Here is a 72,089-nt window from a genome sequence, read left to right on the forward strand (position 1 = left end):
GGTCTCCATGCTGGTAGCGTTCCAGCAGCCCAGAGAAATGGAGGCCAAACAACTCCTCTTAGAAGAAGCCAGGGAGCAAGCAATGGTAAGCAGTGGGAAGTGGGGGACAGTAGGGGAACATTATAGGAAGGGATACCACAACCCCCGACAATAAGGGAACACAGTGTGACATTGCTCCACAGTTTCCACTGCTGTCCCCTGGCTTCTCAGCCTCAATGTGTTGAGGTCCTTAGAATATCTAATATTGGATTAGAAAGCACCAAGCATAGTAATGCAAAGTAAGCCAGACTCCTATATGCCTTTCTTGCTTCTTTCTGTGTCTAGGATGAGGGAGAGACATATGCTATTTGTGGGGCCACTTAACAGATTTTCTGAGTCGGAAAAGGTAAGACACGGGGTACCACAGAGAGACATGGTGGCATGGACTTGGGCAATACTAGATAGATATGATAACAGCAGAGTGTGAGTATGATCAACATATGATGGCCTGGATTATGGTTTTCTCAAATTTAAGAAAGAGGACATTTCTTATATGCAATGGTGTGGTAAGGTCTTATCCCTTATATATAATATGGCAAAGTCAAACGTTGATTTTTGGATATTTAAATATATTTTCAAACTATGTATTGTGGAATCCATGGGTACAAAATCTATAGATATGGAGAGCATTCTCCACCACATACCTAGGAGGAGATAACCAGTTTGGGAGATTATGATAGGTTGTATGGCAAACAGAGATGTGCCCAGAAGCTAAGGAAGAACAGTCAGAGCATTTTTGCTCCCCAGCTATTGTTGCAGTAGACAATCTTAGATAGTCAAGACATGGTGCCTCATTCGAGTGCATCATTGTGTGCAATACTACATTTGTGCTGTATAGGCAACCCATTTCCGTTAGCTGAAACTAAATACGAAAATGAGACGACACAAATCAAACTACACAAAACGAACAGCAATTCCATACAAAAGCACAACACTAATATATACTAACCAGATCACACTCGATCTCTCCTTCCCATATCTTATAAAATAAGGTGCTTTGACTGATTTCATGGCTGATAGATGACTCCTCCCAATCTGTCTGTTTTTCCTCTACATCACAGTTTATGGTTGGTAGGGAATTCTGGTTAGTTTCTGCTTTCTTTGTCTTCTGCTCTGTTGCTTCATAAGCTATCTGCCCACCACAAGTTCTCTCTGGCCATTTTCAGTTGATTTTTTTGCTTAAGTTTAATTTTTGTAATTCTGATACAGTTACATAGTCCTCATCTTCCTATAGCCTTTAGCAACACAATTAGAAGAGAACACAAAGATGTACAAATTCTAATTTAAAGCCGTTTTGTGTATCCTTTCAATTGTACACCAACTCAATGGAAGCTCTTATGTGGCCATGTCCAGATTGAGACAAAGACCCACCCCGCACTTTCCTTTTTCCACAGACTTGAATAAAGATAGGTAAATTTGGCTTATTGGCTTCCATTCCTTCGAAAGCAAGCCAAGCTAGCAGATGGTTTGCAGTAATGTCACATGTGACTAAATTCCAGTTATTTGGCTTTCTAGGTTTTTCAATCAGTACAAAATTCACAGGAGGTCTCAAAACTTTGTGTGCACATGACCCTAAACCCAGATTTATGATGGGTTTAGGATGAATAAATTTGAGCATGATATTAATACTTCAGATCCTTTAGAAAAGAAAGTGGTGTGGCACAATATGTAGGGTTTCTGCTGTTCAGTTAATTTCCATGTGAAAGTCTTGCTCATAAAGGGAAGACTTTCTCCAGGACAGATGGTGCTTGGTTCTCAATATTACTGCTCAAGAGTGCAATTATCTTTGGTAGTGCCGCAATAAAAATTGTTTCTTTATAGTTAACAGAGTAACTCAAATTCTTATTTACAAAATCAATCAAGGCTTATTAAAATTGAAGATAGCCCCTGAACCTCGGTGTCTTCAACATGGCAGCTATTTAACTGATGATTCATCTTGCCAATTATATATTGCAGCTTGAGCAGGACCCACTCTAACTACATTCAGCCCTCACCAAATGGGTCTGAAGTGACTTCTCCTCAATTAAGAAAGACATAATAGAAGCTTGGGGATCCTGTGTCTTCTGTAATGTATTTCATATTTGTTTTCTTACATGACAGAGTCACCAACTTCCTTGCAGACTCTGCTTCCATACGCTCAGCAGCAGCACCACATGCTGAAATCAAATTGCTGATGCATTTCCAAGTGCCAATTCTTCAGTATCAAGAAATACAGCTTTTCAACCATCTGATAACACCTTCTCTCTGTATCAAGAGCACTTGCTATGTTTGAGTGCAGAGCTAATTTTAAAATAAGCATCCACATTCAGTAGAAAACATTACTGAACTTCACATGGATACACAACACTACAGCTAATGGTAAACCCTATTGAAGGACTGAGGTCCCCGGTGGCACAGTCGATTAAACTGCTGAGCTGCTAAACTTGCTGATAGAAAGGCTGGCGATTAGAATCCAGGGAGCAAGGTGAGCTCCCGCTGTTAGCCCTATCTTCTGCCAACCTAGCAGTTTGAAAACATGCAAATGTAAGTAGATAAATAGGTACCACTCTGGCAGGAAAGTAAAGCGCTCCATGCAGTCATGCCGGCCACATGACCTTGGAGGTGTCTACAGACAACGCCGGCTCTTTGGCTTAGAAATGAAGATGAGCACCAGCCCCAAGAGTTGGATACTTTTGCCTTTACCTTTTTTGAAGAACTACCAGCCCAAGAATACCATAGAGTCACATTGAAGGACCTAGGAAATGCCTACTGAAGGCATATTTTGTTGGAAACGGATAACAAACTGTGGATACCAGTCCTGCAAATATGGGAGTCAAAATGTTTATAATATCTATAATATCAACCAGTCTATCAAGTTGCTGATGACTAAGATGAATATAATGATTATAACATTACCAAGAAAATAAAGGTATGTTCAATCAAGTTGTATATGATTCAATTTTCTGGAATTAAAAACAAAGTTTGGGAACAAAAGCATAAGTTAACTCTTCTAGAATACAATGGAATTAATCCTAACTGCTATTGCCTGACCCTGGCATCTGCTACCATCTATTATGTATTGATGATGATAAAAGGAAGCTCTTACGTGTGCCCACGGTCCAGAGTCACCCGCAGAACAATAACATGCCACTCAGGTTTGCAGAACAAAAATATGGGAACATTACTGATTCCAAGAGATCAAAAAAAAAAAACAGTAGTATTTGCAATGGTCTCTCTGCTCACTTATAGAAGTCTACAGTCATAAACAGTCCTTTCTCAGTCCACAAATCTGCTTCAGAGAAGAATACAATCCTGGTTCTTCACCCTCTTTTCTCAGCAGCAAGCAGGCCTCAAAACAGCAAGCACACTGCTCTCATCAACAGCAGTACTCAGTCAGCACTGAAAACTTGTCTAAACTGGTTCTGCAGCAGCAGAACAGAAACAGTATCGAATCAATCCCCAGGTCTTTGCAGGCTCAGCCAATCGACTTCATGCACTTCATTTTCCAGTTAACACACACAGCACAGTACCTTTGCAAACCATGACACCATCTACCTGAGCCCTTGAATGTGATAGATGGCAAAGTCAGGGAAAGAAATATTCTCTTCTCTTCTTCCTCTTCTTTTTCTCCTCCTTCTCCTCTTCCTTCTCATTTTCCATTCTCTCTCTCGTTTTTGTTTTTTATAGGGATTTTTCTAGCTATGACCTAAATGAAAAACATGTAACACTGCTATGCTGCAGATTTAAAGTGGCATGTTTTTTTCAACTACTTATTTACCAAAAAGAGTTTTGAAAAATAACAATAGAGATTTCTTTTTTTAAAAAAACAAACATTTTGGGCAAAAAAAAAAATCTTTGTCAAGCTTGGAATTTCCTTTCTCTGCTATATGGACTGAGACAATGCAAACAAACTTGATTTCAAAGAAATGTTGGCTGTAAGACTATATTTTAAGAGAAGCCAAACATGTAAAACACTAATGGAATTTGGCATTTTGGCAAGATGGTCTGGAATCTTCTTTGAGGTTTATTGTACAAAACAAAGTAAATGGCGTGCTTTTCTCGCAGATATAATATGTGACCTTTAGAAAAATGATGAAAGTGTGGGCCTACAGATATTGCTGGACTCCAGATCCCATTATCTTCTGTCCTTGGTTATACTGTGGCCCCTTCCACACAGTTGAATAAAATCCCACATTTTCTGCTTTGAACTGGAATATATGGCAGCGTGGACTCAGATAACCCAGTTGAAAACAGATATTGTAGGATATACGGCTGTGTGGAAGGGCCCTGAGAAGGGCTTGCAAAATGTTGCAGTTGAACAATGTCCAGAAGAGTGAAACATCCCCAGATTAGGTTCAATAATTTATGATTTAAACCACATCAACATCAAATTGTAGCATTTTATTAAGCCATTGTGAATCCTAGTTCCATATAGCCTTACTTGGAGATCCCAGTAGGGTGGCCTTTTGCAGTTGGCAGATCGTGATTTTGTCAATTTCTATTGTTTCCAAATGCCAGCTGAGATCTTTTGGCATGGCACCCAAAGTGCCGATCACCACCGGGACAACCTGCACTGGTTATTATTATTATTATTATTATTATTATTATTATTATTATTATTATTATTATTATTATTAGCTAAACCTGGCCACGCTTCGCTTCGGCTCAGTATGATATGTAATGAATCTGAAAGTAAATAAGTATTGCAGTGAACATAGTTTCAGGGAGAAAACATATCATTCAATTCAATACCCTGCCTTGCGCTGCTGTGTCTATGAGGAATGTATAGAAAGGAAGGGAAAAGAGTTTTTTTCCCCCAAAAAATAACTTTTTATTGTAATGCTCGTGGATTGACTACATTTTTGGTATGTCTTTTTTCTGCATAAACATTAAGATCAGATGGTTTACCGACTCTGGAGCATGTGATGCATAATTGCCCATGAGAGAAGCATTTATTTTCTAATTTCATACTACACGCTTGCCCCTGTGCTTTATTGATAGTTATTGTGATTGCAAGGCATATTGGAAATTGAAGTAGTTTGAACTCAAACGCCATGTCGGTCGGAATGAGTAGGATTCCCAGGGCAATCACCCCCAACTCCTGCGTGTATGTAGTGTTTGCCATGTTGGGTCTGTGTGCCAAGTTTGGTCCAGATCCGTTGTCAGCTGGGTTTAGTGCACTCTGGATAAAGGTGAACTACAACTCCTATAATCAAGATCAACTCCAACATACCTCAGCAGTATGTTCAGTTGATCATGGGGGCTCTCTGTGCCAAGTTTCGTACCGGTCTATTATTGGTAGGGATCACAATTTCTCTGGATACAGGTAAACTATAATTCCCATAAATCAAGGCCGATATCCCCCAAACCTTTCCAGTATTTTCTGTTGGTCATGGGGAGTCCGTGTACCTTGTTTTGTCCATGTCCGTCAATTGTGTGGGTCTCTGTGGTCTGTTGAATTTTGAGCTGAATTGGGTGAAGGCTCTGCTAATCCCATCATTCGTGGTCCATCCTCCTCCTGTCAACATCATAACCTGATGTGGGTAATAGGGTATCTGTGTGCCAAATATGGTCCATGTCAGTCGTTCGTTGGGGTCGCAGTGGCCTGATTTGGGTGAAGGTACTGCATATCTCTTCATCTGTGGCTTGTCCTCCGTTAACCACACCAAGATGTAAAGTGGGGCATGGGAGGGGTCTATGTGCCAGGTTTGATCCTGATCTGTCATTGGTGCATGTCGCAGTGGTCTGTGGGAGGTGAAGTGGTTGAAAGTATTGCATATTCTCCCTCCCCAAACTCATTTTTAAAACACAGTATGCCATGTTGTTTATGTCAAAATTTCAAGTTGATTGACTGACTTTTCATGTTCTGCATGCACAAACATACATATGCTGTATTTTTTATATATAAAGATTATTATAAAGAGCAAGCAATACTTCAATTTCTCTTTAGGCATATCATAAGTATCTTTTTATTGTATATTTTAAGCCTATATTTTTCCCCCTAGAGTAGACATTGGGAAACTTGGGCGCTCCAGTTGTTTTGGACTTCAACTCCCACAATTCCTAACAACCTACCGGGAGTTGAAGTCCAAAATACCTGGAGGACCCAAGTTTGCCCATGCCTGCCCTAGATTTTTAAGTCACAGAACCGAAGGTCTGGATAGATTATCGTCAATTTTACCTTCCACTTATTTATGCACTTGCCCTATTCAACTTTGCTCAAAGGTTTCAAAAGTTTGCAGCAAATTTTAAACAAGTATGGTCAGTTCCATAAAAACCATTTCTTCATAAATTCTGTAATAATTCCTCATGCTGCCCGAACAACGGGGCTATAACACAGCTGAATTATTACTCTTTATTGTTAGACAGCTGTCCTTAAGCTTTTCTTTCTTTTCTTTTCTTTTTCTTGGTAGCAGTCAGCATGAAAAGTGCCACAGAAATAAAATGTGCCTCAGAGCAAAGTAACGCAAAGAAATATTTCCTTGCCAAAGATACATGCCAGCTTCTTGTATCCCGAGAGAATTTTCTCTTTCTTGGCTGTAATTTATTACACACTCTGACTCTCGGGAAGTTTCACGAGGAAAACTTTTTACCATGAGCAGCTACTACCCCTGAGAATTCACTGACTTTATGGCAGCATTAGGTATCCCTGTCACCAGAATATATGGCTGTAGAGGAATTCGTTTTAAAGATGGCAATATGCCATTCACTACCTATTTAATTCTTTTGGATTCTTAATGCTTCTATTCCCTTGATCCCATTCTGCTATCCTCCTCCTTATAGTTATTGTACTTTGGGGAAGTGAACGGGTAAGGACATCTTCACAGGTAATGTTCAGAATTTTGTTAAACAGTGGTATATGGACTCACGAAGGTTGTTCCTATAGGGGAAGCAACAAAGGAGATGTGGCTTGAAAATCCAGATATACAAACTCGATTCAATATGCAAAATGCCTCACGTGGAAATAAAAGAACTCATTTCAGCAGCATTTGTGAGAACAGCCCGAATCTTTGACTGAAATCACACTGCCTGGTTAAACAAGAGCTTTTTTCCCCCCTTTCCCAGGGAGAATTCACTTCTAGTAAGATATTGTGCAAACACTCACCAATATGTGATGACAGCAGATGAAGCAATAGCTTCCACTTGGGCAATCACAACCTTATTAAAAGAAAGAGCAATCGCACCTGCTCCTAACAACTTGGCACCACTATATTCTTTTTACAAAAAAAGAAAGAAAAAGATGGGCCATGCAAATTACTGGGGGGGAGGGGGTAACCAGACGCTCGGCCTCTGTTTTTTAAAAAGGGCAAAAAACAATTAAGTTCATTCCATTTATCTTGATTTGGCTCCTTCTTCTACTTCATTAAATGCAATAATGTTTCAGATCCTTTGAAGAAAGAATGGAAACAGTCACTGTTATAAATTGTCCTCTTCCAGCCTATTGCAAAAAGAGACTGGCATTTTCTCCTATGGAACAACATGAGCTTCATAAATAGCTACTGGAGAAACACAAAGGAAAATGAAAACAAAACAGAACAACAGATAACACATAAAAGAAAAATCTCCTGTAGGTTGAGTTATTGTAGTAATTTGTAGTACTACATCAGGTACTGTTCTATGTTTGTTTGCCTTCTTGTTATAAGTTGTGGTATACCACTTACATATATATCTTGACAGTCATGATTATTGGTTTTTGCACTGGCTGTAGACATTATCATCCTTACCTTTTAAGGATGGTGGCAGGATATAAATAAAGTTTATAATTATTATTATTATTATTAGTTTTGTTGTCATTGTTTTGATAATGATTTCTATGATTGAGACACTTCACTTTTGTAATTATTACACTGGTCAATTCACTTACATATATTATTATTATTATTATTATTATTATTATTATTATTATTATTATTATTACATGCATTTATACCCCGCCCTTCTCCCCGAGGGGACTCAGAGCGGCTTACATTCTGCCACAAGGGCCAGCAACAAATATACTATAAAAACAAAACAATTTAAACATGATAAAAACATGATAAAAAGTATACAAAAATTAAAACGCTGCAAAGCAGCGATATTGCACCATCCTCAGTCATTCACTACTGCTACAATTACAGATGTGCGACCCGATTACAACAGCCAATGAGCTTATTTGCTGAATGCCTGGGCGCAGAGCCAAGTTTTTAGTTTTCTTCTAAATCCCAGGAGGGATGGGGTTTGCCGGATATCGCTGGGGAGGGAGTTCCACAGCCGAGGAGCCACCACCGAGAAGGCCCTGTCCCTTGTCCCCACCAGCCGCGCCTGCGAGGCAGGTGGGATCGAGAGCAGGGCCTCCCCGGAAGATCTTAAGGTTCTAACGGGCTCATAGGAGGAGATACGTTCGGATAGATAGGCAGGACCAGAACCGTTTAGGGCTTTGTAGGTCAAAACCAGCACTTTGAATTGGGCTCGGTAGCATATCGGCAGCCAGTGGAGCTGGCTTAGCAGGGGGGTTGTACGCTCCCTGTAAGCCGCTCCCGTTATTAACCTGGCTGCCGCCCGCTGCACCAGCTGGAGCTTCCGGGCCGTCTTCAAAGGCAGCCCCACGTAGAGTGCGTTGCAGTAATCCAGCCGGGATGTGACCAGAGCGTGGACCACCGTGGCCAAGTCAGACCTCCCAAGGAACGGGCGCAGCCTGCGCACGAGGCGGAGTTGTGCGAAGGCTCTCCCGGCCACCGCTGAAACCTGAGGCTCCAGGCTCAGCGATGAGTCCAGAATCACCCCCAGACTGCGAACCTGCGTCTTTAGGGGGAGAGCGACCCCATCCAACACAGGCTGTAACCCTATTCCCTGTTCAGCCTTGCGACTAACCAGGAGGACCTCCGTCTTGTCTGGATTCAATTTCAATTTATTGGCCCTCATCCAGTCCGACACAGCGGCCAGACACCGGTTCAGGACCTGGACAGCCTCCTTGGTGACAGGTGGGAAGGAGTGACAGAGCTGGACATCATCTGCGTACAGATGACATCTTAATCTTGACAGTCATGATTATTGATTTTTGCACTGGCTGTAGGCATTTTCATCCTTACATTTTACATTCCATTCCATTATACAGTAGAGTCTCACTTATCCAACACTCGCTTATCCAACGTTCTGGATTATCCAACGCATTTTTGTAGTCAATGTTTTCAATAAATCGTGATATTTTGGTACTAAATTCGTAAATACAGTAATTACTACATAGCATTACTGCGTATTGAACTATTTTTATGTCAAATTTGTTGTATAACATGATGTTTTGGTGCTTAATTTGTAAAACCATAACCTAATTTGATGTGTAATAGGCTGTTCCTTAATCACTCCTTATTATCCAACATATTCGCTTATCCGACGTTCTGCCGGCCCGGTTATGTTGGATAAGTGAGACTACTGTATTTGTTTTATTATTAATGAATTTGATGTAGATGACTTGGCACTTTGTGAACTGATGGCAGTTAGTTTTATCCACTGTTGTTTTAAAATTGGATTATTGTGATTTTATGCTATATGTGTGAAGGGGGTTGTTGTTATAATTTTATGTGACTTGTTTTATACTTTTGTGCCTTTTTACCTGTTGTATGTTATATATGGAGCCCCCGGTGGCGCAGCAGATTAAACCGCTGAGCTACTGAACTTGCTGACCAAAACGTTGGCGGTTTGAATTCAAGGAGCAGGGAGAGCTCCTGCTGTTAGCTCCAGCTTCTGCCAACCTAGCAGTTCGAAAACATGCAAATGTGAGTAGATCAATAGATACTGCTTCAGCAGGATGGTAATGGCACTCCATGCAATCACGCCGGCCACATGACCTTGGAGGTGTCTACAGAGAACGCTGGCTCTTCGACTTAGAAATGGAGATGAGCACCAACCCCCAGAGTCGGATACGACTAGACTTAATATCAGGGGGAAACCTTTACCTTTACTTATGTTATATATGCACCCTGGAGTGCCTTGTAAGACGCTCCGAGTCTCTTCGGGGAGATGGTGGCAGGATATAAATTATAATTATATATTATTAGTTTTATCCTTTTTGTAATGGTTTCTATGGTTGAGACTCTTCGTTTATACTTATTACACTGGCCAACTCACATGTTGGTACTTCAAATGTTAAACCTGTTTCTGAATATATTTTACCTGCTAATTCCAAAAATGGCACCAGTTTTTCCCTATCAGATCTAGTTTTGGAGATACTGAACATATGCCATAAGCCATTCTTCATCTGCTTGCCCACAGAAAACCATGATAACCATATCTAGGAAACTAGAGCTAATGCGGTTTCTCCAACGCAATTTCTGAATCAGCACCCCAATAACCCTAAGAGTGGGTCTAAAACCCAAGACACCAAGAAAATATTTTTGGTTGGTCTGAGTTAGCTATTGAAGAAAGACAGGGCCATCACAGTAGTACAATGGCCAAAAAGTGTGGTTTGTTGTGCAGGAAATCTGCAGTTCAAATGTTGCCTCTGTATAGGCCTTGTCTCAGTTTCATCCCACCCAGGACTGTGGTGATAGTATTGATATGTTACAACGCTGAAGGTAAATTATTGAGGTAGTACGGCAATTTATGGAGATGTGCACCAACTTCAGATACAGTTTGAATTCTGATTGGGTCTGAAGCTGAGTTGTGCTGCCACCTTCAATCAAGGTATTACTACTGACTACTCTTACCGTGCGGTTATGATAATTATGGAGATAGTTTATATGAGTGTGCATCAATTGCATGGTTTCTTTTTTATCCTAATTTGAAAAAGAGTCTGATTTAGCATGAGCTGATGTGAAAGCTACCAAACTAATACTAAACTAAAACTAATTTAGATGAATTTCAAATCTAGAATTCACCTGGATTATTGATTTAGGGACTGAGTGAGATGGGCATAAAAACTGTTGTGAGTACAGTCCCCTCTGAATCCATACTGCTAACAGCAATAGATGTTTACAATTAGAGTATAGGGAGATGCTTCACCTCAAAGAGGATGGAAGGAAAACCTGCTTATATCATGGACATGTCAGAGATGCCCTACTTTCACTTTAGACATCTCACAATTCTGTCTAAAAATAATTTGAATCTGAAAAGTTCTGCAATCCATTTGAAATTAGTTCATAAGAAACACAAATAATCAATAGAGACTGCCTCCATAAGATCTGTGTAATTAAAAGGAAATTTCAATCCAAGATTAGTGATTACTGCATGACCTACAGAAGACGATATTATTTGATCAACACAAAATAAAAATACAATAGAAACAATACACAGAGAAACTGTATATAAAAGAGACACAATTATAATTGATTCCTTCAAAAATATTTGAAGATGAACACTCAAAAGTTTAATAGAAAAGTCTCTCATGGCCATTGAGGGGAAAATACAACTCCAGGGACAGATGATATACCAAGAGAGCTGTTTCAAGCTATGGAAATGTAATATATTCCCTATCTAACAAAAATCTGCCAACAAATATGGAAAATGAAACAATGGCCCAGACTGGAAATGTTCAATATACATTCCAGTCTCAAAGAACGGGGCCACCAGAGAATGTAAGGACCCTCAGACTATTGCACTAATCCCCGATTGAAGTAAAGAGGTACTCAAAATTTTACAAGAAATCTTTTACCATATATGGAGGGAGAAATTCTAGTCATCCAAGCTGAATTCAGAAAAAGCAAAAGCACTATGGATCATATTGCAAACATACCTTGAATAATGAAATTAATTGAAGAATTTCATGGGGAAATCGACCTGTGCTTTATAGTCTTTGTCTAGATCGTGAGAAATTATGGTTTTCTCTAAAAGAAATGGGTGTGCCATAACATTTGATTCTCTTGATGCTTTCTCTCCACTGGCAAATGAATAATATAATAATACTTTATTTTTTGTATCCCGCCACCATCTCCCCGAAGGGACTCAGGGGGGCTAACATGGGGCCAAGCCCAAAAGACACAAAGCGTAGACAGGTTAAAATATAAAACAAAGCAATAAAATAACAATAGCAGTATAACAGTCATAAAACAATAAAAGTTATAAAAGACCATTTCACCACCAAAAGGATAAAATGGGGGGTCAGAACAAAGTGAGTGATAGCTAAATTGAAGATCTTATTATTCAGGTCAACCTTTGAGTTTCAAATTATATAGCAATAGTTGTCTGTGAAATGGTGTACTGAATTTTATTTTTAAAATCTTTTTACATTAATTATTAACTGTTTTAACAATGGTTTTGATAATACTGTGATTTATTTATTTTTATTTTTATTTCTGAAAATAAAGTTTATAATTTATTCTTGTTTTTAAACTTTTTGGATCTTATCTTCTGAAAAGGGGAAGGTATAATTTCAATAAATAAAAAATAACCTATATTCAGGAACAAAGGTCACTATCTAGACACAATTTGAGAAACCAGATGGTTTCCTATGGGCAAAAAGGACTACACGAGGCTGCATTTTACTGCCTTGTCTATTTAATCTATATGCAGATTGTATCATATGGAAAACAGGATTAAACTCAGATAAAAGAGGGAACAAATTGGAGAAAGGAACAGCTTAAAATAAGCGGATGACACTCTATATTCCTTGCAGAAAATATCACAATCTCAGAGGGATGAAAGTTCAGGAAAAAAGTACAAAAGCAGGGTAAAAGGGACAAAAGTTGTAAATACAGATATTGACACAACCTCAAATTAGATAACAAGGGCATTGATATACTGTTTTTCTATACCTTGACTCATCCATTAATTAAAACAAAGACTGCAGTCAAGAAATCAGAAGGCTTAAGATATGAAAGGAAAGTTATAAAGCAACTGGATAAGATCCCCACTTGTAAAGATATATCATTACAGACCACTACAGGTGGACTTGTTAAATGAAGAAAGGCATGGTCCTGCACCTGAAAGACTTGAACAGGGCAATTGATGACCAATGCCCTGCCAGGTCTCCCATCCATAGCCATGAGTGGAAATCATCTTAATGGGAAATAACAAGAAATATTCAACAGGGATTCATTTCAAGTCTGCTTCTCCTTTGCTAGAAATTCCACAGCAGTTCCTATACCTTGATTTCCTTATAGTGGCCAGGTTATACCCATCTACTTCTTTTAGCATTCACTTCTGGCAGGAGAGCTGCAGTCCTCTCTTATCAATACGGTAAACCTCGTGTTATATTTTGAATTCTGGCCTCATTATTTCCATATGTATTCCTTATGACAATAAAATTTCATATTCTCCTGTTGGTATACCATTGGACTTTTGAGATACAATGTCATCATTATGCCTGATGTCTGATTGTAAAGGGACTCTAGGTCCTTTATATAGCAAGTAGAATGGAAATGTGTGGATCATTTTGCTGTGCTAGTGAGCAAAGACAGTTGGACGGTTTTTCTCCAAATCATGACTTGAGATAGGTAGCACTTTAACGTAGCAAAGCTAACCAGTTGGCAATCTCTGACTTCCCAACTGGAGAATGAGCTGCAAGACTGTAGCCTACAATAATGAAGTCCCATGGAAAAGCTGCATCTATTGGTTATGCCATCCATTAAGTAAGCAATGGCACAAACTGAATTTCCAGTCCAATTTCATGTAGGCCTACAGAATCAATGAGAATTGCCTTAAGTGTTCAAATATTATTCAGAAACTGGATCTATCCTAGGTTATAAGTATTAGCAATTCTATCAAGGCCAAAGAAGCAATCTTATTTGTTAGAGGACACTCATTCCAAACATGTAAAATCCCTATCCTTTATTTTTCAAAAGGAAAAGAAAATCAGTATCTTATTCTTTGTGTTTTATTTTATAGGCATTTCCTCCCCTCTGGTGTCATCACTGCACTTGGAAGATTCAGATCTTAAAAGACCCAGTCAGGCAAAAATCATGTTGAGTCACTGCTGATTTATAGGTATTAATGGGCTTGTTTTCTTTTTAGCATTTTATAGGTGTTCCCTAAGTATTATGCTGGCTCAACCGCCAACATTTTAATTTCATCTATGAAATAAGATCACTGTGATACCATGATGAATTGTTGCTGCTTGGAAAATGAAGAAAACCAGTTCAACAAGGTTGTAATTATATTTAATACATATTTTGCTTTTAATAGCAATTTGAAGAAGTAAACATCATCAACCTTTACAATTCACAGCTAGTGAAGAGTTTATAGTGCTTATAAAGTTGTATCTAAAATATACCTTATTCATCCTCTATAGAACATTTTGAAGACAGTCTAATATTATAATTACACATTATACAGCAGCAGCCTCTTTCCACCACTGTAATTAAGGCATTCCCATTACAAGACTCACCTCTCAAAATTCCAGTACTGTCTGATAGGTACGTAAAATCAATGTAAGATTTGTTAAGTAAAAACTACTTAACAGAAAACAAGAGTGAGGTGGGGATGATATGCAGATGGATATTGCATCAATGACTTTACAATTGGACTTCACTCAGAACATCCCAAGCAGCATTTTCAAAATGTCAATTTGCTATCCCAGATGCATAGCAAAACATGGCCCCAATGATGCCTGGTGAGAATCTTTAATATACAAGGATCTCTATCTTCATGCCAATATGATATAGTTAAGAGTGATGCCTTCATATGTTTAAGGTTTATCATCCAATTGAAACTGCTCTGCAAAGCAGCTATAAGCTCTTTACAGTTGGGTTCAAAGACTATGTGATACAAGACCATGAATTAAAAGCATCCCAAAGTTTGCCTAGTCTGGTGTCATTCACAAGGTTAATTAACACAACCATGGGGAGCCATCACTGTGGCTAACACATGCCACACTGTAAATTGAGGTATTACTCAAGAGTCTCTCATATCTTCATAATTCCATTCACATTGCAACTAGATTCAGTAAACTGGCAAACCAGGATCCTGCTCCATGCCAGAAATGTTTTAGTACTATTTCTGCCTTGGATTATTAAAACAAAATGTGTGTGTGTTTAAAAAAAATAACTACAAACAGAAGCTCTTTGATTATTAATGACAAGAAAATCCCTCCATCCAAGCAGAGGGCAGAAAACATTACATTAGAAATCCCTGATGCAACTCCCTGAAAAACCTTTCCTTTCACACCCATTTTAATTTTCAGTGGTACAATGAATAAATATTTAATCAATATATTATTTTAAATCATCGGATATATTCCTCCAAAATAGTCTCATAACACAATTTCAAGACACCCAGTTAAAGACTTTAAACAGCTTTGACCCATAAGTATCAATCAATAGAATGACTGATTTAGTTGAGTGATGCTACACCAGGACAAGAATGCTTAGTTTAATTTTTAAGCATTCCCATTATTTAAATTTTAAATTTATTAAAATTTCAATTTATTTAATTATCTCAGCAATCCCAAATGCCATAAGCTCTGTTACAGGAGGCATTATAAAATAAAAATTACACAATTGTGCTACACATATCATGGAGGTGAGAGGATAAGGAGATGCACTAATATTAAGTGCTTTCTAATATGAAGTCCAATCATAGAGGCAATGCCGGACAATGGTGAAAGTTGCAACAGCTAGTGGAAAGCTGTTGCTACTCATATTTTGCATATTAGAGGCCTTAATCCTACTTAATCCTACTATTTCAAACTAGAGTACACTCACTGAATCAATGGTAACTTGATAAATCAACACTTATTTATTCAATGAGTCTACTCACAGCCAACAGGATTTGTGCCCATAAATTTTTCCTTTTCTTTTACTGATTGCACATTGTCCTTCCAGTAGCATTTTTGTTCAAAGCTGCTACCATATATTATTTACATATTATGATAAAAAGCCTTAAAGACGTTGCTTCACTTGCCTTTGTTCCCAAAATTTACAAATTATGAAAGAAAAACAAAACATCTAAAAATACTTTGGACCAACTTCAGCCTTTCTGAGTAAATATAGCACACCAAATAAAATCTTTCATAAATATTTCCTTTAAAGGGTATTCTTAAAAAAGAAAAGAAACACAGCAGCTTAAATTAACAAACGAATGAAGCAATGAAACTGGTCATTTTAGAAACAGGTTCAAGTTAAGTTTCTCTTTTTGTTAACAAAAACTGGACTTCCTCTCTGTTAAGGTATTATTTTACTACTCTTGTGTTCCTTAACCCTTACCATAATCTGATCTGTGTCTGACTGAACACATCTCATTGGGATCCTCTCACTATAAAATACAGCAATTCTACAACTTCCCCATGAATTCAATGCAATAGAGCACATGCATGTAGAATTCACAGCAGATTGTGTTATCAGTTACCAATAATACATGCAGGATTCCTGGCAACATGTACAGGTTAAGAGAGTAAAAGTTGCAACAAGTACAGTGAGGCTTCTTTTACCAAATTTCAAGAAGTCTGTTTTTTCCTGTTTTCAAAATGAAGCTATATTATATACCAATGACTCACTTCTGGATAATTGCAGCATTAGCACTTGATTTAGGCCATGTCTTCACTTACATGATGTTCTTTCTGGTGTGAGGTGAAGCATCCTGTCATGGCCAGCTCAGACAGTGAAGAGGAAGAGCATGAAGCTTGCAACTCCCTCCCTTGGAGCCTCTGGAGGTTCCAGTGGCTTAATCTAGGCTGATAGCTCCCAGTAAGTTCAAGAAGAAAGCTTAGAGATACCTACATTGATAGATGTAGGAAAGCAGGGAGCTGGATGGAGCAGTGAGTGGTCATTTGGGGCCAAAGAAGGCAGATGCTGACCTCTTCCTCCTTCGGCTTTATCTCAGGTGGTTCCTCTGGACATCTTGGAGCCTTTCCTGCATAAAGCCATGGCCTCCAACAGCTTCAAGGAGAACGGGGGCAGGGGGCATCCAGCACTTCAGTGACCAGATCAATGCAGATGCCAATGGCCCCTCTACTGCTCTCCTGCTGTAGAAGCATAAGATCCATTCCCCGCTGGACACTGGACCATCCTAGAGATGTGCATCAATGACTATGGTATAGTGAGGCCTTTCGCCACAAGATGGGCAAGTTCTGCTTTTTGGGTATCTGATCAAAGCCCTCTCTCCCATGTACTGGGTTCATGGTTTAAGGAGATAGTCAAGTACTGTATCATTGGCATCTTGTCTAGTTTGAATGTTTTTTCCTCAGGGAATGAAAATCTGGGATGATTATCAGATGCTAAAGAAACAAGGAAATGTAAAGCAAGACCCCAAAATTGCCAGAGGGCAAAATCCCACTTTCCCCTTCTCTGAGGCCAGCGGGGTCCATTTCACATGCTGATACTGAGAAAACCCAGCTTAGCCAGGTTCTTGAAAATCAAAAATCCTGAAGACCTACAGGCTGCCAACAGACTAATTAAAGAGGAGCAGGAGACGTTCTGTAGGTGTCCAGGCACATGAAAGACAATTAGGAAGTGCACAGCTTCGCCATGACCCTGAAGGAGATGCTGAAAAGATTTAAGGTGAGGAAGAGGAGCATTGCTCCTGCACCAACCCTGGAGGCTCTGAAAGAGATGTGTGACAAATGTGAAAAGCTGAAGCCCTAATGTTCTTCGTGGTCAACAAAATGTTGGAGGATGAAGAAGTGCTGGCTGAGTCTCAAAGCAAGCTCCTTTGGGGACTTCCTTTGTAAGATCAGGTTGTGGGGCCAGACCATGGGGATCCTGATATACCAAGACTGTCACTGTGCTTCTAGATGGTGCAAAGAGCCGCCCGTTAATTGACTTCTTGGAACAGATCCCATCCATCCCTTTGTCCCATTGACTGGACGAAGAGCTGATATCAACAGACTTTGCCAATAGCCCAGAGTCCTGCGGGGTTTCTGAAGTGCCATCTCAGCAGTCCTGCACCAATTCCTTGGCTACCCTCTTTATCACATTGAAATCAATTCCTCTGAACGCCACCCTATCAATCACCATCTTTCCTGGGAAAGATCTGAAGGCCATGTTCCACTTTTACCAGGTCCCTGTTCCCAGCCACCTCTCCATCCAGGTGTTGGTCCTCTCCCTGCTCAGCATGTCTCCACACCATGTTCCAGGTCACTGTGCCCAAGTCAATGGCCATCAAGCTACAGTCAGCTATTGGTTCAGAACTGACAGCCTAGATTCAGCCACTAGAACTTCCAAAGGTCCCAAGGCTGCTGGGAGCTGTTAGCTTCAAGCTCTGCTGCTGGCACTTCTATCCATTCTTCCTCTTCGCTGTCTGAGCAGGGCATGACACATCTTACAATACATAGATTGTATCAGTGGCACACCATTGTGACTACAGTGGCAATCTTGCCTATGTGTAGTATAGATGATACAGGTTGATTTTTGCATCCAATCAACCCATGAAAAAGGACAGATAGTTGAACTTGGCCATGTATACATCCACTTAATGAGCAACTGTCTTGTCAATTTATTCAGCTATTACAATCACAACACTGAGATTGTAATTTTGACTGAACCTGGATGCATTTTCAAAGTGATATTCAAACAACACCAAATCTAAACTGCCCTAAAGTAAATTAAACAAATTTAGTGTGGAAATAGAGACAAAAAAAGTAGCACTTTGGTTTGGCACAGGAATATTATGCAAAAAGGATGGGACATAGTAAGCCAAGCTTAGTTCAGAAAATAGAAGCTCCAAGGTATAAACAAACATCTCATCCATCATGTTACTTTCTTGTGCAACTTCATGCTGACAATATCCCAAGATGCTTGGATTTTCAAGTGACACTCAGATGAAGCAATCACGGATTGCAGAAAATAGTACTATTTGAAGACAGATCAGGTCAGGGGTGCAGAGACGAAGAAGAAACAAGAGTAGGGAAACTGTGGTTTGGCAATTTCATAGTGAAGTACTCTTCCCAGTCTGTCAAATAGTCTCCTGTGCAATTCTCAGTCTTCATGAGACTTTTCTGCAGTAACTTTGCATTCATACTACAAAATAAACACAAAAATTAGGTGTAAACATCTTTGAGGTTGGTGTGAATACATAAAGAGAAAACTAAAAACAGCAGAATAACAATACAAATGGGTGGGGCTCAGCTGTGCATCTTCCCCTCACGGGACCAGCTCTCTGTAGTATTCCTACCACCTGCATATCTTTTGGTAAAACAGAGCAGACAGCCTGTATGTACCTGATATAGACATAAGCAATGAAGGAGTGAGTAGCCACTGCTTCCCAGGAGGGAAGCAGAAATTCTCTACAAACAAAGGCAAGACCTGATAAGCACTTCTGGAAGGAATGCTCTTGCCTTTACACATAAAATGAAAGTGGGGACATTTTCCAGCCTAAAACTGCATTTTGTAACTAATTATTGACAGGCTGCATGCTGGAGGTTAAAAAGCAAAAGCAAATAAGAGTTTTCCCATAAGCTTTCATCCACACATACAGATCCTCAACACTCTGCAACAATAGCAATTATGTCTAAAGAATGCCTCCAATTTGGAGCTACCAGCATTCTGAAATGGTCCCGACATAGAAAAGGTTAAATATTCTCTCTCATCTCAAACTCTTGTCCCATAAATCTCTCCTCTGATTTATTTTTCTAAACGCTTTCATTGGCATGAATGGAAGCCTTTTTAAAGAAATCAAACAGCCTTTATTGTTGCTCTAAAATATAGGGGAAGGATGGGGAGAGGCTAGGCAGGAACATCACAGCATGGGTCAAAGACATAACAGGCCTTCACGTTTTGACTGTTCTTCACCCTTCTTAAAAAATCAAATGTTATATACCACAAATACTTGAATATAAGCTGACCAAATATAAGCCGAGGCACCTAAATTTACCACAAAAATCTGGGGAAACATATTTACTCGAGAAGAAGACGAGAGTGGGAAATGCAGCAGTTACTGGTAAATTTCAAAAATAAAAATAAAAATGGATACCAATAAAATTACATTAATTGAGGCATCGGTAGGTTAAATGTTTTTTGAATATTTAAGATAATAGTAAGATTTTAATAAGATAAGACTGTCCAACTCTGATTACCTATATACTCGAGTATAAGCCAACCCAAATATAAGCCAGCCAGGACCCTCACTCGATTATAAGCCGAGGGGGCCTTTTTCTAAAAAGGGCTGAAAAACTCGGCTTATATTCGAGTATATGCGGTAATATTTTTTATTTTGTATGTACCTAATAATTGCCCAAAAAACATTAGTGTGTCCTAAATCAATGTTTTGAAACCGCTGGTCAAAAGGCTATTCGAAATCTCAATGTTTTGTCTTCTGTTGTGAGGCTTTTTATTGCAAACTGTCCCTGCCCCATAAATTGCATAAAGAGTATAAACAGAGAAAATACTGTTGAGTGTTTATTGCATTGCATAGTTTGCAGTGTTTCTACTGCAGTGTAATTATCTAATTATCAACTCCAAAGAAATACTTGTGGACCTCAAAGCAGAGGAACTTACTCACAACTAACTTACCATTGCCAACTGCCTGCCAATGTTTCCCATCGTTATTCCACCCGCAAAAAATATACAGGGTAACCAGGACCGCACATACAGAAAATCAGGAGATGTATACCTAGAAAGAGATAAAGAGCATACATTAAACGTGCATTACAGAAGACCATTGCTTTTTGAACATTTTGAATGCATATTTTTGGTTGGTATCCCCCTAACAACATGGCTAACAAATCCATTTTGTTCTAAGAAAGACTGCAAGAAACTTAAGAGGCGCCCAGGAATGAGAATACTCTGAATGGAAGCATCTTCATGAGACCTCTACTTTTCCAATCTTTAGGAATGCATTTATAAAATTCAGCCAATACTCTTGGAAGTTTACCCTGGGAATCTTGCTCCCATGAAACTCCAGATTTATATAAATGCTTACATCACCCCCTTTTTGAAAAAGGTCAATTCAGACACTTGATGAAAACTTTGGAACAATCATGAATCATTCCCACCCCAAGATGTATCCATTTATAGTGCCACCTGCTCCATGACATTTTTGCTTCATGTATTTCCACTTATGTAACTATTTCCCATATTACTCAATCAGGTAGCTTCAAATCTATTAAACAGTCTGGAACTTCTCTTGAGGTTTTTTTTTTTTTAGTTCTGCAAACATTTCGTCTTTTTCTTCTGTGTCCTTCTGATGCCAGTCCCAAAGCTACTAAGGCTTTCTCTATATTGTAGAATTAATGCACCAACACCATTTTAACTGTCATGGTTCAATGTAATGGAACCCTGGGGCTTGTAGTTTGGTAAGGCACCAGCACTCTTACGCAGAGAAAAAACAAAATACCTTGTAAAACTACAACTCCTTTGATTGCATAGCTTTGAACCATTGAGTTAAATTGGTGTTAAAATGTAGATCCTATCACTGCATATCCCTTAAGACAATGGTTCTCAACTTAGAGTCCCCAGATGTTTTTGGCCTTCATCTCCCAGAAATCCTAATAGCTGGGATTTCTGGGAGTTGTAGGCCAAAAACATCTGGGGACCCCAGGTTGAGAACCACTGCTTTAAGAGGTCAAAGTAAGACACCCTGATCCTATCTGCATTTTCAAATTTGGGGTTGGAAAAATGTGGGGCCTTGACATTTTGGTCACATGATGCTTAGAGTCTCTAAATAGTTTGACAATGCAGTGGTTCTGCCTATTCCATCTTGTTTGGACTTCTCTCTCTTTGCCCCATATCAAACATAATCGGAGAGCTTGAAAGCATGCAGCTACAAAGCAACCTTAAGCCAATGCAATTTCTTCTCCCTTCTTATACAAGCATCGGGTTCACTACAATGTAATTTATTTCATCCTGGTTTGGATGATGATAAGTGGTGCTGCAGGGTTTAACATATAATTATGTTAGGTAATGCCTTTACTCTCTTAATTAAAGTAATATATTTTCACTATGATGGAAATACTTACTGATAAACTCCATTGTAGACCAGGAGTTGGGTGACCACTGTAGCTAGAAATGCAATTCCTATGCCCAGACCGAAGCCACTTCGGGATCTGTCAAATGTCCACCACAGTCCAATGGAAAGTGCAGCAAGTGTGAGAGACAACTGGATGTTGTTGGCAAAATCCACTTTCTGTGAGTGATGTTAAGGATTCGTTTTGGGAGATCAATCAAACACTGATTAATCTGAGGTTGGTTTTCCCTCCCCCCCCCCCAACCTAATAAAAAAGGCCATCATGTATTGTATAGCTTTGACTTGCCTGATACTTTAAAATCTCTGAAACAGGGCCAAGTAATGATCCGACATAAGCAACCTTAAGAAATGGGGCTACAAAGTGGAGTCCACAACATGCAAGTGTGGAGAAGAGCAAACCACAGACCATCAACTACAATGCAGTCTTGAGCCCTGCTACATGCACAATGGAAGACCTTATAGCAACACCAGAGGCACTTCAAGTGGCCAGCTGCTGGTCAAAGGATATTTAGTATAATGCCAAGGTTTGTTTTTTTGTTTTTTTAACTTTGCTTGTGCTTCCAAATACATTACAACTAGTACCCTTGGTTTGATTCTGACACAATAAATAAATAGCAACTGATCGAATTATTTTCAGGACTAGACTTGTGTTGTGAAATGGCAAGCGCTTTTTAACAAGCAAGGCATGCAATTAGGTTGCTTCGTAAAATTGCTTTCTTACAACCACCCACCTCACAAATTCCTGTTTCACAGGCATTCAAAAACTTAATACTTTATTGCTCTTGCTGTTGATTTATGGCCCAACATACACTATGCTATGTCACATTTAATGACATTTTATTTATCAGGACAGAGAAGTACATTGCCAATCAGTATATACTTAAAACTATGGAAGCCATCACTACACTAAATGGAAGGGTACTCTCATACTGCTCAAGTCCTGCTTATGGATTTTTCACCTCTTTAGTCACTGTAGGAACAAAATACTGAACTAGATACACATTCAATATAGTACAGCACAAATTTCTTATGCTCTTTTATTAAATACACCTCTCCCTAAGTTAGCAGTGGAAGGAGGACTAATGAATTGACTTACTAGCAGCAAAGTGAGTGAGGCAGCTTTTGCCCATCTTTTGGACTCCTAGAAAGCTGAAATAATACTATTACTAATTTCATTGCTTTAGAAAAAGATACAGCACTGGCATGATTTATGCCAACAAAGACTGCTACGCAGCGCATCACACTTGACCATTCCCTCTTAAATTTATGTGGTTCTCCCAGGTGTTTATCCATGCAAGGGTACAGTAACCCTATCACAGCTATAAAAAGAAATAACAGACAAAAGAAATTATTAGAGATCTACAAAATGTGTCATTCATTATCACTTTTTGCTCAACCGTTATTTTTCTTAATTTGTATGACTTCGAATCATCTGAAATTCCTCACTCTCTCTCGAATGTTACAATAAGGAACACTTTAAATATCACTTTCAAATGTAGATTTTCTTAAAGCAAAATCCTAGATGTTTCTATTTAGAAGCAAGGTTCCACTGACTTGCCAATCTCTCAAATCTCTTCTCTCTTCCCTCACTCCCAGTTTCTCTTTTGTCCTTTTACTGTATGTCTACCTTTTTCTTCTCCAGCATGACTTTGGGCCAACCTCCCCCTGATCACACTGGAAGACTTAGCAATTGCTAGAGAGAGCATTTCAATCAAATCTATGAATAATCAAATCTGCAAATGTAGAGGGCTTGATTGTAAATGTCAAGCGAAGTCTGGCAGCATACTCAATAATTTCAGTCTGGCTATGGAAAAGAAGACACTATGGTGGACAGGAAGTTTAGATGTAAAAAGAATCTATAGTTGTAATCAAACTTTTCCAAGTGCACCCCCTAAGAAGGAAGAAAAAAACAGCAAATTATTATTATAATATTCATTTATGCCATGCTTTATCTCCCTAAAGGGGATTCAAATTATGATAAATTTCTCAGAAAAAATCCTTTCAAATTTTCAACCTCTGTGAAATTTGTGATATATTCAGGCAAATAATTGGGAAATGCATAAAACATAGCTTTATTTTAATGGAAAAAAACAACAAATAGATAATGCAGCTTTTTCTTACTAGTGTGGCATTTCCCTATGCAGTGAGAATATTGTCACTATGGACTTCATCACATTGAGGTCACTGATCTGGGCGATAGTGGGGGGATTTGCCATAGATCGTGGGAAACCCATCGCCATGCACCCCACATTGTCCCTACCTCATCCCATGGGGGAAGCATCACCACCTGGCATCCCCCATTGTTCTCTATGCAACACAGGGAGCCCCCTAGTGGCGCAGTGGGTTAAACCCTTGTGCCAGCAGGACCAATGACTTGAAGGTTGGGTTGCTGACCTGAAGGTTGCCGGTTCAAATCCCACCCAGGGAGAGCGTGGGTGAGCTCCCTCTGTTCGCTCCAGCTCCATGTGGGGACATGAGAGAAGCCTCCCACAAAGATGGTGAAAACATCAAAACATTCGGGCGTCCCCTGGGCAACGTCCTTGCAGACGGCCAATTCTCTCACACCAGAAGCGACTCAGGTTGCTCCTGACACAAAAAAAAAATGACTGTAAGCCTCCTAAGTTTCAGAACATTTCGCTCATGTACTATTTTTTTGGGATTTTTAAAAGGTTTTAAAAATAACATTTTAAAAAACTGCAGGAGTGATCCCCTTGAATTTCTGGATAAGGAAACAACATATGCAGGGCATAATTCCTCCCAAATTTCAGAATGTTTAGTTCATGCACTGATTTTTCTCTCTCCTACTGAGAGGAGGTGACAGCTTGCAGAAAAAAACCCCAGATGAAGATGCTATTTAGCAGGGATTTTTGGGACTTGAAGTCCAAAACAACTTCACAACAAGGGAGGAGTATGGAGAAAACCAGCCCTGCGATTAGCTGAGGAAGAGTATGCGATGCAGCAAGTGTGGCTACGCCCAGCCCCATCTGCCCTCATGGAGAGATTGCTTGCTTGGAAAAAACGATCAGGTTATTATTACTATTATTAATACCTTTTTCCTTGGCTATCAAGGAAAAAAGAACAGCGTGCAGCTGCCCTTGTCAGCCCCCGCCCCTTTCCTACTGGGGTGACAGAGTATTTTAAATTAAAAAAAGATCCTTTTGATTTGCTTCAGAGAAGTCCTTCCTTCATTTTATTTTGGCAGTTCATATCTCCAAATCGCAAAAATTTTCCGAAATTTGAAACGTCCAGATTTTTACACACCCCTAATAAGTATCACACCACTAATTGACTTGCTCTTTAAGTTTGCATCATTTTTTAAAAAGGAAGCTTTCTGTTAAATTATTACTGTCATAACTAGATAAAGAGGCAGAAGGTGCATCTACACTGTTGAATTAAAGCAGTTTGGCACCACTTTCCATGGCTCAATGCTATGGATACCTGGAAATTGTAGTTCGGTGTGACACCAGCACTCTTTGGCAAAGGTTAAAGACCTTGTCAATCTACACTGAGCCATGGAGGCTAAAGTGGCGCCAAACTCTATTAATTCTAAAATGTAGGTGCACTTAGAGAAAAATTTTGCTACTTGCAAATAAAACTACAGTAGAGTCTCGCTTATCCAAGCTCCGCTTATCCAAGGTTCTGTATTATCTAACGCAGTTTGCCTTTTAGTAGTCAATGTTTTTGTAATCAATTTTTCAATAAATTGCTAAATTTTGTTGCTAAATTCATAAATACAGTAATTATTACATAACGTTATCATGTACTGAACTGCTTTTTCTATCCATTTGTTGTAAAGCATGATGTTTTGGTGCTTAATTTGTAAAATCATAACATAATTTGATGTTTAATAGGCTTTTTTAAAATCCCTCCTTATTATCCAACATTTTCACTTATCCAATGTTCTGACGGCCCGTTTATGCTGGATAAGTGAGACTCTACAGTACAAACATTGAGGCAGCATTGAAGGCAATGGAAAGAGAAAATATCACATTGGGATTCTGGGCACACACTTCTTGAGTGGACTGGACTGATATCATTTTCTCAAGTGGTTCCCTAGTATAGCTCCTCAGTTCTGCCATACCTGAAGCTGTTCCACAACAAAGTGGGACCCACCAAGCTGACGAGAAGATACTTGTAATTACATCGGGGGGAAACAAGGTGACGTTTCTCTGAATCTGCAGCAGGTTTAATACTAATGCAAGAAAGACGCCGATTAAAAACAAGACCACCCCACGAAGCATCAAGTTGAGGCTGTGGCTGGTGACTGAAGAAATGTATGGGCCACACTTCCTTGGTATGGATGGCTGGGCAGCAGCATCTGCCATGGCCTTATGGACTCCCAGCAACATTCAGCACAAGTTTTTTGAAGCCTGAGGAGAAGGAGAACCAAGGCTGAAAAAAATCCTTTTTTCACTTGATTCAGGACATCCTCCAATTCCTATTCAAAGGAGACAAAAGAGAATTAAAGTACACACATATCTAAATGTTCTTTAGAAAACGCACATACACATATAGCATAGAGGTCCTTAACTTGAAATAAATGCTATGGTTCAATTTTTTCCTTTTTTGTCGTATTATTTCCAAACAGATTGTATGAAACTCATAATTTGGATTGATTGAACCTTGTCATTCTAATAATGCACATTTAAAAATACTTTTTATAACAACTGTATTACACTATCTTTCTTCTTGCATATAAATTAAATTCAGCTATTTTACTATATAGGCCATACATCATAGCCTTTATATCTTGTCTTTGCTGGAAATCAAAAATTTCCCCCAGATACTAGAAATGCACATTTGTCCAGCTGTTGACAAGTGCAAGTTAATTCTGCTTCTGGTTCTACTAGCCCTTTTACAAGACAAAATTATATATTACTCATGTTTAATATTGTTCTTAATATTACATATTAATAGCAATATGCTAAGTGCAATATGTGATAAGATTGCACAACAATGTATATTGTTTTTAAATGCTTAGTTATGTTTTATCTTGCTTGTTTATAATGTTTTATATTTGTGTGTTTAATTGTTGCAGATTTTGTACTGCATTTTTATCATATTTTTGAAGCTACTTTGGGTCCCTTTGTGGGAGAGAGGCGGCATACAAATAGAAGTTTGTTGTTGTTGTTGTTGTTGTTGTTTTATTATTATTATTATTATTATTATTATTATTATTATTATTATTATTATTATATTCCTACAAGCCAATGAAGTACTACTACAAAATACAATGTACAAATTGTTTTGAGTAATTCTATTCATTCCTAAACAAATCCCAGGACAGTCAGGCTCAGTATATGCTTCAACTATTCTGAGATCTTGATATAAGGCAGAATATACATATTGAAATACAGAAATAGAATGTTACCACAGAGGTGTCAGGTTTAATGGATGTGCAATATCAACAAAAAGAAGAGGTGACAGTTATTTAGTAATGACCATCATCAATTTGCATTTTGTTTGTCTTCAGGAACTGGGGAAAATGCGAAGGCATCTCGGCAATATACAAAGTTAACTTACTGATTTTAGTCAGTCTCCTCTAAATATGATTATGACTTGATCCAACATTCTGCTACTATCCATGGGGTTAAGGAGAAATCTAGTTATATTCTTGCTCACACTGGAGTAAGTCCACAGTTCAAAATGTGGGCCCTGGTTTGTTTTTTAAACTTCTTGACTCAGAACCTATTGCTAAAACCATCATAATCTATGTTCACATTTTTTCTCTCCAAGTCTGGCTTATCATCAGACATTGTGCTGTTGCACAATGTCCAATGCCTTGAGAGCGAAGACTTACAGCTGCATCTCTTTGAAATACTAGGAGACAAGAGAAGGCCTGGTTCCTGGTTTCCATAGCATTCAACAAGATTGTTCTTATATACATAGTATAATGATTGTTCTTTGATCTACTAATAACCCCATCTAAAAGTGCAATGTGCCAGCAAAAAGGTAAGAATGATGGCCAAATTTCACAGGGCGATTTTCCAATACAGCACATCAAGAGATGTGAAGGACTGACAGAAGTAAAATTAAAAAGTGTGTATGTGAATTGGAATCCACCTTTAGATTTTCCATTCATTTTTCCTAAACAAAAACGCTTTACATTTGGAACTACAATGGAAAAACATTCTATAAAATGAACCACTCCTAAGGAAACACTTTCAAGATGATGTTTTAATATATTAAAATGCAAAGCACAAAAGTATTTACGCCAAGTATTCCAAAGTATTAAAAAATCAAAAGGTTTTACCATGTTACAGAGTTCAATAAGAAACCCAAACATTTTGCCTTTCATTAATATTGACAAAGTATATGGCTATTCATCTATACTACCCATTTGCTTCCATTTTTGAATGCCTCCTCAATCTATATTTCAGGTGACAAAAAACAACAACACATACTTAGATTTCAAAGACAGTATGTTTGTGATTGGGATGGAAAGAAATTTAACTTGACTCAATTTTTTAAATATAAGAACATCCTCAAATCACAAATTTCTTCATACAGTCAATGAGGGGTTTTCCCCATATCACATTAAAGAAACAAATGAATTGGGTGTGGGGGAGACTGTATGAATACCAACTTGAGGTTTTAGAAGAATAATGACCAGGGTCAGACATGACAGTATCACACAATCCAACAACAGAATCTCAACCTGATACAGTAGACTCTCTGTTAATCAGCACCCATGGGGCTTAAAAGATTATTTGAGAGTTACTATTAAAAACAGGCTTAAGAATCTACTCAATACTGTAAGGTAAAGGTAAGGTTTCCCCTGACATTAAGTTTGGTTGTGTATGCCTCTGGAGATTGGTGCTCATCTCCATTTCTAAGCCGAAGAGCCAAGGTAACCTTCCTGCTGGAGCGGTACCTATTAATCTACTCATATTTGCATGTTTTCAAACTGATAGATTGGCAGAAGCTGAGGCGAACATCGGGAGCTCACTCCACTCCCTGGATTTGAACCACTGACCTTTCGGTCAGCAAGTTCAGGAGCTCAGCGGTTTAACCCTCTGTGCCACCATACCATAAACTCTGTATTGAGTTCACATTAATACTGAAATGAAGTAATTAAAAGCAAATAGAGGCAAATAAACTTAATTTAATGTAATACAGTTTTACTCTATTATAAAAACTGATTTTATTGTACTGTAAAAATGATTTTATTTTAATTTTTATTTAAAGTATTCTTTCTTTCTTTTTTGCCAGTTGCTTGTGAGTTCTGGTTGCTTGAGTTCAGTAAACTGTACTTCCCTGCAAAGAACCTTCAACTTGTTTGAGATTACCTAGACTAGCAGTTCCCAAACTGTGGTCCATGGAACCCTAGGGTTCCACGACAGCATCTCAAGGGTTCCACAAAAAAAAATTAAAACTTTTTTAAAAAAAGTTTTTCGAAGTTCATGCCAGAGTATGACAATCTTGTTGAAGTTGACTATTCCTTTACTTTATTTCCAAAAGTACATTACACAAAACACCCAGGCAATAGGAATAGAAGGAAGAAGAACTCTGTTTAGGGACAGAGTTGGATTTTTTTGGGGGGAAAGTGTCTTCTAAAGGGTTCAAAAAAGCTTAGAATCTGTTGATCTAGACCAGGGGTCCCCAAACTAAGGCCCGGGGGCCGGATGCAGCCCTCCCAGGTCATTTACCTGGCCCCCGCCCTCAGTTTTATAATATAATATTAATTGTAATATTGATAATAATATTATAATGTAATACAATATAACACTAATAATAATACCATATAATAATATTAATTATATGTTCTATATTACATATAATATTACTAATAATATTACAGTATAGTAGTATAGTTCAATATAGTAATATATAATGCTAATATTGTGCTATGCTAATAATATAATATATTGTATGTACATATAATTTGTAAGCCACTCTGAGTCCCCTTTGGGGTCAGAAGGGTGTGATACAAATGTAGTAAATAAATGCAGTAAATAAATAAATAATAAATAAATTTTAGACTTAGGGTCACCCAAAGTCTGAAATGACTTGAATGCACACAACAACAACAACAACCACAACAACAATCTTAATTAACTTGACTATCTCATTGGCCAGAAGCAGGACCACACTTCCCATTGAAATCCTGATCAATGTATGTTGGTTAAAATTGTTTTTATTTTTAAATATTGTATTGTTCTTTCATTGTTCTTGTTGTTGTTGTTGTTGTTGTTGCTTTTGCACTACAAATAAGACATGTGCAGTGTGCATCGGAATTTGTTTGTATTTTTTTTTTCCAAATGATAATCCGGCCCCTCAACAATCTGAAGGATTGTGGACCGGCCCTCGGCTTAAAAAGTTTGAGGACCCCTGATCTAGACAGACAAACAATGTGACAACTGCATTATGACCAAAGTTGCAAGGGATGGAGAACTCGTATGGGAAACATAGAGCACAGCTACACTGTAGAATGAATGCAGTCTGAAACCACCTTAACTGTCATGGCTCAATGTTATGAATCATGGATGTTGTAGTTTTATACTGTTTTTAAGTCTTCTCTGCCAAAAGTTCTGGTGCCTCACCAAACTGCAACTCCCATGATTCCATAGAACTCAGCCATGGCAATTAAAGTGGTATCAAAATGAATTGATTCTACAGCAGGCGTGGGCAAACTTCGGCCCTCCAGATGTTTTGGACTTCAACTCCCAGAAATCCCAGTCAGCTTACCAGTTGTTAAGAATTGTGAGAGTTGAAGTCCAAAACACCTGGAGGGCCGAAGTTTGCCCATGTTTGTTCTAGCACTCTTAGACAAAAGAGCAATTACTAAAATCAAGTCTGATGGTCATTGTCTCAGCATTTTAGGATTAGTCTGGGCTAAATAATTCAACATCCCACAAACAACAACAAAACTCTATTCAAGCCACACGATTAGACCGAGTACTAAAAATATCCCTCTTTCTGTCCACCAGCACTCTCTAGTATATAGGTATGAGTGGCAGAATCCTCTTCCCAAACACCTGCTTTTCCAAACTGCCAATCAAAATCCTTGTTCTACATGGATTCAGTGTCACAGTCGTGTACAACAAGTACTTTGATTGACAGCTTAGTCACTTGGAACGTTAAAGAAAGGGAAACCCTAAGCATTGTTTTGTATGGTTTGAAGCTGCCAATTGTTTGCATCTTTTGATGGCTCTTATTCATGAGCAAGCCGAGGGGATGTAGCAGCAAGAGTCTGTTTGTTTCCCTTATGCAATTTCTTATTCATCAGGTGCTCGATGCAGGCCGAAGTATCTGCAGTTGGGAGATACAAATGCTAGCCGGTGCTACAGCACCCAACAGAAATGACATATCGGAAGGGGAAAAATAGGAACACACTAGCAGTCACTATCGTCACAAGCTTCTGAAGCCTTTTGCAAGTTGCATTAACACCTCCAGAGATTAGAGCCATTTATGGTAAGAGATGGCTTATATTACCACATCTCCATGTCAAGTCTGGTCAAGTTCCATTAATTCTACAGTGTAGAGATGCACCCCTTGAGTATCTGGGGTGCGGTTGTAAAACAGTGGTTCTAACCTGTGGCCCGTGGACCACCAGTGGTCCCCAAGAACTAAAATATGGCCGCGGCCTCATCAGTATTACACTGTTACAACGAGATCAACTAGTCTCGCGAAACTCTCTTATAGTGTCGAGGCAACGGGGATGTCAGGAGGGGAGAGGTGTGACAAGTCTCCTGACTACTGCTTCTCCTCCTCCTCTCTCCCCTTGAGCGGAGCCATTCCATGTGGCACCTGGAAGCGGGAGCGCCTTGGTGTCTTCGTTTTTAGGCCTGTTCCTGGGGTTATTTGGAGTGCTGATTCAGAAAATTGCATTGGATAGACCACATCAGCTCTAGATTATTAAATATGATTTTCTGTGGATGAACAGATGGCGACTATTGGATGGCGTATATTCTGTATCGGAAACTAGAACTGATGCGGTCTATCCAATGCAATTTTTTGAATCAGCACCCCGGATAGGTTTTCCGCTGACATTAAGTCTAGTCGTGTCCAACTCTGGGGGTTTGTGCTCATCTGCATTTCTAAGCTGAAGAGTCGGCATTGTCCATAGACACCTCCAAGGTCATGTGGCTGGCATGCCTGCATATAGCACCGTTACCTTCCCGCCGACACGGTACTTATTGATCTACTCACATTTGCATGTTTTCGAACTGCTAGGCTGGCAGAAGCTGGGGCTAACAGCAGGAGCTCACCCCGCTCCCCAGAATTAAACCGCCAACCTTTCGGCAGCTCAGTGGTTTAACCCGCTGTGCCACAGGGGGCTCCGCACCCCAGATAACCAAACTGAACCTAAAGTTGACCAAACACCTCATACTACTTATCTTCACAAAGCCTATAAAGTCTTTTCTTATTCCTGCACCTTCGACATCAACGTACTCTTATACATATATTTTTCCTTTAAAATAGAATTTCTAAAAATCAAGATCTATGACCCATATTATTGTATTTGTAGAAACTACATAAAATATCTTTAGTCTGACACCTAGTCATCCAAAAAATACTTGAGAGTTTAGGAGAAATTAAAGTATAAATTATTAAAACACAGAGGGCTATCCAGAAAGTTCATTACATTTTGGAATTAAAAATAAACAAAGTATAGGAGAAAACATTTACCATATTCAGTTGAAAGCCAGACCCAAATACTAGTTCTCACCATAGTCCCCATTGAAATCTAGGCAGTTATCATAGCGATAAAAGTGTTTGAAAAGCCCACCCCCCCAACATTTCCGCCTGGCTTGCGTCCTGAACCAGGCTTGCTTCCCTTCCCTCAGCTGTCAAGTGCTGCGCTCAGCTTGCCGCACGGATCTTCCTGGATCGCTCTTTTGTTTTTCAGATGCTTGCAAGGAAGGTGCTCTTCTAAGGTTTTGCAAGAAGCACACCTTTCCTGTCCCAAAAAACCTTCCTTTCAAGCATTTGCAAAACAAAAGAGCGATCAGTGGAAAGCTGAGCGCAGCACTTGACAGCTGAGGGGAGGGAAGCCAGCCTGGTTCAGGACACAAGCCAGGCGGGAATGTTGGGGGGGGGGGGAGGGCTTTTCAAACACTTTTATCGCTATGATAACTGCCTAGATTTTAATGGGGACTATGGTGAGAAGTAGTATTTGGGTCTGGCTTTCAACTGAATATGGTAAATGTTTTCTCCTATACTTTGTTTATTTTTAATTCCAAAACGTAATGAACTTTCTAGATAACCCTCGTATCATAGTTGTCATTCACCTGGAAACATCGTAAATTGTATTTAAACTTATAAGAAATAAGTTTTTGTTATAGAGTTTAACCTGGGGAGTCTGATTCTGATGTCAGTTTTGGTGGATTACGTCATATTCACGTCGAAAATGTTGATTAAACATCTGCAACATCAAAACTTGGTCACTTCCATTATGTTGGCTATTGCTGCTATTGCAATGTAAATTGGCAGAAAGGTGGGTAATGACAGTATGAATAAATAATCAAAATTTGCTTGAGATAGTGCTTGCAGTTTCTCATAGACTTAGCATGGAGATTTGGTTAACAAGTTAAAAGTCAGAAGTAAACAATATATATATTTATTTATTACGGTCAATAACCAGCGCCAAAAATGAACAATGTTCATGTTTTTGTTTTAACCTAAAAAATTGAGGAGGGAGGATTGAACCTGTAACCCCTCCCCCCCCCCACCCCACAGCTATGTGCTTGCGCTCTGGAAATTCCTCAAAAAAATTTAATCAAAGCCATAAATAATAGGAATAGAATAGGAATAGAATAGGACTCCGTTTCAGCAGCATAAAGAAACTGAGAGAAGACTGTCTCAAGACAGCTTGGGATGAAGTCTCTAGTCCAACACTCCAACCACCATATCACATGTCCTTTCAATATTCATTTGCACAATGATAGCCAGGAGGAAAACAACCCATTATTAAAAAGTGCTTCTTCTAGATGCCCAGCACACAACATGGTATAGTCACTGAATACTACGTAGAAGTCTTTCACTTACTTTAAACTAGAGATTGGTCTTTGGCTTTTTTGAAAATGACAAACCCCAATGCCACTACAATACTTGGGAAGTTTAGAGGACATCAAAAACGTGAAGCCCTGAACAGCAACAGGTTCCTGATGTTTTAGTTCAGAAACATTTCTTCCCCAAAATAGGCTGTAAATCCAAACCTGTCTGAAAGGCAAGCCTTGAGATGCAGTAATATGAATCTGTTGCAGTTGCATTTATTTCAGCTTCTACTCCTCAGCTAGAAATCAAAGGGGAGGGAGAGAAGAAGCCTTCAAAATGATACATGTCTATCTCTGTTACCTACTCTAACAAGATTAATTTGGAAAAAACACAGAAATTAGGAGTAGGCTGGATCCCACTATAAGGTATGTGTCACAGACAATAAGAGAAACTAACTACGGTAATTAAAATCAATTAAGTTATGAATTAAGTTGAAATATTGTCAAGAAAACAGAGACACTTGATTAAATTTATTTTTAACTAACCTGATTCACTAGTAAATTATCAGAATTTAGGCATTAATTAAATTATTATTTAATAATTATCTCAATGGGAGATAATGAGTCAACAAGATTTATATTACCCACCTACAAAAAGTCTAACTATTTTGGATTTTTCCGAAGACACTTCTTGCTTTTCTTAATTCCTCAGGGTTGGAAAATTAAATGGCTCAGATCACAAGAATCCATCCAGTGAAAGGTGCAATGAATTGTGTTATGGGGGTTTTGAGGTTAATAGTAGAAGCCCCTGGTGGCGCACTGGGATAAACCGCTGAGCTGCTGAACTTGCTGAACAAAAGGTCAGTGGTTCAAATCCAGGGAGCAGAGTGAGCTCCTGCTGTTAGCTTCAGCTCCTGTCAACCTAGCAGTTTGAAAACATGGAAATGTGAGTAGATCAATGGGTACTGCTCCAGCAGGAATGTATTTGTTTGCTACATTTAGCAAACCACAAAGGGGACTCAGAGCGGCTTACAAATTAAATTTACATAGAATATTATATTAGCATAGTACAATACTGGCAATAAATTACTATATTGTACTGAATCAATATATTGTAATATTATTAGTAATATTACATGTAAAATATAATATATAATTAATATTATTTATTGTATTATTAGTATTATATCATATTACTCTATTAAAACTCTATTAGTATAGCGTATTAATGGCGCTCCATGCAATCTTGTCGGCCACATGACTTTGGAGGTGTCTACAGACAACGCCAGCTCTTTGGCTTAGAAATGGAGATGAGTACCAACCCCCAGAGTCGTACATGACTAGACTTAATGTCAGGGAAAAACCTTTACCTTAGTGAGAGCAACTAATTTCTAACAAATGATAAAGGAGCCATATTACTGAAACCAAAATTTTCATTGTCTATAAAATCTGGAATGAATACCCTAAACAAAACAAAATGAATACTATAATTTAGAGAACTTTCTCCTATACTTTACAAAGCATCTTTTTGCCTCCTAAGTCACAAGCATTCAATTTACAAATGCAATAATGTATTATATAAGAGCTGTTTTGTGTTAAAATCTGCTTAATTTTTGTTATCCTGAAAAACTGCACTTAAAGAGTCATTGTTATTTTACATCACATCAATGGGATTTCAAAATCATTTAAATAACCATTAGTCTTAGGTTTAATGGACAATGTAAGAGTATTGGAAAGAGATGAGCTGTTCCAAGTCCCTTTAGGTCAGTGGTTCCAAACCTAAGGGTCGCAGCCCAGCAGTGGGCTACAAGAACGAAAATTCAGTTCGCAAACCTTCTTCCTCTTTATTTATTGATTTTATTGATTTTATTTCTGCACCTTTCTGCAGAGCTGACCATTGCATTGGATAGACCACATGAACTTTAGATTATTAAATATGGTTTTCTGCAGGCGAACAGATGGCAACTACTGGATGTCATATGTTGTCCATCAGAAACTAGAGCTCAAGTGGTCTATCCAATGCAATTTTCTGAATCAGCACTCCAAATAACCAAACCGAATCTAAAGTTGACCAAAAACTGATTTGTAACCCTTTTGGTACTAATGTTGGAGAGTAGTCCCTGGTCAAAGTAGGCCTTGGTCAAAGGGGGCACCAGTCAAGTGGGCCTTAGTCAAAAAAAGGTTGGGAACCACTGCTTTAGGTGATGAAACTCAGCAGGCATATTAGGAACATCTGCTAACTCTCAATGTGAGCCACCTCACAACGTTATTGTGATGATAAAATGGAGAGGAGGAAAAACATGCCCACCTTGAGCTTGCTAGAGAAAGGGATAGTATAACCATAAATATATACTAAATAATATTTCTCTCTGTAAACTTTTTGACTTGCACAGAAATGTAAAGAATCCAGCGTAAATGTAGTAATAATCTATATATATAATAAAAGTGAAATCGGAGTATGTATCAGCGTTTTGATTGGCCTGGCGGAATATGTGCTCGCGTTTTGATTGGCCGCCACTATCCCAGGCCACTGAGACCAACAGGAATGACGGATCTGCACCAAACTTGGCACACTTCATCCCCACGATGCACTTTATGACCTGCTGCCATTTGGGGGAGGATGGACCACAGATGATGGGATTTGCAGTACTTTCAAACACTTTAACTCCCACAGACTACTGCAATGCCCACCAATGATAGAAATGGACCAAACTTGGCACACTTCATCCCCACAATGCACTTTATGACCTGCTGCCATTTGGGGGAGGATGGACCACAGATGATGGGATTTGCAGTACTTTCAAACACTTTAACTCCCACAGACTACTGCAATGCCCACCAATGATAGAAATGGACCAAACTTGGCACACTTCATCCCCACGATGCACTTTATGACCTGCTGCCATTTGGGGGAGGATGGACCACAGATGATGGGATTTGCAGTACTTTCAAACACTTTAACTCCCACAGACTACTGCAATGCCCACCAATGATAGAAATGGACCAAACTTGGCACGCAGAACTCCTGTCGACCCCTTTACATCCTGATGTATATTGGGGCAGGATGGACCAAGGATGATGGAATTTGCAGTACCTTCCCTCATTTCTTGAGACCACAGCAACTGCCACAAATCACACAACTGAACCAAACCAGGCACACATATCCCAAATGACACACTTCACATGCTGCAGCAGTTTGACGGAGGGTGGACCAAGGATTATGGGATTTGCAGTACATTCATCCAATTCACCTCCCACAAACCACTGTGATGCCCATGAATGACAAAACTGTATCAAACTTGACACGCACGTGCAGGCTAGCCCACTTTACATCCTGGTGCAGTTTGGGGGAAGAGGGACCGTGGATGAGGGGACTTACAATATCTTCAGTCACTTCCTGGGACTACTGTGACCCCCACCAATGACTGATCAAGACCAAACTTGGCACATAGAGCCACCATGGCCCACTCTACATCTTGGTGAGATTTGAAAGAGCTTGGACCTTGGATGATGGGACTTGCAGTATATTCATTCACTTCCTGAGACCACTGTCACCCCCATCAATGTCTCATCAAGACCAAACTTCAAACAGAGAACACCCATGACTCACTCTACACCCAGGTGCAGTTTGGAGGATGATGGACCATGGACGATGGGACTTCCAATACCTTCACTCACTTCCTGAGAGCACCGCGACCCACACAAATGACTGATCAAGACCAAACATGGTACATGGAGCCCCCATGACCTACTCTACATACTGGCTCTGTTTGGAGGGGGATGGACACTGGACGATGGGACTTGCATATGGGAGTTGGAGCTCACCGCGCCCACTGAACCCACCTGACATTGGATATAGGCTACACTTGGAACACAGGCAAATAAGGCCTTTCTCAAATGACCCGATTTTGTTAAATCATTTTAGTAAGAGCTTGGAGGTGGAGATGTTTTTTTTGGTTTCTAGATGGTCATCCTATATCCACTGAATCTTTAGGGTAGGGAAGTAATACCTATTTCATTTGAACTTTTATTGGTTCGATTTAAAAAGAAGCATTTATGCATTTTTGGCAATGGCTAGAAATTATTTTAAAACACAGGCTTTCATGCTATTGGTATCTGAACAGAGTTCTCTTAACTCAGACCTTGTTGATATTCTTATAAGTGAAAACCAACAGAAACAGAATTAAGGACCTATTGCTTCCTGCAGGCCTAGGAATATAAATACTGTAAATAAATAAATAAATAGCCAGTCAATTTAAATGATTAATTTTATATTTACATTTTATTATTATGCATGATTTTAATGTGTTCTAATCTCTGTGTCTTTTAATATATTTTTTCCAATCGTCTTCTGTTTTATCTATGTACTTGTCCATGCACTTTATCAAAAGTCCTTGGAATTATGTATTTTCATGCGCTCTACCCTTTTATTCATAGTGGTGATGTTGATATTATTGCCTTAACTTACTTGGTCATTCTATGTTTTATGATATGGTATGTTTTTAACTGATTATTTTACTTGATTGTTGTACTATTGTTTTTAGTTACTGATATGTGTCTTAATTTGTTATTCTTTGTTTCTGTGTTGGGCTCTGCCCCATGTTAGCTGCCCTGAGTCCCTCCAGGGAGATGGTAGCGGGATAGAAAAATAAAGTATTATTATTATTATTATTATTATTATTATTATTATTATTATTATTATTATTAATTGCCCGTGTTAGGAGGGATAGGTAACAGATGAGGAGGAGGATGAATTCTACCTGAAAACAAGCTGGAAGCTAGTTGACCTTTTTTAACAAGGATGTTGTATATTCCCTGAAATCAACTTGGGTTAACAGTCGGACAACACCTCTTTGTGCCAAGAGAAACTTTCTGGACTTAACTACACTTTACAAAAGCCTCAAGCCTTTCTACAAAATATAGAAATCCATAATGTATGAACAAATTGTATGCGAGTCAAGGTCACCTAACCTGATACAGATTCACTAGTTTGATTCTCCTGCCTGACTCCAACCGACAGGAATGTAGTGACACAAAAAATGCTTGTGAGCCATTTCCATGGCTGTATATTACTGTCTGGTAACCAGGAAATCCATGTAATTAAAATTCATATTGCCACCGTGACAGCATGTTTCTTAGAAATATATTCTTGGCCTGGTTCCAAAAGTTCATTAGCAAATAAATATCCATAGGCTATTAATTATTCTTGCCCAATACACCAGTTATCACACATCTTATGGCTGAGTGACACAGCAAGAAAGGTGAGAGGGAATGACTAGAGGTTTAGGTTTACTCTCTTGTGAAAATAGTGTTCATTCAATGGTCTTGAGAAGGTTAGATGAGTGTCAGGGAAAAAACACTCTATCTGGAATGCGGAACACTTTGCTAATTACTAAAATACTTTAAAACATTGAGTTTTAACTTCAACATGTCTGTAACGATGAGGAACAAATTTCCCAGATGAATGAGAATAAATCTGAATGGGCATAAAAAGAATAGTCATGAAATTATTTAGCTTACATGGAGTACTAACATGTTATAGCAGTTTCAGAACTGAACAAAACTCTGTGGAGATCTGGAGTTCGAATCCTTACTCGGCCATGGAAATGCACTAGATTACCTTGGCAGAGTCACACACTTTCAGAGAAAGGCAATGGCACAACTCTTGTGGACAAATATTATCAAGAAAACATTGTGAAGATGCAGAACACAATGGCACTGCTAGATCTCATATGACCACCTTTCTCATTTGTACAGCACTGCACAAAAAGGCTCACATATTTTAAGATAAGTTGCTCATCATGCAATCTTTGTGAAAACTATGAATTCCTGCATACAAGGTATGCTGCTAGCCTTCTTGCGGTGTCCTGCAAAAAGCCACTGTGATAGGGATTATTCATGTTTAATGGAGATTGCAGGGGCAGTGGTATCATAAGCAGAAATTTGGAACCTAATTCAGTCACAGGTCATATTAGAACCTACATTCAAACTGTATATTAGACAATCTAAGTCTGTAGCAAAGTTATATTTTGTTGCATGCCTTCAAATTGTTTCCGACTTACGAAGAACATATAATGGCATATTATTGGCAAGCTGTTCAGAGGCGCAAAGAAGAGAAATGGCCCAAGACAAATGGTTAATCTACAGCGATTTATTGAAGAAACAGAATGGTGATGTCACTTTAAAATCACAAGAAAAAATAAAACAGATTGACAAAAAATTATTCTGGTTTAATTACAGGCAAATTTTAGAATATTTTAATAAAGATAAGAAAATAGGTTTCTCAGAAAAAGATACCTTTTGGGACAGGATAATAATAGAAAAGAAATTAATTACAAGAATTTATTTTAAAAAACTCTTAGAATGGTCAACAGAAAAAGAATTTGTAAAAGACTGTATGATCAAATCGGCTGCTAACACTGGGTATGCAATAAAAATAGAAGATTGGGAAAAGATATGGAATCAAAAACTCAAATTTACCTATTCATATGATCTAAAGAAAACAGGTACAAAATGATGTATAATGGTATATTACCCCACGTAAATTGGTGAAATGGTAAACAAATATTCTAAATAAATGTTGGAAATGCAAGGAACAGGTAGGAACTATCTTTCACATGTGGTGGACATGTAAAATAGTCAAAAAATATTAGAAACAAGTTCGAGAAGAAATACAAAAGATGCTAGATATAAATTTACAGTTAAAACCAGAATATTATTTATTGGGAATTATAAATATAGAACTGGAAAACAACAAAGACAGGTGTGAAGAAGTGTATAATTATATTTTGTTTATAGATGACATGTGTATTTGATTTTGTTTGAACAGTCAGGTTTGGCTAAGTTTAAAATGGTGAGTATTTGAGTTGATGATGTATGGGGGAAGGTAGCCATCTTAAGGCAGGTTACCATAGCAACAGGGACAGAGCCAACCGCCGTTTGGAAAGGAAAAGGGGGAATATTTTGGAGACCCAGGCAGTCTGTGATTTTCTAGTCACAGTGGAGGATCTGATTCTTGTGAGGAGAATCAGGTTGGCTCAAATAGAAGGATTTGAGTCAGATTTAGGTTGGACCAGACTGGGCAAGTTAGGTGACTTGTCTAGGGTCATTTATAGAGCCTGTGGATTAGGGAAAATTAATCCCAGGGGATCCAGGAGGATCAGGGTTTAGTGTAATCCAGAGAAAGAAATAGTTTGAAAATTTGACCACCTCATATCCGTTTGTAACCATTAAGTGAAGTGCCTTTAACAAGTTATATGAAACCATCAAGCTCTGTACCTGCAATAAACTTGTTTTGATTTTATTCTAACCAAGCCTCTGTCATACTCTTAAATTAAGTTAAACAACATCAACATCTGAAGTGGAACAAATAGAGAAAGCTTAAAAGAACCAGTGCCATCTGCCTGACGTCTCCTCCATTGGTGGCAGCGAAGAAGATAGTCAAACAAATAATTAATTAACATCATCTCTCATAAAACATCTTTATTAATTGGTGGTATCTGTGTGTGTGTGTAGGATCAGAAGGATTCCATCTCTGTCACACATTCCTGTCAGACACCTCACCTCTGTACAAATTTGGTGGCAGCGGTGGGATTCAAAAGGGATTCCATTCCCTGTCACCTCAGCATCTGTACAATTTGGTGGCAGCGGTGGGATTCAAAAGGGATTCCATTCCCTGCCACATCAGATCTTTACAACAGGCTACTGAATTCTTTGTTGATGGCACCTAGAATAAATTATGCTCATCATTGGAGAACAAAGGAAATTCCTTCCAAAGAACAATGGATGTCTAAAATACTGGACATTATGTCTATGGACAATTTAACAGAATTACTGAACAAACACACCGAAGGACACAGAAAAACAATGGACCAGACTTTAGTAAGAGATTATATGAGAAAAGGAAAAATAACACTGATAATAGAATTAAACTGAAGAAAACAAGAGAAATTGGCCCCAGGAAAGAAATGAAGAAGGGGGACAGAAAAATAAAAGAAAGAATTATGTATGAATTAGAAAATACCATGGTGAAGAAGACTGAGCGTTCTTTTTTTATTTCCTTGTCTTTTTTCTCTTTCTTACTTTTCCATGACCGACCCCAGTTCCCTAGTATTTTTGCTGGTGGTTTTAAAAAAATATTTTTGTGTTTTCGACTCATTTAGACCCCGCGTATTAGTTACCCTTGACTCTTCCCAATTCTATATTTATTTATTTTTCTTTTAACTATATTGTATATAAGAAAACTAATAAAATAATTTATAAAAAAAAAAACTATTCAGAGGCAGTTTGCCTTTGTCTTCCTCTAAGATGGAGAAAATGTGACCTGCCCTGTAAGCTTCCATGGTTGAGTGAAGGTTCAAACCTAGATCTCCAGAGTCAAATCACTACAGCACACTGGACGTCGAAACTCATCATAGAGTTGGAAGAGACCACAAGGGTCATCAAATCCAACCCCCAACCATGTAGGGCAACACAATAAAAGCACCCTTGGGAGATGGCCACCAGTCTCTGCTAAAAAACCTCAAGAGAAGGATACTCCATCATGCTCCCAAGCAGAATATTCCATTGCCAAACAGCTCTTACCATCAGAAAGTTCTTCCTAATGTTTAGCTGGAATGTTTCTTTGCAATTTGAGTCCACTGCTCTGCGTCCTAGCCTCCAGAGCAGGAGAAAACAAACTTGCCCCCTCCTCAGTGTGCATCCTTTCAAGTATTTAAAGATGGCTATCATGTCTCAGTTTTCTTTTCTGCAAGCTAAACATCCCCAGCTCCCTCAGCTGCTCCTCATAGGGCTTAGTTTCCCAACCTTTGATCATTTTGGTTGCCCTTTTCTGGATACGTCAATATCTTACTTGAATTGCAGTCCCCAGAACTGGACACAGTATTCCATATTACCATGACCATACTGGCATAGTGAAGTAGTTTGAACATTGGACTAGGACTCTGGGAGACTGTGATTCATAAATATGTAGTAATGAAAGGGAATAAAGATGGGAGATAGGCTTTGCATCCATGTCAAGATGAGCTGGTGAATATATGAATTAATGGAGGAAGTTCATGCTGTGATGCATTGTACAGGACCTTGTAAGCTTTCAGAGACTTTTAGAGTCATAACCTGGAACACTTTGACATGTTCTACTCATAAAAGATATCAGCAAGAAGATCAGTATGTGATTCCAAGAATAACTATGACATGCAGAGCTTGAAAATAGTACTTGCTGCTTATTGGTGATTTTTTAGAACTCTCCTATCTTTTGGAGTCAGCCGAGCATAGTGGTTTGAGTATTAGACAAAGACTCTGGGAGCCAGGATTCCCTGCTTGACCGTGGAAGCCCACTGGGTGACCTTGGGCAAGTCACACAGCCTTGAAGGAAGGTAATGAAAACATCATCTGAACAAATATTGCCAATAAACCCTCTAATGGGTTTGCCTTAGGACTTGAAAGCACGCAACAGCAAATTATTAATCAAAGCACAGTGGTGATAATATCATTCAGTTCAGTGCGATGTACACAGTTTACAAGTTATGCTTTAGTCATGAATTATACTACATTATCCTGCATTGTACTAAAGAAAGCAGTTTGTTTTCCATATTTTAGGCCTGTTATGGTGGAGAACGATAGTTATAGGTTGAGATTTAATCACAATATGAAGCTTGTGACTAAGAATAAACCTTGGCTTCTTGTAGTTTGCAGCTGGCCAATGAAACTATACAATTGTAGGGAAAAAGCATAAGCAACAAGCCATAACTTGGCTAAATATAGTGTGTAAACCTGACCAGAGAGTTATTCCTTAGATACTCAAAACATTAGAGAGAGAGTCCTAGTAAAGGAAAACGAAACTGCCTCATACTGTAGGACAACACAGAAACAAACACACAGTTAGGAATAGTTACTACAGTAAAGTATCGCTTATAAACGGGCTGACAGAATGTTGGATAAGCAAAATGTTGGATAATAAGGAGAGATTAAGGAAAAGGCTATTAAACAAGAAATTACGTTATGATTTTACAAATTAAGCACCAAAACATGTTTTCCAACAAATTGACAGAAAAAGCAGTTCAATACACAGTAACGTTATGTAGTAATCACTGTATTTATGAATTTAGCACCAAAACATCACAATGTATTGAAAACGTTGACTACAAAAACACTGACTACTAAAAGGCCGATTGCGTTGGATGAACGTTGGATCAGCGAAGGTTGGATAAGCGAGACTCTACTGTATTACTAAATATTGTAATTCCTAAGTGAAACAAATACTACCTATTGATTTGTCTGAATTCCTCTTGAGGAAAATAAGTAAGAATCTGAAATGAACTAGGTATTTATATTTCTTCAAAAGCCCTGCTGACATGGAACATTAGAATGAAGAATACTCTTGGCTTTCCCCCTTTGTTTTTCTTTATCTGTGTCACTTTTCTCCTTTTACTATATTGAAAAGTTCCTATTTTTTAAAGAAGCCAAGGCCCTTCCACACAGCCACATAACCCAGAATATCAAGGCAGAAAATCCCACAATATCTGAATTGAACTGGGTTATCTGAGTCCACACTGCCATATATTCCACATCAAAGAAGAAAATGTGCGATTTTATTCAGCTAAATGGAAGGGGCCCAAGAGTGTACGAGAATAGGGACTGATATTTTTTAACAGGGCTTGGGCCACTTACTAACTTTCAACATGTATGGAATGACAGGTGTAAGTCAGGTGGCACCACCAGTTTTAGCATGGGCATACACACTAGCTCGGTGGTTCTCAACCTGTGGGTCCCCAGATGTTTTGGTCTTCAAATCCCAGAAATCCTAACAGCTAGTAAACTGGCTGGGATTTTTGAGAGTTGTAGGCCCAAACACCTGGGGATCCACAGGTTGAGAACCACTGCTGTAGCTCATAACATAAATACATCTGTTTGTGTGTCGGGTACCATGAGAGACTTTGTTCTTGCATTCTCTGCCACAGATAGTTGTTGGGACAAAACACAAGGGAAGGGGGACAACATGTCATGTGATGTTAAATTGTTGGAGTAAAAGGTCAGGCATGACATTTAAAAACACGCAAACCAGTTTGGCTTCACATGGAGACACTGGGGGTTGTGAACCTTGCAGGAAAGTGCATACTTCTGAATCTAGTACAACTTGAGCATTGCTTAACTGGGAACCCCAAATGCTCCAAAATCTAAATGGCTGGCTGAGACATTTAGATTGTAAAATGGATGCAGTTTGACATGGCGCTTTCAATGCTATGGAAGCATGGGAGATGTAGCTTTGCGAGGTCTTTAGCCTTCTCTGCCAAGGACTGCTGATGCCTCACCAAAATAAAACTCTTAGGATTCCATAGCTATGAGCCTTGGATGTTCAAGTAATTTAGGTAGGTAAAGGTTTTCCCCTGACATTAAGTCTAGTCGTGTCCGACTCTGGGAGTTGGTGCTCATCTCCATTTCTAAGCTGAAGACCTGGTGTTGTCCGTAGACACCTCCAAGGTCATGTGGCTGGCATGACTGCATGGAGCACTTTACCTTCCTGCTGGAATGGTACCTATTTTTCTACTCAATTTACATGTTTCCAAACTGCTAGGTTGACAGAAGCTGAGGCTAACAGCGGGAGCTCACCCCACTCCCCAGATTCAAACCACCAACCTTTTGTTCAGCAGCTCAGCAGTTTAATCTGCTGCGCCACCGGGGTCACCTACATTAATTCTACAGTGAATACACATCCGGGGGTACCTTCGCTTCAATGTTCACGAACTTTGTTTTATGCACATTTTCTGGTCAAATACTATGTACAAAATACCTCCATGCTATTTGTAGAAGGGTTTCTATGACACCTAAAGGGCTTTGGTATTTAGACTTGGTCCCAGGTCTCAAATGACATAGATGCAAATATTCCAAAATCCAAAACATTGCTGGTTCCAGAGCAATCTGGAGAAGGGACACTCCACCCGAATTGTCTAGACAGAGGCATGCTAATTATACCCAAAGCAGGGGAGCTTGCCTGACTCTCTGGGCCTAATACAGGGGCAGAAAAGAAAATAGGTCATGGGGAATATCTGCTGAACGAATGCCCTTTGGCACTACTTTCATTGTCAGTACTGTGGAAACATGAGATTTGTAGTTTGGTGCACTCTTGGGCAACGAAGGCCAGAGACCTTGCAAAACTACATCTCCCATGATTTCAAAGCGCTGAGTCTTGGCAGTTAAAACCCTGTCAAACAGCATTCATTCTACAGTGTAGATGCCCCCTGTGTCTTGATCCAACACTCTTGTTGTTGGGTTGCTGTGAGTTTTCCAAGCTGTATGGCCATGTTCCAGAAGCATTCTCTCCTGACATTTTGCCAACATCTAAGGCTGGCATCCTCAGAGGTTGTGAGATAGGCGAGTGGGGTTTATATATCTGTGAAATGTCCAGGGTGGGAGAAAGAACTCTTATCTGCTTGAGGCAAGTATGAATGTTATGATTAGCCACCTTGATTGGCAATGAATGGCCTTGCAGCTTCAAAACCTGGCTGCTTCCTGCCTGGGAGAATCCTGTTAGCTGTCCCTGATTGCTTTCTGTCTGGAATTCCTGTTTTCAGAGTGTTGTTCTTTGTTACTGTCCTGATTTTAGAGGTCTTTAAAAAAACTGGTAGCCAGATTTTCATTTTCATGAGAAAAAAAAACCCCAGTAGGCCCTGCTATGTTTTCTGTTTAAACTGGATGATCCGGAACCTATTATAATTTTTACTTTTTAATTATTATTATTTCATTGTTTTCTGTAGTTTTAATGTTTTAATTTATTGTTCTGTGTTTTAACTTGTGTTGTTGGGCTTGTCCCCATGTGAGCCGCCCCAAGTCCCTTTGGGGAGATGGAGGCGGCATATAAAAATAAATTATTGTTATTATTATTATGTCCAAAGCTATGACAATCTATGGCTAGACACCTACCATGACTCTGAGGCAGAGGAGTTCTGACACTACAACTTCCAGGATTCCATGGCGTTGGGCCATGGCAGTCCAAGCGGTGCCAAACTGCGTTAATTCTACAGTGTGGATCAGGCATGGACCAACTTGGGGCCCTCCAAGTGTTTTGGACTCCAGCTCCCACAATTCCTAACAGCTGGCTGTTAGGAATTGTGGGAGTTGGGAGTCCAAAACACTTGGAGGGCCCAAGTTGGCCCATGCCTGATGTAGTGGCATGCAGCAACCCGTATCTGCGGGATGACACGGGTGTTGCCTGCCGTAACGCATTCCCACGGCCTCCCCGCGTACATTCCTTTCTACCTTGTGCTTGCTGGGCCCAAACTCTCCTCCTCTTCCTCCATTATCCCCCCGCCACCCCCTCTTTCCAAGCTGTTTCCCCCTTCTCTTCCCCTTCCCCTTCCCTTTCCCCGGCCGGCTACTCACTCTTCCTCCGCCATCTTCACCTCCTCCCCGTCTCCGCCTGAGGGACGAATCGCCTTCTCGGCTGAAGCGATCTCCTCCTCCTCCTCCAGAGATTCCCAAGCGTCAGTCCGCCTGCTCGTTTCGGACTTCAACTCCCAGAAGCCTCAGCCGCCGTGGCCAACGTTCTGGAATTCTGGGAAATGAAGTTCAAAACACCTGGCGTTTGGGAAACACTCCTTAAAGGCGCCGCATCCCACCTGACCTTGGTCAGAATTTGGTGGGCAACCCACCCATCAATCCCTGGTTGCTGCGAGCTTTATTTCAGAGGAAAGAAGTGGCAGCACCCCTTCTGAGTATGTCTTGCCTTATGAGACTGTGTTGTCGAAGGCTTTCATGGCCGGAATCATTGGGTTACTGTGAGTTTTCCGAGCTATATGGCCATGTTCCAGAAGCATTCTCTCCAAGGTGGAAGAAAGAAATTTTGTCTCCTGGAAGTGTGAATGTTGCTATTAATCAATGTGATTGGCATTGAAAAAACTTGAAACAATCAGGGCCAGCTAACACTTCCCAACAAAGGATTCCCTCAGGCAGGAATCAGTCAGGCTTTGAAACTGCAAGGCTATTCAGTGCTAATCAAAATGATTAACTTCAACATTCACACTTCCAAGAGCTGTTTTCTTAAAAGAAGTTAAATACTCAATACTTTCACTCTATAACTATAGCAGAAATTATTAATGTCTCTGTAGCTTTAATTGATTTAATTAGTGGAATGATGTACTATGTTTAAAACTTGTGCTTCTTATGTGTATTTGCAGTTATCAAAATTATCTATGTATTATTCAGTTTGCAATTTTGAGCTTCAGTTTGTAGATTTATTGCAGGATAAGAAAATCTGTCTCCTAAGGGGATCTGACCTTTTCCTGTTAAAAATAAGCATTCTTAGACATTAGTCTTCCCTGAGGCTAAACACTGTCACAGGTAGGATAAAGTGCATTTTAGAAACTTGTACACACATCTTGTTGACTAATTTGCCAGATATGGCATGGTTCGGTCAGTAAGCTCAGTGGAATCATGGCAGATCAAAATCAGTTCATATGAAACCCCAGAAACACTGCAGTCAGAATCCTATTAGTATATAAAACTTGAGTACAAAGGGTTATTCAAACATTTGCGCTTTCTCAAAGGTTATGTAAGTCTCCTACTACAGCCAGTCATTTGACAAATGCAAGTACAGTAGAGTCTCACTTATCCAACATAAACGGGCCAGCAGAACGTTGGATAAGTGAATATGTTGGATAATAAGGAGGGATTAAGGAAAGGCCTATTAAACATCAAATTAGGTTATGATTTTACAAATTAAGCACCAAAACATGTTATACAACAAATTTTACAGAAAAAGTAGTTCAATACGCAGTAAAGCTACGTAGTAATTACTGTATTTACAAATTTAGTACCAAAACATCACAATGTATTGAAAACATTGACTACTAAAAGGCAGACTGCGTTGGGTAATCCAGAATGTTGGATAAGCGAATGTTGGATAAGTGAGACTCTACTGTAACCTTCTCTTTCACTTTTGACTTCCTTCTATCCTCTTGCAGCACATCACCCCAACCATGCCACAGGGCCAAGGTCCTCCTGGAGAGTCTCCCGACCCCCAGGAGAAGGTGGGGTTTACACTAGGATTGCACCAGAGAGGAGGAAAAGGTCCTCCTTATGTGAACACTTCCTTGGATACAAACCTTAGCTAGGAAAGAATGACAGAACTTTGGTTATTCATAGGCACCCATGTACACTGCATTATATGGTCAGTGAGGCCATCTATACTGACCATTTAATGCAGTTTCAAACCAGTATTGGAGAAAGGTCTTTTGCTGTGCAGATGTATGAGTTTGAGGCCCAGAAGGTGACTACACAAACCACAAAGCACTGGTGCACATGAAGAGATTTCTTGTCTGTGCTTTCGTGGGAGTTTGTTGCCTGGCCGCCAGAGTCTGAAGCTAGCTTTGAACTGCATTAAATGGTCAGTGTAGATGGGAGTTGTGTGGAGCTATTGAGTGCCAGGTCACTTTAAGTAGGTCGTATCTAATAATGAGTAAATTTTGGGTACCCCTTTCCTCCACCTTACACACAACACACAAACCGCCAATCACAGCATGGGGGGCTTGGCATGTATTTCACAGTGTAGTACAAACTGTCTCTTTACACAGACAACAAAATAAATAGAAATATAGATTTGCCTTGATGTAGTCCTGAGAAAGGTTGCATAACCCTGGGGAAAGTAAACAAGATAACCTACTAAGTTGTGCGACTTTTTAAAAAAGTGGTTTCATAACTTGTACCCGCAAGAACATCCGAGGCCCCTTCTACACTGATCCCAGCTTATCTGCTTTGAACTGGATTTTATGAGTCTCCACTGCAATATATTCTGGGATAAACAGATAATCTGGGATCAGATCCTGGGATATAAGGACAATGTAGAAGGAGACTGAAAGATTCATCTTTGAGGCCTCCAGAAAAGACCAATGGTGTTTTGAGAATTGTGTTTCTAAGGACACTTGTGTATCCCACCCTGGTTATGTTCTGTTTGGGAACTAACTTGACTATTGCAGGCATATGCAGCATTTTTCTTCAACACCTTAAAGCAGGAGAGGGAAAGGTGGTTTTCCCTACCTTTTGCTCCATACTTGTACTGCTGGCTCAGATAACTGAACAAGGACATCCTTACACATTCATCTGGTCTGCCACTTAGGGACATATTGGGTTCTTCCCCATATAGTCTGCATTGTGCCATTGCCAATAGGTTCCCCATCTTAGAAAATGATTCACCCTGATGATATTGAAAGAATAAATCTTCTGTACACAGTGGAGCTCTTGTAGTGCAATACAGTGAATAAGAAACGATTGAAAATGAATCAATCAGAACAAGGTACACAAACAAGCAAGGATAAAGGTAAAGGTTTTCCCCTGACATTAAGTCCAGTCGTGTCCATCTCTGGGGGTTGGTGCTCATCTCCATTTCAAGCCGAAGAGCTGGCGTTGTCCATAGACATCTCCAAGGTCATGTAGCTAGCATGACTGCATGGAGCGCCGTTACCTTCCCTCCAGAGCGGTACGTATTGATCTACTCGCATTTGCATGTTTTCGAACTGCTAGGTTGGCAGAAGCTGGGGCTAACACTGCTTGCCAGATTTGAACTGCCAACCTTTTGGTCCACAAGTTCAGCAGCTCAGCGGTTTAATCCGCTGCGCCACCTGGGGCTACATAAATAAACAACAAAATCCAAATTCTATGTTAGAGTTAATACCTTTATAAGGCCTACAAAATATTTTTGCAACCTTTCAGGGTCACAGACATAGTCACAGGGTTCATCAGACATAGTCTTGCAACATTTTTGGGTTGATTTTAAAACAATATTACCCTACTATAGAATCCAGCCAACGAAAGAGGCCTACTAATTTAACCTTGGAGTGGAGGGTTTGCTCATTTAGCTTGCAAGGAAATGAACAATCTTCCATAGAGCTGGGCTGCACTAGAAAATGCATGATAATTAGGTACGTGGTGCAAAGTCATTGCTTTGATGAAGAAACCTTACGTTCAGGTTCTTAATAAGATGTGCTGGAAGCAAACTGCTAACTCAAAACAGCTCATTTTAATTTATTTGGCATATCAATTTCATTTATTTGTTTATTGGACTTGGTACAAACATAGCATCCTTTTGAGTTTATATGATGAGTCATGAGTTCAATAGAACTTGTCCTCAGGTAATAGGATTGCAGCTTTAACTATACACATACCAAATATATAAACAACCTGACACACACACAGGCCCAACATAATTCATGGGAATGGTTCTCTCTCTCAATTTTTGCCTCTTATATGAACCAGGCACTGAGGGTTAAACTGCTGAGCTGCTGAACTTGCTGACCAAAAGGTCAACGGTTTGAATCCAGGGAGCGGGGGTGAGCTCCCGCTGTTAGCCTCAGCTTCTGTCAACCTAGCAGTTCAAAAACATGCAAATGTGAGTAGATCAATAGGTACCACTGCAGCAGGAAGGTAATGGCACTCCATACAGTCATGCCGGCCACATGACCTTGGAAGTGTCTATGGACAATGCCGGCTCTTCAGTTTAAGAATGGTGATGAGCACCAACCCCCAGAGTCAGACACAACTAGACTTAATGACAGGGGAAAATCTTTACCTTTATCTTATGAATCAAATCAAATTAAATAGTTTTCCTTTTTACTTGATATCATTTTGACCAGTGAAAGAAGACACTATAGTTTGAAAGGATCACACTATCATCCTTTTTGGGGTTTTATGTAACATTAAAAATTCTTAATTTGCTTAAATATCACGAACTAGATTGACTAAATTCTTTGAATTGAGCATATTGCATTAAGGCTTACTAGTCCAATTTGCCTGGTGTTAATCTTCAATTAGCTTTGTAACCTGACCCTTAAGCCTTTTTTATTTTGTGGCCAGATTTTAAGCACACCATAACAGTCAAAATAGCTGTCTGAATAGCATGCAAAACAGTGACGATCAAAGATCAAATGCTCATCATGTAGGAACGTTGTCAAACATAAAGGGTGACAGCAAACAGCTAAGATTTCCAGCATCTTGGCAAGAGTACAACCTACAAGAGATAAGTCATATAAAATTGGTTTTTCAACAAGGATGACATGTTGGAGAGTAAAGATAAAGAAACGGCTGCAGCATCAAATCATCAGCTCACATCACTGACTATAGAGGCAGAATACACAATTTGAGTTGCATTGACTTATTTTATCATTTATGAAAGATTACTACATAGTCCGTTGGGAAGACTCAAGTTCTTTATTTGTCTGCAGCCTAAGTGTTTTCTCCCACACAGCAGCTCAACCCTTCCTGTTCATGCAGACTGTATTTAACTGGGTGTTCTGAGTCTTTTTCTTGTAAAAACAACAATATGTTCAATTTCTTTATTTTTTATATTTCTGTTATAAAGAAGGAATGCATAAGTCAAATTATGGTTAACTCAAACTGTGAATAAAGGGGTCATACAGTATATTAAAGCAACAATTAATAGTTTACTGAGTTCAGAGCTAAATCCCACTAAGTCTAATGGTCTGCTGACTGCAAAAAAAGTAAGGTATTAACTCTTTACTCTTGTTGTTGCATAAAGAAAAAAAACTCTTTACTCTATGCTTGATGTGCTTAATTTGGTAGTAAACAGGATTACAGTTTACAAATCAAACTCAAGACGGCAATGTACAATGGGAATGCATAAATAATTCCTTTAATAGCTTGCTGTATGTCACCTCGGATCCTGAGATGGGACAAAGATGAGATATAAAACAAATACAGTAAATAAATTTTTGACACAAAGAAATTTCGGGTACCCATCAACAATTCTTTTAACAAGATATTCCTCTGATTTGAGACTACAGTAGTTAAGACCGTCATGTCTGTTTACTCAGGCCCCATCTGTACTGCCATATAAAGCAGTTTGAAACTGCAATGCATGGTCAGTGTAGACTCATATAATGCAGTTTGATGGCATTGAACTGCATTATATGAGTCTATACTGACCATGTAATGCAGATTCAAACTAGATGATATGGCAGTATAGATGGGGTCCAATCCTTAAGGGAGAGGGATATTAATAGATGATCTCAAGAATTAGACAAATTCATTTGGGTGAAGGTGACTTCAGAGTATTTAGGCTTCAGTAAGGCCTTCGACAAGGTCCCTCATGACCTTCTGGCAAACAAGCTAATCACATGTGGGCTAGGCAAAACTATGGTTAGGTGGATCTGTAATTGGCTAAGTGAACGAACCCAAAGAGTGCTCACCAATGCGTCATCTTCATCCTGGTCACGAGTGGAGTGCCGAGAAGTCACGAGTGGAGTGCCGCAGGGTTCCGTCCTGGGCCCGGTTCTGTTCAACATCTTTATTAATGACTTAGACGAAGGGTTAGAAGGCATGATCATCAAGTTTGCAGATGACACCAAATTGGGAGGGATAGCCAACACTCCAGAAGACAGGAGAAGAATCCAAAACTATCAGAGAGATGGGCCAAAACTAACAAAATGAAGTTCAACAGGGACAAATGTAAGATACTTCACTTAGGCAGAAAAAATGAAATACAAAGATACAGAATGGGGGACGATGCCTAGCTCGACAGCAGTACATGTGAAAAAGACCTTGGAGTCCTCGTGGACAACAAGTTAAACATGAGGTGGCAATGTGATGGGGCAGCAAAAAAGCCAATGGGATTTTGGCCTGCATCAGTAGGAGTCTAGTGTCTAGATCCAGGGAAGTCATTCTACCCCTCTATTCTGCCTTGGCCAGACCACACCTGGAATCACACTGTGTCCAATTCTGGGCACCGCAATTGAAGAGAGATGTTGACAAGCTCAGCTGGAAAGTGTCCAGAGGAGGGCGGCTAAAATGATTAAGGATCTGGAGAACAAGTCCTATGAGGAGCGGTTTAAGGAGCTGGGCACGTTTAGCCTGCAGAAGAGAAGGCTGAGAGGAGACATGATAGCCATGTATAAATATGTGAGGGGAAGTCATAGGGAGGAGGGAGCAAGCTTGTTTTCTGCTGCCCTGCAAACTAGGACGCGGAACAATGGCTTCAAACTTCAGGAAAGGAGATTCCACCTGAACATTAGGAAGAACTTCCTCACTGTGAGAGCTGTTCAGCAGTGGAACTTTCTGCCCCGGACTGTGGTGGAGGCTCCTTCTTTGGAAGCTTTTAAGCAGAGGCTAGATGGCCATCTGTCAGGGGTACTTTGAATGTGATTTTCCTGCTCTATGATTCTTTGAAGTTCAATATTAGCACTTTACAATTAAGACAAGTAACACAACAGATTGCTATGCAGCCGATGGTGGAGCGTAAAAACTAAGAGTGGTGGAGGTTCTCCATCCTTTATTGTCACTGTGGTTGAATCAGAGAAAAGCATGATGTCAAAACATCTCATTATACATTTTCTCACCATAATAATTGCAGGAAGCCCTTGCTTTCACCTGAAGCCTGATTTACACTGCCATTTAATGCAATTTGAAACTACATTATATAGTCAAGACTCATATAATGCAGTTCAAGCTGTATTATATGGGGTCCTATATGCACTGCCATGTAAGGCAATTTTAGAATTTACCATTGAAGTGGAGTATATGAGTTAGCACTGTCACATAATGCAGTGCAGTGCAGTTAAACTGCATTCTAACGTTGTATTGTATGGCAGGGTCGATCAAGCCTGGGTCAAACTGCATTATTTGGGAGTGTGGATCCAGCCTCAAGTAAGGAACCCTTGGAAGGCTGTTCTCTTCTTTGGAACCTAACCTAACAAAGGAAATCTAATAAATAGTAATGTGCAGGAAATTCATTCCTACCATTCCTACTGTTTCTTTCGTGTCTTCCGTTTCTTTGGAAGCACAAAACGGGAAGCCTGCTTGCACGCAGGCACGAAACAGGAAGCCCCCTCCCCACATGAAAATCTGCTCGACACAAAAGCCTGCTTTTGTGTGCATCCGAACTTGCCTCCTTGCTTTGGAAAGAGAGTGTGTGTTTGGCTGAGTGTGCAGGCAGGCAGGCAGGCAGGCCCGGAGCTTCAGGGACACTCTGGGCCTGCCTGCATGCCCCACCACACACACACTCTTGGAGACCGTGGTGGGGTGTGTGTGGTGGGGCAGGCAGGCCCAGAACATGCCTGCAATTGAGCACCTCTTATTCTAGAGTAAGAGGCACTTGGCTGCAGGTACTGGTGGGTGCACACACTTTCCAAGCCTGCCTGCACACCCCGGCAAACAGGCACTCTCTTTCCCAGGAGGGTGCATGTGTGGTGGGGCATGCAGGCAGGCCCTATTTCCTGCAGCCAAGCACCTCTTACTCTAGAGTAGAAACAGCAGGTGCCAGGTAAGATGAACACATGCCAAGAAGGGGAGCCAGTGAGTGGGCAGACCCCTCTCACCATAAAGGTCTGATTTTCGGGCACCGAAACAAAAGAACCGAAAACAACCCTCCTCATTTCAGGAGACTTGCAAAAAATGGATCGGAGCCCCCAATGAAAGCCAAGACACAAAATGGGACAAGGTTTCCCACAATGCACATTCCTACTAATAAACATGTGTTTGATCTGACCTTTGCCTGTCCTATCCAGAAGTACATGTTAATAGCTGGTTCACATGCTTACCTATATCTTACAGGAGGGAGCAGGGGTCATCTTTATATTTCAAAATGAATTCACTGAAGAAGTTTTTCCCTTCCTCACCATGCTAATATCAGTCCCCATTTACACTGCCATATAATACAGTTTCAGAATGCAAATTAACTGCATTGAACTGGATTACGTGGCAGTGTAGAGTCATATAATTCAGTCCAATGCAGTCCAATCTGCATGATATGGCGGTATAGATGAGGCCTCAGTTGTAGAAGAGACATGTAGAGATACACCTTAAGGTAGGGAAAGAGAGAATGAATGGCTTTTGGCACCTTCCCCCAAACATCTGTTGTAATATAAAAAGTAGATTCTGCCTCCCCTCCCCAGACCTTTTCCTAATGAGCAACTGTCTTGCTACATTCATCTTTCCACAAAACCATGCTAGCTTAAAGATAAGGGAAGGGAGATGTGGCGGTGATGATTTTCATACAATATTTTCAATAACCAATAAATTATTTTACTGCTTCTCTACGGAACCTCAATCAGTGGCTTGCACCGGATGAGAGACTCCCTCCTGGGCACACAGAAGACAGGGAGACTTGGAAGGCCCTGAACAGACTGCGCTCTGGCACCACGAGATGCAGAGCCTACATTAAGAAATGGGGCTACAAAGTGGAGTCCACGACATGCGAGTGTGAAGAAGAGCAAACCACAATCCACCTATTACAATGCAGTCTGAGCCCTGCCACATGCACAATCGAGGACCTTCTTACAGTAACACCAGAGGCACTCCAAGTGGCCAGCTACTGGTCAAAGGACATTTAGGATAATGCCAAGTTGTTGTTGTTGTTGTTGTTGTTGTTGTTGTTGTGTGTGTTTTAACTTTGTGTTTTCAAATACATTACAACTTGTACCATCGCTTTGCTTCTGACATGATAAATAAACTGCTTCTCTAGTGCTTTTGGTTCCTTTTAATCTGCATGATAAATGCCATGCTTTGCTGAGTCAGGCAAGCCAATGCCCATTTAATTAATAAAGGGATGGGTAATTGTTGAACTGTAACTCCCATAATCTCTCCCTGCGGGGACTGATGGGAATTGCAGTCTATCAACATCTCAAAGACACTAACAATTATTGGAATTAAGTCTGATTCTTTTTGAGATCAGGTTGTCTATCTTCTGCAATGGTTTTTTCAAAAGCTTATGTATGTGTGTATGTTTGTATATAAAACAAATGGTGCTAAAAGGAAAAAAAAATAGCCAGGTCCTAATGTGTGTTTCTACTTTCTTAGGTTCAGCTGTGTTACGGCTCGAATTCAATTTTAATTAACCACCTCAAGGAAGCAAGGAAGGCAGAACTAATAGGAAAAAAAAGAGTTATTGGGGGTGAGTTCGAAAACTGCTTCCTCCTGCAATGGGGATTTCCGCAGGAGACGCTTCCCCATGGCCTGTTCCTTTTGTTTCATGGACAAAAAAAATGACTTCTTTTTTATTTACACATAGAAATAAATTGAAATCAGCATCAAGAGACAGATAACCAGTTTCCTGTAGAATTTTGTGTTGAAATAAAACATAGATGGTATGTTTCAATCTTATTAAATTCAAGGGCATTAAAACTATCTAAAAATCCCTACCTGGTTTCAGCTTGGGAGCAATCACTGAAAAGGCACAAATTAATAAATGGAGATAAATGTAGGGTTATAGGCAAATGTCATGTCATAGATTTACCTACCAACAAGACACCGGCAAGGTTTAGGTCAGGGGTTAATGAAAGACATCCAAAGGTCATTTGGTGATTATATGAGAGCATGAATTTAATAGGGTACTGCCGCGACAGACACTGACAGAAGATTTATACCAGAGGTGATGACACTACTACGGATACTGCTGATAAAAAGAGCCCCAATATTGGACTGAACAGAATGATGAATGGCACAGATGGCTATTCACACTTCTCATTATAGGCTCTTTCACTCTTGGTGGCACTTAGCGGCATTTATTTACTATGGTTTGAAGGTGTAGGGCAATAGCCCAGTATATCTAATGCGTTTAAATGGAGACTTGCCATAAAAAAATGAAACAAGAGATAAGATTAGGCCATTGAATAATTGCACAGCTTTCCTGCAGAGATTATATTCACTAACACTAACATTATTTTTCCCCCTCCTAATGTTCCAAGTGTGAGGAGAGCTCAAGTGAATTAATTTTCTACAGCAGAAGGTCAAAGGAAAATAAACTGATAAGCATTATGCCAGCTATAGAATATGACTTCACAATATTCCCTCACCCTCAATTGTCAGATAGTGACGCCAAGATAATAGGGTAAAAATATATAAGCATATTTTTCACTAAATGTATGGGCCATTTTTGTTTGCCCATCCTTGATGTTGCTTGTTTTCTTTGTGTACATTAGCAACAGAAGATCAAAGAAAATGTCAAATAAAGCTATGTAATAATACCAATACTAATAAATTTGAGAGGTGATTGGGAGAAGGGATTCTGCATCCTGATGATTAACCCTCTGTGCCCCCAAGCAGCTCCTTTTCAAGTTGTTATGTATTTATCAAAACTGCTGAAGTGTGTTGTCTGAATAAGACCTTTTAGCTTTGTAGGAAAAAGAATTCCAGTAAAAGTCATAAGTGCTGCTAATGGTCCATGTTTGCTCTTATAATGAATTGGAATCATGTATCACACAGGGCTGAGATAATATATGGCTGATACTTGGTAAAGGCAACATATTAAAACTCTAAAGTGTTTGAAGTGTTTTAAAACTTGATTATAGACTATCATAAGATTCACTGATTTATATTAGTCTAATTAAATCTGGATCCAAACCTGTTACCTTTCCAAAATAAAAATTATCCTATGTCTGCTTGACCTCCAGTATTAAAAGATTGGACCTCCAATACTTTCCATTGGATGACACACTTTGTTGACACACTTTTTAGACATGCCTCATTTCGTGACACAGTAATTCAGTTTTACTAGCAAACCATATGGACAATCATAGAATCATAGAGTTGGAAGAGACCTCATGGGCCATCCAGTCCAACCCAAGAAGCAAGAAAATCACATTCAAGGCACTCCCGACAGATGGCCATCCAGCCTCTTCTTAAGATATTAATTGTAATGAAATCTATGGAAATACAACCTATTTCATGAAAACCTTTCATTTATATTTTTAAAAATATATAATGTATTGCTTATTTCACATAAATTCAGATTTCTCATTACATTCTTGCAACACCCCGGCACACTAATGTGTCGCAACACATAGTTTGGTAAGTTTTGCTCTAAGGATTATATTTTGGTAAACATTCAGAAAGAAAGGGAATCTAATAGCTGTGAATAGCCTCTTCCCCTTTCTGCCTTAGGGCTTTATTGTACAAACTCGCTGTTCCACTGCTGTTGCATTATCACTGATAGTAGATATATGCCAGGTTGAGCACCTTCCAAATTGTATCCCTTTTAAATCATGCAATTGTACTGATTAAACAATTCATATCTTCATAACACCACTTTCCTGCACTATTGGTGTTCTGTGATTGTTTTATTTTTTATTTTACAGCAATTTCACAATCCCAGCTTTGGGGAAAAGGGCCAATATAATTATAAAAAAAAATAAGTGCACAACAGTTTTTGAATAGCTAGGAGGAGTGAGAGGAGGAGAACCCTCTGACATCCCTTTACTGCCAGCATATCAGTACAGAAGCAGAATGAACCCATTGGACCAAGGTAGGTAATGGGAACATTGCAGGATTGAGAGCTAGTAATAAGTTTTACTCATCAATAGCAAGGGATGAGATGTTCATGGGGAAGAGGCAGATGAGCAGTTGGATGCACTTGGTGTTGTGTTGCAATGCCAGTTTGCCTGCCTTGAGCAATAAAATAGTTAATTCCACTCCTCCTCAGTGTTGTAGTAGACATGATTATTCAGAGTTGCCCATGGTCATCACATTGGCTGATTGATGAATTTTTGGTGTGTTTCAAAGCTCATAAAACCTATTTGACAATTTGATGTTGAATAAAGTAATGAATTAAAACACAGCACAAGCAATGGCATTTTGTAATACTATTTTAATTGTCTTTTGTTTTAAAAAGTGTGTATTTCCTTGTGATAAAGGTTTGATGCAGATTTGACACAGTAGAAAGCACATATTTGGCTGGCCATGCAAAACTGCATTAAATCCAAACAGGCCTCTTTGTATTTATCTAATATTCCTTGATCTGGTAGGCAGCTGTTTGCTGCTGTCACAGGCAATATTTTTTTTCATATCACCTGGTTGGTACCTGCCCTTTTCCACTGGTAATGCCAAGTATTGAAACTGAGGCCTTCTGCATTCAAAGCATTGCCCTGTCACTGAGCCCTGGCAACTCCCTCAATGATTATTGGCATAATTCCTTTCACAATACGACACCTGCAAACAATCCTGGATGGTCTCCAGAAGCACTTGATGGCTTCCATGATACTGGGGTGGTGAATTCATTCTGGCTTTATTCTGAGCTTTAAATGAGTTTTTCAAGAAGGTGACCCTATTCCCAAAACAGGTTCAGCCCATTTGGTTAGCCTCTTTCAAATTTCTAGTCTAAAGTTAAGTGGAATTACAACCCCACAGAAATGAGATCTACCAGCTTGCACTACTCTTTTAGTTCCGAAACTCATTGCATTATAGCATTGGTTCTCAACCTGTGGGTCCCCAGTTGTTTTAGCCTACAACTCCCAGAAATCCCAGCCAGTTTACCAGCTCTTTGGATTTCTGGGAGTTGAAGGCCAAAACATCTGGGGACCCATAGGTTGAGAACCACTGCATTAGAGCATATTTTGTAACTTTCACAATAACTGATCACTGGCCATAGAGACATATGGCACTTGTAGCCCAAAATGTTGCATCTCCCTTGTACTTAAGAGATCAAAATTTCACAACAGATAGGTATGGAGGAGGGAGAGTGTCATCTCTTAGGGCTTCATAAGATAAGTTAGAACACCCCATGCTTTGTCTGATATATGACGGTGTTAGTGCAAGTGCTAGACCCATGAACTAGATATGACCTCATGGTAATCCATCTCTACAACACCTTCAGTTGCTTTTCAAATAGTTAGAAAATAGCAGCTAAGTCATATTTACCTGAAGTTGGAAGGGTATACATTATCCTGATTCCAGATTCAGCCAGTGGCATAGTGGAGTTATGAGGTGTCATTCTGTAATTTATTGGCACTGGAGAAAATGTATCCCATTGGTCAAATTTGCATTTAAAAAGTTATCTCTTAAATCTGTATTTTTACTATACAGGCAGTTCCTAGGTTATAAACAGAGCCAGTCCAACAATGAGGCGAATTAAGCGGTCGCTTCAGGCGCAAAACATACGAGGGCGCAGTCGAGACTGCTTTTTCTGTTGATTTGTTGTAAAACATGATGTTTTGGTGCCTAATTTGTAAAATCTTAATGTAATTTGATGTTTAATAGGGTTTTCCTTAATCCCTCCAACATTTTCGCATATCCAATGCTTTTATTTTTCAGTGATTGGTTTTGGGGGTGGGGGCACCAAAATTCTGTTCGCCTACACTTGAAAAATACCTAGGGCTGCCTCTGGTTATAAACATCCAACTTACAAATTACTCATAGTTAAGAACATGGGTGAGACATCAGGAAGTGAGAGAAATCTCCCCTAGGAAGGGAAATTCACTCCTGAAAAGGCTCTCATGGGGAAAAGATGTTTCCACTGACGCTTTATTACCATTCTTATTTCCACAGCAAGCCAAATTTTTCAAAATCCAATTATCACAGTGACAGAAAGTGAGGTGAAATCTTCTGAACAGGGGTACAGACAGTAAAACAAACAGCAAAGGGGTGTTAACCTTTCCCTATGCCATACTAAGCTTATATATGTATTATTTATTTATTTATTTATTTATTTAAAACATTTGTATTTCGCCCTTCTCACCCCGAAGGGTATTCAGGGTGGAGCACAATATATATATGGCAAACATTCAATGCCGGAACATAAAATAAACTATAAATATACATAAACACTAAAATGTGTTAAATTCCCAATAAAACAATTATTTAAAACCCCCATAAGTCAGCCATATGTGTGTGTGTGATGCACTTAAAAATGTCCCTGTTCCAACACATACAAATTCAACTTAAGAACAAACCTACAAAACCTATTGTGTTTGCAACTTGGGTTCTGCCTGTACTTGGCCCAAAAGCATGCCAGAGAATTGCACTGAAGGAATAGAGAGACACAGGAAAACATGGAGGATGGGGATAATTTTTGGAGTGTGGATAAGTGATATTGAATCGATGGATAAGGGAGTCACACTGTTTTGGCTGGAGAGTCACCTGGCCATCTATACAAGATGGAACTGCACAATACCAGAATGTTAAGTTTGAAAGAAACAAATACTGTTTTCTCACCCAGGGCCACAATAGTAATACTGCAAGCATATCAACCATTATGATCTTCTCCACCATCCTGCTTCCTATATCTGAGGAATACTTGTTGCTCACTCTATGTGTAAAAACAAACAGTGGGTTGACTTAGGACATCATCAGACAGGCAAAATTGCCCATCCCATGACAGTTTGCCTTTACTTCATGTTCAAAACCCTCTGGATCCCATGACACAATGTTGACATACTTCCAGTGAGGCTCCATGCCTAAAGTGAAGACAAACTGTCATAAGAGGCAGTGCAGAGAACACCGGGGGCTTCCCGTGTTGCATAGAGAACAAAGGGGATGCTAGGTGGTGATGCGTCCCCCCGTGGGATTATTTTTTCATGTCATTGAGAAACTGCAAGTGTGAGAGAACTGGCCATCTGCAAGGACATTGCCCAGGGGACCCCCGGATGTTTGATTTTTTACCATCCTTGTGGGAGGCTTCTCTCATGTCCCCACATGGAGCTGGAGCGAACAGAGGGAGCTCACCCACGCTCTCCCTGGGTGGGATTTGAACCGGCAACCTTCAGGTCAGCAACCCAATCTTCAAGTCATCGGTCCTGCTGGCACAAGGGTTTAACCCACTGCGCCATTAGGGGGCTCCCCGTGTTGCATAGAAAACAATGGGGGATGCCAGGTGGTGATGTTTCCCCCGTGGGATGAGGTATGGCCAATGTGGGGTGCATGGTGATGGGTTTCCCACGATCTATGGCAAATCCCCCCACTATCGCCCAGATCAGTGACCTCAATGTGATGAAGTCCATAGTGATAATATTCCCACTGCATAGGGAAAGGCCACACTAGTAAGAAAAAGCTGCACGATCAATCTTCCCCTTCATCGTCCCTATTTCATATCCATTGAGAACTATTACTGAATGTTGGTAGACACTATTAGGGCTTAGCAAAATTATGACTAAAACCAGAAAATTGAAATATTACTGCCATATGTAACAAAGCACTGCTCACTTTCATTAGTGTCACCAGGGTTCTGGAGGTTTCACTAGAACAATGGAATGATTAAAGAGACTCAAACTCAGCTACTGGCGTTCACTAATCTGGAAGGACTCTAAAATCTGTTAGGTCACAGAGCACGACTTTGTTTGGACTAAAATCTTCAGGGTCTGTCTTCTGGCTTGTGTTTCTTGGCTCCTGATTTCTAGTGCCCAGCAATGCCCATAATGTCCATAATGAAGGTTGTCAGTTGATTAGCATTTTAGCTCTCAGCTAATTAAACTGCTTGCTAACTGACTGATAAAGATGTTGCAATATATCAATACAGGTGATATTCTGAGGATACTTTAATTAAGGGTTCTCTCAACTAGCACACAAGAATAATTCATTGTTGGGTTAATCATCTCAGGTGCAATTATTGAATCAAAACTGCATGTGTGTGGTTTGCAAGGATACCAAATGTGTTGGCTCCAATTTAGAGCTGATTGAAAAATGCATGGTGTTAAAGCTAAAGACATTAATTATATTAATGCTTTGTTTCTAAAATTAGTGAAAGTATGCAAATTTACACAGTTCTGAAACCACTTGTCGTCCTGCCTACATCCTATGCTCTTTACTTCTTGCCCACCTCTCTCAATCCCTTTATCTTCCCATACACTGAACTGAGCAGTAATTGCTCCAGCCTTACCTCCCTCCTATCCTGGTGCTGTTCTCTGCCATAGACTTTAGTGTGCTTTTTTTCCATACCAATCTAGGTTTTCTCTTTCCCCCATTGTTCTTTCCCTCCATCTTAGTGTTCATTCAACCATTTCCCCTGTTCCTTCTTTTTTCCTACACAACAGACAGAAGTTCTCACTTGCGCTCTCAATTTCTGAAGACTCCCAGGGCCCTGCAGAACTTACGTTTCCTATTGTATCTCCAACTGAAATGGAGCTGTCTAGAGGTCCTCTGTAGGAATGAAAGGCAGGTTCATAACAGAACATCTGCCGCCTATGGCTGAAGATGGTGCTACAGGCATGGATTAATATTGCACAGTTTTAAAAAAACAAAAATGTCATAATTTTTCTCTGAATCAGTATGTAAAAGTCCAGGCCTCTTGCTGTCATGGTCTTGGAGCTATAGAGGAGCAAGATATGCACATGAAAACATATCCACCTTCTTACATTAATGCAGGCTGGCTTTAATATAGTATAAAATTTCACCTTCTGGGAAATATCTCCTATGTTTCATCTGAAAGATCTTTCATCTTTTTCTACTTGAGGTGATTATCATGGATGATCACTTGTGGCCGAGTATGATTGTCTTTCAGAGGTAGAGTCTTGGTGGTAGATACCTATTCTGGATCCGCATGGTCTTTCACATTGAGGACATAGATTTTCAGGTGGAAGGCAGTCAAGACAAAGGTTCACTTGACAGCCTTCCTCTATTTGAGCCTCTTCAAAGTCCATAGTACAGTTGGTAACAGCCGACCTCCAGTTACAACTCTTGAGAGTCAGGGCTTTCCAGGCCTTCCATTTTTTTAGATTAGCTTTAAACCAGGCATGGGCAAACTAAGGCCCGGGAGGCGGATGCGGCCCTCTGGGTGATTACCTCATGCCCTCCAAATTTTCCCTGTCCTCTTGATATAAGGACATGGTGATCTGCCATGCCCTAATGCCAAAAGGATGGGGAAGGAAAGCACACAGCAGCTGAGAACCCTCTGGAATGCTCTCAGCCACTGCGTGTCTCGCCCTCCTACTAGCATAAGGACAGGGCAAGTAGCCCCATCCTTATATCAGGAGGACAGATCAAAGAAGGCATGTAGTGGCTGAGAGCTCTCTGGAGCACTCTCAGCCACTGCCTGTCTCAGCCTCCTCCTAGCATAATGCCAAGAGGACAGCCCAACAAGAATCAGGAGAGGAGGATTGGGGCAGTAACCATGTGTCCCACCTTCCTCCTGGCATAAGGAGGGCAACCTGAGGATGACCCAGGCTCTGTCCTACCCCCTCCTGGCCCCACTCTCGCCCAGACCCTGCCCCTTGTCGGCCCGCCCCACCCAGCGTGCAAACAGCCTCCCTTCCTCCCAGCCCAGCCCTCCTGGCTGAGCCCACTATGTGGCCCCATAGCAAAAAAAGTTTGCCTGTGCCTGGTTTTAAACCCATCTTTGAATCTCTTTTGTTGTCCATCAACATTCCATTTCCATTTTTAAGTTGAGAATAGAGTAATGCTTTGTGAGATGGAAATCAGACTTTCAGGCAATGTGGCCAGTCCAGTGAAGTTGATAGTGGAGAATCATCACTTTGATGCTGGTGATCTTTGCTTCTTCCAAAACGCTGACGTTAATCCACCTGTCTACCCAAAACATTCACAGGATTTCTTTGAAGGCAGCGCTGATGGAATTGTGTCTGAAGTTGAGAGTCACATTTGTAGATTGTCCATGTTTCACATATGTACAACAGAGTTGAAAGGACAGTTGCTTTATAAACAAGCATCTTGGTATTCCTTCGAATGTCCTGATCCTCGGACGCTCGATGGTTCATTTTTAAAAATGCTTTACTCGTAAAGCTCAGATGGTGTTATATTTTGATGTCGATGTTGATCTTTGTGGAGAGGTGGCTGCAAATGGAAGGTGAAATGGTCAACATTTTCTAGCATTACATCATCAAGCTGTGTTGCTGGCATTGCAGAGAAATTGGTTTGTGCCTGCTGTGGAGAATTTTGGTTTTTTTATGTTAAGCAAAAGGCCAAGCTTTTCACATAGTTCTGCAAACATGTTAAAGTGGCTTTTAAACCTTCGTCTGAATGAGCGCACACTACATTATCATCAGTATATTGGAGTTCTACAACAAAAGCTGTTGTTATCTTACTTATGGCTTTCAGTGCCTGGGGTTAAAGAGCTTTCTATAATTTCCACACCAGTGGGAAGCTTTCTGGCAACAAGGTGGTGATGATAGAAAATAGGGCAGGTGACAGAAATCTGCCATATACATAGTGGGATCATCAGTTCAACTAATCCAGTAAAGTACGACCTACATATCAGTGGGTGATACATTCCAAGACCTCCTGTGGATAGTATTTATTTATTTATAGTATTTATTTTCCACCCTTCTCACCCCGAAGGGGACTCAGGGCAGATTGCAATGCAAACATTCAATGCCATTATCAGACATAGGACATATACAGACAGACAAACAGAGGCTATTTAACATTTTCCAGCTTCCAGCTTCATGAGGGTATGCTCGATTCCGGCCACAGTGACACCGAGTGCTTTTTGATGGTAGTACTTCCTCATGTTCTTCGCCCGCCGTCAGCAGATTTATGGTATCATAAATTAAGTTAAATTAGCCTCCCTGCATTAAGCAGTACCTAGAATTTTCTACTTACACATCTGCTTTCGAGCTGCTTAGGTCAACAGCGAGCTAGGCTATTAACAGCGAGCTAGGCTAGGTTGGGAGCTTTAAACCCAACCCGGGCTTCGAATCAATGACCTCATGATCTGTGGTGATTTATTGCTGCCGGCTACTAACTAGCTGCACCACAGCCCGGACCAATATGTGCCCCTCCTTATGTTGTTGGATTGTGATTCCCATCATCCTTGAACATTGGAAGATCTCCAATAGATAATAGTGAACCCTATATTTTGAATATAGTTGGGCTGGAATCATATCAGAATCATACTGGAGGACCTAGAGAGGACCACAAATATTTCTGTGGGGGGAAGGGAATATTTTTTGGGGTGTGCATAACAGAAACTGTAGATATCAAATTCATGGATACGGGGGTCATACTGCACTCTCTCATCTGATTGACAATGGCTCCCTACAGTCTCAGCCAGGAATCCTCGCTATCACTTGGTACCTCGCCTTCAGCTTGGATACTAGGAATCGAAATGCATTTGATGAGGTCCAGCTCCTTCTATCAGCTTTCAGAACACGCTTTAAAATCCTTTGTATGATTGAAAATTAAGTCCTGGCACTGAAATCAGTCTTCAAAACTAAAATGGACTTCAAAGTATGCCCCAAATCACACCAACTGTTTGATGTTTTCAGTCTGCCTGCAAATATTCTTAAGTGAATGCAGAGCTTATATGATTTCTGAAACATCAAAAAGGATTCAGTCCAAGCATAACCTGCCTTCAGTGATATAAAATGGCAGAGATGGCAGCTGTCTCTATAACACAGACTAGCCATGCTGTGTGCCAACAATGCTGCTCCAAAATTTGAGATTTTCTAAGGGAGGCGTTTCCAGCTCCAGTTGGGAGAGCTGGATAATTTATAGGTTAACATTTTCTTTTTATGCGAATAGCATTTTTTCTCATTTATAGTTAATTAGGTTAAGCATGCATGGGGAGCGAGGGAGGAAAGGCTTTCAGATAGGATCTAAATGATTAGTAATTTGAATAAAGTAAAAGAAACCTCAAAAAGATGTAGCTCTTGCATATATTAAATATATTCTGTAACTAGCATGGGCATCAGATAGGAATTTTAAAAGGCTCCATGTTAATTATAGTACTCACACAAGATACACGGCACATTTTATTGATTTTGCTCATTCATTTTTTTAAAGCAAGGAGTAATTAGACTTTACTCTAACAGTGGAGGTTATTTCTCTATATATCTTTAGATTATACCTTTCACATATATTTCCAGTCTTGAGAAAATAATTGACATACACGGGATAACACAAGGGAAGGTTCATATTGGGATTTTAAGGGGTGCTTTCACTCAGCAAACAGTCACTGCTGCCTCAAAATATTTTGCTGCCTGAATCAAACAGTGTCCTTCCCCGATTCCATGAACAAAAGACAACAAACTAGACTGGCAGTTTAGTCTTATATAATCCTGGAAATGTAAAAACATGGTAAGCCACAACTGAAGAAAGGAGCCCTCAGTGGGAGCCATCAGGACTGCTGACCTGAAGGTTGGGTTGCTAACCTGAAGGTTGCCAGTTCGAATTCAGGGAGAGTGTAGATGAGCTCCTTCTGTCAGCTCCAACTCCCCATATGGGGAGATGAGAGACACCTCCCACAAGGATGGTAACACACCAAACATCCGGGCATCCCCTGGACAACGTCCTTGTAGACAGCCAATCTCTCACACCAGAAGCAACTTGCAGTTTCTGAAGTCACTCCTAACATGAAAAAAGCCTGAAGAAAGCAGGATAGCTTAGAGAAGGTTGTATAACACATAAAGCTCTTTCCTCTATCAAGTTCCTGCTTGTGCCTACTCCAAAGATCTGGCGCCTGAAGCAGCTCCCTCACTCACCATAATGGTAGAGCTGGCCCCAGTACCATGATGGCAAGTAGACTTTCAGGTGTTATTGGATTTCAATTCTTGTCATCAGTGATCTCTGACAATGCAAGCCAGGCTTAACGGAGCCCCAATCTAGCATCCTCTGAACAGCTACTAGCCTGGGATCTGAGACTAATGGCTAATATCTATGAAAAGATCAGTCCATTGTTTTATTGTTTTAATACTGTGAATGATGTAATTCTATTGCAATACTTACTTCTTGTATGTTATAGTTGTATTGTTCTTTTTAGATTGTAAGCTTCCTTGAATCTCAATTTTGGGAGAAAGACGGGATAATACTACTACTACTACTAATACTACTACTACTACTAATAATAATAATAATAATACAGTATAGTCTCACTTATCCAACCTTTGCTTATCCAACATTCTGTATTATCCAATGCAGTCTGCCTCCCACAGCTGTTTCTCTAGGCAGCAACGCGCAGTGGACCAACATGCCAAACAACAACACAAGTGCAGCCACACTCCCCAAACAAATGGCAGACTTGTAAAACATTACGTTTTGGTGCTTAATTTGTAAAATCATAACATAATTTGATGTTCAACAGGCTTTTCCTTAATCCCTGCTTATTATCCAACATTTTTACTTATCCAACATTCTGCCAGCCCATTTTATGTTGGTTAAGCGAAACTCTACTGTACCAAGTATGGTCAGATGGAAGCAAACTGAAAAGCATGAAGGAGAAAAGGCTGAAAAATGACAGAATCAAGACAGACCTAATTAAGAGATACAACCTGGACAAGAGGAAATTCAGTGAAGCACTGGAAGTAATTAAACAACAGCTAGTAGCCGTTTCAAAGAAGATTGCAAGAATTGAAGCAAAGGTTGCTCGATTCAAGAAGAATAAACTTTTCTACTCCAACCAGAAACAATTCTACCAGAGAGTAAGTAGAGATGTGAAAAGAGACAGAGAAGTGCCAAATAGAGAACAATATATCAAGTGGAGAAACATCTGGGATAACCCAAAAAAACTACAACCAAAATGCCAGTTGGGCCAAAGATGTGGAGATTGAACTAACCAGTAACAGCATGAATAACCTGCCAATAACACTAAAATGGTTGAAAAACGAGCAAAAAAGACGAAGAACTGGACTACCCCAGGCAGTGATGAACTGCATGGATTTTGGCTCAAGAAACTAACCAACTTGCATGAAAGAATTGCCAAACAGTTGAATCAAATACTGCAAACAGGCCAAATTGAAGAATGGATGACAATGGGCAAAACATTTCCGATAATCAAAAACCAAAAATGAGCCATTCCTAGCAGTTACAGGCCATATTTTAGAATATCTTAGAAGAGTTAGAAAAATCTTGAAATCAAAGCTCTATGGAGGAAATATAATAAAGGCAATCAATATGTGGGATGTGCCTGTAGTATGCTACACTGCAGGCATAATTAACCGGACAGAAGCCGAATTGAACACCCCGGACAGATAAACATGAAAAATTATGACCATAAATCAAGCACTGCACCCAAAAAGTGACATAGACATACTCTACCTAAAAAGGTCTGAAGGAGGAAGAGGGCTGCTCCAAGTCAAAGCAATCAGTAGAGGAAGAGAAAAGAGGCCTGAAATAATACATCCGAGAAAGCCAAGAGCCAGCATTGAAAGAGTCCAAAAGGCTGAGATGCTGAAAGCTAAAAAATCAAAAGAGGAGTACGGAGCCCAACAGTTTACCACACAAAAGAGCATTGGCTAAGCAAGCCACTCCATGGGCAGTGTTTCAAGAACACTGAAGGAAAGGTCGACAGCAAGAAAACATGGGAGTGGTTTAGAAGGGGAACTCTAAAAAAGGAAACCAAAAGCCTGGTTTTTGCTGCACAAGAACAAGCCTTATGAACAAATGCAATAAAAACAAGAATGGAAAAGTCCTAGAATGTCCCAAAGTGTTGTTTATGCATAGAGAGTGATGAGACAGTGGAGCACCTCATTTGCGGTTTCAAGAAAGTAACTCAGACCGACTATATCGAACATCACAACAGGCTAGCAGCAATCGTGCATTGAAATTTTTGCAAGAAGTATGGCCTACCCAGCAGTAAAACCTGGTATGAGCACAAGACGGAAAAGACTACGGAAAACAAAGAAGCAAAAATACTCTGGGATTTTAGAATCCAAACAGATAAACACCTGCTACATAACATACCAGATATAAGAGTTTAGTGAAAGGAAACATGTTTTTATTATAGATGTTGCAGTACCAGGAGACAGTAGAGTTGAGGACAAAGAGCTGAAAAAGATCACAAAATACAAGGACGTACAAATTCAAATTGGACAGCTATTGCAAAAGAGAACAACAGTGGTACCAATAGTGGTTGGTGCTCTTGGAGGCATTCCAAGAAACCTGGAAAAGCTCTTTTAAAAACGTTAATTTGGACAGAATATCAATCTACATCAGTGGTTCTCAACTGGTGGATCCCCATATGTTTTGGCCTTCAGCTCCCAGAAATCAAACTGGCTAATATTCAGAGATGAATCCTGACAGTTGGACCTAATGTGCATGTGTGCTGTGTTGTTCTGTACATATAATAAAAGAATAATACCAATACCAAAGGCTTTCTTTCCTCTCTGCTACATTAGGAAGCCTTTTCTCCACTTCTGATTCCCACAAATCAAGTGTGTTCTTAATGTTTCTATGCACCACTGGTGGCATGGTAGATTTTTCAAGAGCAAACCAGTCCACAAGGGCCACCATTTGCCACATTCCAAGAACAGTCCCCAAATCCAGGCTGCTTTGTTGATGCAGCTGCATTGAACTCTATCAAAAGTGGGTGGGGGAGAATCTGCCTAATTGTTTTCCTTTGGGTTCCTCTGATTGCAATCTGTCACAAGCAATATACAACCTGAATATCCCTTAATCACTTCATTCACCTATCAAATGAACCTTCTATTTCTCTGGTGTTCCAGCTGATGACACCATCACAACTGCCCAGAAAAGGAAAACTCAAATTGCACTGCAGCACTAATATCCAAATCATTTTTAACTACTCACACCCCACACCAACCCATGCGCTTTAAGTTACTTCTCTTTTTTTCATCCTTCTCTTCCCAAGGAACGCTCTATAACTCCAGTCTCTGTTATTCATCTATTGCACCCCATATTATCCAACCATTGCAAATTTACTCTTCTCCCTGAACCATCAGATGTTCCTTTGCACTTCAACTCTATTACCCTCCTCTTTCTCTATCTTCTATTACCCTTTCCTTTCTCTATCCTGGCCCATCTTTACGTAGTTTCATCTCTCCCTTCTCTCATATCCCTAGTTCTTCCTTACAAAGTCTAGCAACAAAATCGTATTGGTGCACCATACATTCATTTCACAGGTAAAAACTGAGACATGTGGCCAAGTAACATCAGGTTGTGGTCAAGATGGAAAAAATATTAGTGAGGAGCAAAATGCAAGTGAGGAGATGTTGCAGCAATTTGCTTTTAGCTGAGCCTAGTGAGAAAGATAACACTGCACAATTCTTCTCCCCTTTCCACTGTTGAACTGAGTGCAAATTCTAGCCTTTGAACTCATGCAAATGCAGGTATTCCAAAATAAAAGAATATCCAAAATGTTTCTGGTTCCAAGCATTTTGGATAAGGAATCTTCCACCTATACTAGACGAACTGCATCTCCCACTACAGACCAACTCAGAGACTGTGGCCATCAGAGGAGGCCCTGTGCCGTCCGCCGGACAATAAAAAACTATAAAACTGAAACGTGCTGTCCTTTATCCGGGCGAACTGCAAATCCCTATAAGCTGTCCTATAGATATTGAACGACTGAGTCTGGATAACTTCAAAAAGGATGTTTATTCATACAAGGTTGTAAACCTGGCACAGATCTTAAAGTTGCAGAAAATGAAACAAATTTCCATAGGTTTTAGTTGCAGAATTATCCCTGGTTCCAGAAGGCAAAGGTGATTATAAAACCACTATACCCTAATCACGCTGCCTATATTAGAAGGAGAAACTCTTTCCTTCCCTATCTTTACAGCAAAGATTAGTTCTAGAAGCGATGGAATAACCGTGCTCCTCTAACTAGATTTCCTATTCCAGATCAATATAATTCAATACTTATCTAATTTGGATAGGCTTAGATTGGCCTGGTTTTGAGGATGATTTGTCCCAGTTAGCCTTGCACAGCTC

The 72,089-nt window shown here is 39.8% G+C and overlaps 1 protein-coding gene across 2 annotated transcripts; it reads right to left on the reverse strand.

Moving 5' to 3' along the window:
• Window positions 1-14,071: 14,071 nt before the first annotated feature.
• insig2 (insulin induced gene 2) lies at window positions 14,072-47,292 on the reverse strand. 2 transcript variants are annotated; one of them, XM_003214891.4, is made up of 6 exons: window positions 47,142-47,292; window positions 25,907-26,263; window positions 23,020-23,144; window positions 21,818-21,984; window positions 20,373-20,472; window positions 14,072-18,881 (listed from the first exon to the last, which is right to left on the reverse strand). In XM_003214891.4, exons 2-6 carry the CDS (start codon window positions 26,172-26,174, stop codon window positions 18,840-18,842), a joined length of 702 nt encoding a protein of 233 aa, XP_003214939.1. In that variant the 5' UTR covers window positions 26,175-26,263; window positions 47,142-47,292; the 3' UTR covers window positions 14,072-18,839. The 2 variants fall into 2 exon arrangements, with proteins under 2 accessions (XP_003214939.1, XP_016849434.1); XM_016993945.2 differs by lacking the exon at window positions 25,907-26,263 and having other exon boundaries at window positions 47,142-47,261.
• Window positions 47,293-72,089: the final 24,797 nt, after the last annotated feature.

The sequence above is a fragment of the Anolis carolinensis genome, chromosome 1, assembly GCF_035594765.1.
Source record: "Anolis carolinensis isolate JA03-04 chromosome 1, rAnoCar3.1.pri, whole genome shotgun sequence".
NCBI classification, from domain to species: Eukaryota; Metazoa; Chordata; class Lepidosauria; order Squamata; family Dactyloidae; genus Anolis; species Anolis carolinensis.

Bases quoted from the DNA above. Each gene is read 5' to 3' on its own strand.
- insig2 (XM_003214891.4), bottom strand. From the start codon at position 26,174: ATGTTGCTGGGAGTCCATAAGGCCATGGCAGATGCTGCTGCCCAGCCA. The intron at 23,145-25,906 runs GTATGGCAGAAC...TTCTTTTTATAG, and splicing joins TTGTTGTGGAACAGCTTCAG to CTGTGATAGGGTTACTGTAC. The intron at 20,473-21,817 runs GTAAGTATTTCC...ATCTCTTTCTAG, and splicing joins GTCTACAATGGAGTTTATCA to GTATACATCTCCTGATTTTC.